Source organism: Dendrobates tinctorius, unplaced genomic scaffold, assembly GCF_039654945.1.
Source record: "Dendrobates tinctorius isolate UK_male_01 unplaced genomic scaffold, ASM3965494v1 ptg000067l, whole genome shotgun sequence".
Classification (NCBI taxonomy): Eukaryota; Metazoa; Chordata; class Amphibia; order Anura; family Dendrobatidae; genus Dendrobates; species Dendrobates tinctorius.
The window spans coordinates 332,052-404,140 of record NW_027361735.1 but is presented as its reverse complement, the minus strand read 5'-3'; the positions used below and the strand labels follow the sequence as shown (position 1 = coordinate 404,140).

At 46.5% G+C, this 72,089-nt stretch overlaps 1 pseudogene; it reads left to right on the top strand.

The window, feature by feature from the left end:
• Window positions 1–19,132: 19,132 nt before the first annotated feature.
• On the top strand, window positions 19,133–68,853 carry LOC141095145 (DAP3-binding cell death enhancer 1-like; annotated as a pseudogene).
• The last annotated feature ends 3,236 nt before the right edge of the window (window positions 68,854–72,089 follow it).

The window sequence follows — 72,089 nt, the reverse complement described above, 5'->3', positions numbered from 1 at the left end:
TCCTCCTCTCGGTGAACTTATCTGTCTCACGGAGGAGTGACCCCCCAGACTACTGGAGCTGCCCAAGGCCCATAGCTCTTCCCTAATTATCGCTCGGATATCCTCTTTCTTCCGCGAGGATTCCTCCTGTAAGGCCTCCTCAATACACGCTTGGCATAATCTTTTAGGGTGGCCGTCTGGGAGGGGCTGAGAACATAAGGCACACTCTCTATTTTTCGCCTTCTCTGTTCTTTTGGCCTAAAAAGGGGGGTATGGACCAGAAAAAAGAAGGCCATCAGCTATTTATTCTGACTAAAAACACTCACACGTGAGTCTCGTCAGCAAACTACCGGCTGCGGGGTCCGCGCCTCAGGCTGAGGCGAGGCGTGGCATGATTTCTTCTCCTTCCATTTTTTCTCCAGGGGCTCAACTTGCCTGGAAGGTCCGCTAGATTCCTTCCTGGAGCTGCCACTTCTTCTGGTGCTGCTGCTTCTCCTTGTAGCACGGCTCTGTCTGCTGCCATGTGGGGATTCCACTGGCTGACTTAGCGGGAGCGAAGCTGGGTCATCTATGGATGACATGACTGCGCACTGGCACTGCCTCCGTGGCTTCTTTTTATAGCCTTTCCACTTTTTTTTTTTTCATCCTCCATTTTTTTTTTTTTTAGCCGCTTCTGCGCATGCGCAGGCGTTCTCCCGCGAGCGCCGCCTCTTGCACTGATCCCGGAAGTCCTCCATACCCTTACTTCCGGGTTGCCTGCCTGGGAGCGCCGCTGGAAGCGCTGATGCAGCGGCCCCGACAGTGACACCACGCACTCGGCCCACACGTTAACCCCTGCAGGTATGACCTCCGGTAGCGCTGCCTGGCACAAACGCTCAGGCTCTTCTGCTTCTCTCGGGGGGAGGGGGGGCGCGCGGCCACCATCCCTGATATGTCTAATGGCATTGTGTAATACGTTTGTCCCCTTCCTGGGGGGGGTATACGCCCCTGTCCCCTCAGTGAGCCTTGGCACCTTCTTACCTCCGGCCTCACCTGCATTACCAGCTCTGGGGGGGGAAAACATCACCTCTCCGCCCGACGCTGCCTCCAGTCCTGGGGCCCCTGCTGCTCATATTATGCACGCAGGCGGCTACCAGACCAGGTATCCTCTTCTGCGGGTTCCTTCCTAGGAACAGGAAACCAAACTGAGGGAGCGAGGGGGACCGCCCCATTTATCTCTCTGTAGGTTTCCTGTTCCTGGGGCGGATCCCCTCTCTCAGTGGGTGCTGTCGTGGCGAAGAGGAAAATAGACAGTCAAAGGTCATGAATTATGTCGGCGACAGAACACTGATAATTATGGCTATGATATTAATATAGGAGGATTTAGTCCCCTATAAAATTAACTGGTCTATGTTTATATTGCACTTGGCACCTTACATTTAGCATTGGGCATTCATAGTGAATGATATTTTATATATTGATTTACCTGTCTTCATATCAATTTGATCCTTTATTGGGCAGCCTATATTTGTACCACTTCCCGTAGGAGGTCCTTTTCTTACACTGTCATTTTGTTTATTTATTGTTTGGTGTTCATGTTTTAATTTAAATTGAATAATAAAGAATATTTTAATTTTCGCCAGAATCTTTTTATGTTTTTGTTAAGCAGTAAAAAAGCTATATAACGGCTTACAAAAGGAGATATTGTTATGGTTGAATTGTCTAACACCCCACACTATTAAAAACTTGGGAGATATGTTAAATATATATATAATTTAGAAGCCCAGCAATGAGGACCCAAGGGGCAGCAGCAATGTATAATAATCCATAACACACACATATGTATACAGGCGAGCAGAGTCGTGCCCGCGGGCTTAGTTTACGGTCTGTCAGGGCTGTGAGGATGAATGGGCAGCACCGTGTATGTGAGGCCTAGTGTCATGGCCCTGACAGCCGATGTACAGGCGTCCCCCTCTCCCTCCGCAGCATTCACCGTCGGTACAATCCTCACTCTCCACAGTCAACCGCCAAATGCCCGCTTCACCAACAGCTCCGTCACGAGTCCTGCCGGGAGTGACGCAGAAGGGTTGAGGAGTCACGCACCACAAGCTAAGACACAGCCTCTGCGGACACCCACACTGGCCACATCAGCTACTCAGTGTATATCGAAATATCATTGGCTAAAACAGCCACCAATCATCTTAGGGGCGACGACCTTCCTGGACCACTAGTATTGGATGGCGGCAGTTGTAGAGTGATCACGCTGATTGGCTGTGGGGAGTGGTCGGTTGCTGGGTGTAAAGGAAAGAGGAAGTGAAATAGTCCTAAAAATAATCCATTCATGAAGCATCACATGAGCGGTCTGCGGAGCTGAAGCGTGCAGGCGGGAGCACTTATCACGGCGCTCCTTTAAGCGCCATGTGTTGGTCAGAATGTGTTCCTGACATTCTCCTCTGCCCACGGAGGGGACCTGAGCTGCAAAGACCGCAGAGAACTCTGCAATGATCCTGGAATCGCTGCTGATCTTCTGACTTTTATTTTTGTAGTTTCTGCTCCATTGTTACAAAACTGCAGCAAGTTCATTATTTATTCTGCAATAAGAGAATAAAAAATGTAGATCCGACCAGTGTGTTAATGATGTCCCCCATCCTGGACTCCTATTAGTACTGTACCCCATCCTGGGCCCCTTTCTTATATATACCCCCATCCTGGACCCCTTCTATTAGTAATGTACCCCAGCCTTGACCCCTTCGTGATATAATGTTCCCCATCCTGGACCCCTTCCTGGTATAATGTCCCAATCCTGGGCTTCTTCCTCGGAACAATATCCCCATCCTGGGCCCCTTCCTGGTTTAATGTCACCAGCCTGTGCCCTTCCGGTAATGATGTCTCCCATTTTGGACCCTTCCATTAGTAATGTCCCCATCATGGACTCCTTCCTGGTATAATGTCCCCAGCCTGGTCCCTTCCGTTAATGATGTCTTCCATCCTGGACCCTTTCTATTTGTATTGTCCACCATCCTGAACCCCTTCCATTAGTAATGTCGTCCATCCTTACCCCTTCCTGATATAATGTCCCCCATCATGTACACCTTCCATTAGTAATGTCTCCTAGCCTGGACCCCTTCAATTAGTAAAGTCCCCCAACCTGGACCCCTTTAATTACTAATGACCCCCATCCTGGACCCCTTCTTGGTATAATGGCCCCCATCCTGGACCCCTTTCTGGTATAATGTCCCCCATTTTGGACCCCTTATATTAGTAATGTCCCCGTCCTGGACCCCTTCCATTAGTAGGGTCTCCCATCCTGGGCCCCTTCCTTGGACAATATCCCCATCCTGGGCCCCTTCCTGGTATAACGACACCAGCCTAGGCCCTTCTGGTAATGATGTCCCCCATCCTGGACCCTTTCCATTAGTAATGTCTCCCCTCCTGGACCCCTTCCTTTAGTAATGTCCCCGATCCTGGACCCTTCCATTAGTAATGTCTCCCATCCTGGACCCCTTTGTTTAGTAATGTCCCCCATCCTGGACCCCTTTCATTACTAATATCCCCCATCCTGGACCCTCCCATTAGTAATATCCCCATCCTGAGTCCCTTCCTGGTATAATGTCCCCATCCTGCACCCCTTCTTGGTAGAATTATCCCGATCCTGAGCCCCTTTTCTGGTAGAATATCCCCATCCTGAGCCCCTTACAGGTATAATGCCACCAGCCTCGGCCCTTCCGTTAATGATGTCCTCAATCCTGGACCCCTTCCATTGGTATTGTCACCATCCTGGACCCCTTCCATTAGTTATATCCTCCATTCTTGCCCCTTCCTGATATAATGTACCCATCATGTACCCTTTCCATTAGTAATGTCCCCCATACTGGACCCCTTCCATTAGTAATGTCCCCCATCCCTGACTGCTTCCATTAGTAACGTCCCCCATCCAGGACCCCTTCTTGGTATAGTGTCCCCCATCCTGGACCCCTACTTGGTATAATGTCCCTCATCCTGGACCCCTTCCATTAGTAATGTCCCCCATCTTGGACCCAATGCATAAGTAAAGTCCACCATCCTGGACCCTTTCCATTAGTAATGTCCCCCATCTTGGACCCAATGCATAAGTAAAGTCCACCATCCTAGACCCTTTCCATTAGTAATGTTACCCATCCTGAACCTCTTCCATTAGTTATGTCCCCTTCCTGGTATAATGTCCCCAGCCTGGGCCTTTACAGTAATGATGTCCCTCATACTGGACCCAATCCATTAGTAATGTCCCCATCCTAGGCCCCTTCCTGGTATAATGTCCCCATCCTGGACCCGTCTGGTAATGATGTCCTCCATCCTGGACCCCTTCCATTCGCAATGTCCCCCATCCTGGACCCCTTCCCTTGGTAATGCCCCCATCCTGGTCCCCTTCCTGGTATGAGGTCCCTGAGCTCTTCCGGTAATGATGCCCTCAATCCTGGACCCTTTCCATTAGTAATGTCCCCCATCCTGGACCCATTCCATTAGTAATGTCCCCCATCCTGGACCCCTTCCTGATCTAATGTCCCCCATTGCTGGACCCCTTCCATTAGTAACGTCCCCCTTCCTGGACCCCTTTCTGATATAATGTCCCCCATCCTCGACCCCTTCCATTAGTAATGTCTCCCATCCTGGACCACTTCTATTAGTAATATCCTCCATCCTGGACCTCTTCCTGGTATAATTTCCCCATCCTGGGACCCTTCCTTGTACAATAACCCCATCCTGAGCCCCTTCCTGGTATAATGTCACCAGCCTAGGTCATTCCGGTAATGATGTTCTCCATCCTGGACCCTTTCCATTAGTAATGTTTCCCATCCTGGACCCCTTCCTTTAGTAATGTCCCCCATCCTGGATCCTTCCATTAATGAGGTCTCTCATCCTGGACCCCTTCCTTTTGTAATGTCCCCCATCCTGGACCCCTTTCATTAGTAATGTCCCTCATCCCGGACCCTTCTATTAGGAATTTCCCCATCCTGGGCCCCTTCCTGGTATAATGTCCCCAGCCTGGGCCCTTCTGATGTCCTCCATGTTGGACCCCTTCCATTAGTATTGTCCCACATCCTCGACCCCTTCCATTAGTAATGTCCCCCATCCAGGACCCCTTCCTGCTATAATGTCCTCCATCCTGGACCCCTTCCATAAGTAATATCCCCCATCCTGAACCTCTTCATTAGTACTGTCCCCCATCCTAGACCCATTCTTGGTCTAATATTCCCCATCCTGGAACACTTCCTGGTATAATGTCCCCCATCCTATGCCCCTTCCTGATATAATGTCCCCCATCCTGACTCATCCATTAGTAATGTCCCCATCCTGAACCCCTTCATTTAGTAATGTACTCCATTCTTGGCCCCTTCCTGATATAATGTCCCCCATCCTGGACCCCTTCTATTAGTAATGTCTCCCATCCTGGAACCCTTCCATTAGTAATGTGCCCCATCCTGGACCCCTTCCATTAGTAATGTCCCCCATCCTGGAGCTCTTCCTGGTATAATGTCCCCCATCCTCGACCCCTTCCATTAGTAATGTCCCACATCCTGGACCCCTTCCATTAGTAATGTCTCCCATACGTGACCCCTTCTATTGGTAATGTCCTCCATCCTGTGACCTCTTCCTGGTATAATTTCCCCATCCTGGGCCCCTTCCTGGTATAATGTCACCAGCCTAGGTCTTTCCGGTAATGATGTTCCCCATCCTGGACCCTTTCCATTTGTAATGTCTCCTGTTGTGAATTGTCTTTCTGGCCTCCCTCTGGTGATTTCTGAAGGTAGTGGAGCTGGTCAGATTGACAGAGGGGTTGCGAGTTCTCTTTCTGGGCTCCCTCTGGTGGTTACTGGAGGTAGTGGAGCTGATCAGATTGACAGAGGCTTGTCACCTGATAATGATGATGACGATTGGAGATCTGGGGTTTCTGATTGGAATATTTAAGACAGCTGACTCCCTCTATCCCTGCTGGTGAATTTCTTCCTGTGCCTTCTGAGGTCTGATGTCTCCTGCTCTGTTCCTGCATGGTCCAGCTAAGTGGTTCATTTGCTAATCTGTTTGCATTTGATCTGGTTTTGTCTATCTCTGCTTTGTGCGGGTCAGCCTGCTCCTGCTGGGGCTGTGCTGAATCACCACCCATATGTTACTGCTTGTGCTAGTTTGTTCTGTCCCCTGTTATATTGGTCTCTTTTGGCTTTGATTTCAGTATATACCAGAGTGCTGATATAGTGGGGCGAAGTCGTGCGACTTCAGTGTTTTTTTGTGCATCAGACGTGTTGGGCTTTTTTCAGGGTTTTTTGTGTGATTGCAGACAGTGTCTTTCCTTTCCTGTCCTGCCTAGTCAGTTTGGGCCCCATCATTTGCTCAGTCTATTTTTCTGCTTGCGTTTGTGTCTTCATCTTGTCTCACCGACAATATATGTTTGGGGGCTATCTATTCCTTTGGGGTCTGCTCCGGGGCAGTTTAGATTTCCCCTTTCTGGCTTTATGCTTAGTTAGCTCTCCGGCTGTGCCGAGGCGTCTAGGATGATCGTAGGTACGCTCCACGGCTACTGCTAGTTGTGTGGATAGGATCAGGGGTCTGCAATCCGCTTAGTTACCAACCTCTCTGGTTTTCTGTGGCTTAGCCTGGCCCTGCTATCCTCCTCGGAGACCCATTCATAACATTTTCTCATTCTGGACCCCTTCCTTTAGTAATGTCCCCCATCCTGGACCCATCCATTAGTAATGTCCCCATCCTGGGCCCCTTCCTGGTATAATGTCCCCAGACTGGGCCCTTCCATTAATGATGTCCTCCATTTTGGACCCCTTCCATTAGTATTGTCCCCTATCCTGGACCCCTTCCATTAGTTATGTCCCCCATCCTGGAACCTTTCCTGGTATAATGTCCCCCATCCTGGACCCCTTCCATAAGTAATGTCCCCCATCCTGGACCTCTTCCTTTAGTAATGTCCCCCATCCTGGACCCCTTACATTAGTAATGTCCCTCATTCTAGACCCTTTCCATTAGTAATGTCCCCCATCTTGAACCTTCCATTAATGATGTCCTCCATTTTGGACCCCTTCCATTAGTATTGTTCCCCATCCTGGACCCCTTCCATTAGTTTTGTCCCCCATCCTGGAACCCTACCTGGTATAATGTCTCCCATCCTGGACCCCTTCCATAAGTAATGTCCCCCATTCTAAACCCGTTCCATTAGTAATGCCCCCCATCCAGGACCCCTTCTTGGTATAATGTTCCCCATCCTGAACCCCTACTGGTATAATGTCCCCCGTCCTGTGCCCCTTCCTGATATAATGTCCCCCATCCTGACTCCTTCCATTAGTAATGTCCCCATCCTTGACCCCTTCAAATAGTAATGTCCCCCCCATCTTGGACCCCTTCCATTAGTAATGTCCCCATCCAGGACCCCTTCTTGGTATTGTGTCCCCCTTTCTGGACCCCTTATTGGTATAATGTCCCTCATCCTGAACCCCTACCATTAGTAATGTCCCCTTCCTGGACCCCTTCAATTAGTAATGTCCCCCATCCTGGACCCCTTCTTGGTATAATGTTCCCCATCCTGGACCCCTTCCTGGTATAATGTCCCCCATCCTGGGCCCCTTCCTGGTATAATGTCCCCCCATCCTGGACCCCTTCCATTAGTAATGTCCCTCATCCTGGACCCCTTACATTAGTAATGTCCTCCATCCTGGACCTCTTCCACTAGTAATGTCCCCCATCCTGGACCCCTTCCATTAGTAATGTCCCTCATTCTAGACCCTTTCCATTAGTAATGTCCCCCATCTTGAACCTTTTCCATTAGGCATGTGCCCTTCCTGGTATAATGTCTCCAGCTTGGGTCCTTACGGTAATGATGTCCCCCATTCTGGACCCCGTCCATTACTAATGTACCCCATCCTGGGCACCTTCCTTGTATAATGTCGCCATCCTGGGCCCTACCAGTAATGATGTCCCCCATCCTGGACCCCTTCCATTAGTAATGTCTCCCATCCTGGACCCCTTCGTTTAGTAATGTCCCCCATCTTGGACTCATTTCATTAGCAATGTCCCCCATCCTGGACCCCTCCATTAGTAATGTCCCCATCTTGAACCTTTTCCATTAGGCATGTGCCCTTCCTGGTATAATGTCCCCAGCTTGTGCCCTTACAGTAATGATGTCCCCCATTCTGGACCCCGTCCATTAGTAATGTCCCCCATCGGGACCCCTTTCATTAGTAATGTCCCCCATCCTGGACCCTTCCATTAGTAATGTCCCCATCCTGGGCCCCTTCCTGGTATAATGTCCTCAGCCTGGGCCCTTCCATTAATGATGTCCTCCATTTTGGACCCCTTCCATTTGTATTGTCCCCCATCCTGGACCCCTTCCATTATTTTTTTCCTCCCATCCTGGAATCTTTCCTGGTATAATATCCCCCATCCTGGACCCCTTCCATAAGTAATGTCCCCCATGCTAAACCCCTTCCATTAGTAATGTCCCCGATCCAGGACCCCTTCTTGGTATAATGTTTCCCATCCTGAACCCCTTCTGGTATAATGTCCCCCAACCTGTGCCCCTTCCTGATACAATGTTCCCCATCCTGACTCCTTCCATTAGTAATGTCCTCGATCCAGGACCCCTTCTTGGTATAATGTTCCCCATCCTGGACCCATTCCTGGTATAATGTCCCCTATCCTGGGCCCCTTCCTGGTAGTGTCCCCCATCCTGGACCCCTTCTTGGTATTGTGTCCCCCTTTCTGGACCCCTTATTGGTATAATGTCCCTCATCCTGAACCCCTACCATTAGTAATGTCCCCTTCCTGGACCCCTTCAATTAGTAATGTCCCCCATCCTGGACCCCTTCTTGGTATAATGTTCCCCATCCTGGACCCCTTCCATTAGTAATGTCCCCCATCCAGGACCCCTTCTTGGTATTGTGTCCCCCTTTCTGGACCCCTTATTGGTATAATGTCCCTCATCCTGAACCCTTACCATTAGTAATGTCCCCTTCCTGGACCCTTTCAATTAGTAATGTCCCCCATCCTGTACCCCTTCTTGGTCTTGGTATAATGTTCCCCATCCTGGACCCCTTCCTGGTATAATGTCCCCCATCCTGGGCCCCTTCCTGGTATAATGTTCCCCCATCCTGGACCCCTTCCATTAGTAATGTCCCTCATCCTGGACCCCTTACATTAGTAATGTCCTCCATCCTGGACCTCTTCCACTAGTAATGTCCCCCATCCTGGACCCCTTCCATTAGTAATGTCCCTCATTCTAGACCCTTTCCATTAGTAATGTCCCCCATCTTGAACCTTTTCCATTAGGCATGTGCCCTTCCTGGTATAATGTCTCCAGCTTGGGTCCTTACGGTAATGATGTCCCCCATTCTGGACCCCGTCCATTACTAATGTCCCCCATCCTGGGCACCTTCCTTGTATAATGTCCCCATCCTGGGCCCTACCAGTAATGATGTCCCCCATCCTGGACCCCTTCCATTAGTAATGTCTCCCATCCTGGACCCCTTCGTTTAGTAATGTCCCCCATCTTGGACTCATTTCATTAGCAATGTCCCCCATCCTGGACCTCTCCATTAGTAATGTCCCCATCTTGAACCTTTTCCATTAGGCATGTGCCCTTCCTGGTATAATGTCCCCAGCTTGTGCCCTTACAGTAATGATGTCCCCCATTCTGGACCCCGTCCATTAGTAATGTCCCCCATCGGGACTCCTTTCATTAGTAATGTCCCCCAATCTGTACCCTTCCATTAGTAATGTCCCCCATCCTGGGCCCCTTCCTGGTATAATGTCCTCAGCCTGGGCCCTTCCATTAATGATGTCCTCCATTTTGGACCCCTTCCATTTGTATTGTCCCCCATCCTGGACCCCTTCCATTATTTTTTTCCTCCATCCTGGAACCTTTCCTGGTATAATATCCCCCATCCTGGACCCCTTCCATAAGTAATGTCCCCCATGCTAAACCCCTTCCATTAGTAATGTCCCCGATCCAGGACCCCTTCTTGGTATAATGTTTCCCATCCTGAACCCCTTCTGGTATAATGTCCCCCAACCTGTGCCCCTTCCTGATATAATGTTCCACATCCTGACTCCTTCCATTAGTAATGTCCTCGATCCAGGACCCCTTCTTGGTATAATGTTCCCCATCCTGGACCCATTCCTGGTATAATGTCCCCTATCCTGGGCCCCTTCCTGGTAGTGTCCCCCATCCTGGACCCCTTCTTGGTATTGTGTCCCCCTTTCTGGACCCCTTATTGGTATAATGTCCCTCATCCTGAACCCCTACCATTAGTAATGTCCCCTTCCTGGACCCCTTCAATTAGTAATGTCCCCCATCCTGGACCCCTTCTTGGTATAATGTTCCCCATCCTGGACCCCTTCCATTAGTAATGTCCCCCATCCAGGACCCCTTCTTGGTATTGTGTCCCCCTTTCTGGACCCCTTATTGGTATAATGTCCCTCATCCTGAACCCTTACCATTAGTAATGTCCCCTTCCTGGACCCCTTCAATTAGTAATGTCCCCGATCCTGGACCCCTTCTTGGTATAATGTTCCCCATCCTGGACCCCTTCCTGGTATAATGTCCCCCATCCTGGGCCCCTTCCTGGTATAATGTCCCCCCATCCTGGACCCCTTCCATTAGTAATGTCCCTCATCCTGGACCCCTTACATTAGTAATGTCCTCCATCCTGGACCTCTTCCACTAGTAATGTCCCCCATCCTGGACCCCTTCCATTAGTAATGTCCCTCATTCTAGACCCTTTCCATTAGTAATGTCCCCCATCTTGAACCTTTTCCATTAGGCATGTGCCCTTCCTGGTATAATGTCTCCAGCTTGGGTCCTTACGGTAATGATGTCCCCCATTCTGGACCCCGTCCATTACTAATGTCCCCCATCCTGGGCACCTTCCTTGTATAATGTCCCCATCCTGGGCCCTACCAGTAATGATGTCCCCATCCTGGACCCCTTCCATTAGTAATGTCTCCCATCCTGGACCCCTTCGTTTAGTAATGTCCCCCATCTTGGACTCATTTCATTAGCAATGTCCCCCATCCTGGACCCCTCCATTAGTAATGTCCCCATCTTGAACCTTTTCCATTAGGCATGTGCCCTTCCTGGTCTAATGTCCCCAGCTTGTGCCCTTACAGTAATGATGTCCCCCATTCTGGACCCCGTCCATTAGTAATGTCCCCCATCGGGACCCCTTTCATTAGTAATGTCCCCCATCCTGGACCCTTCCATTAGTAATGTCCCCATCCTGGGCCCCTTCCTGGTATAATGTCCTCAGCCTGGGCCCTTCCATTAATGATGTCCTTCATTTTGGACCCCTTCCATTTGTATTGTCCCCCATCCTGGACCCCTTCCATTATTTTTTTCCTCCATCCTGGAACCTTTCCTGGTATAATATCCCCCATCCTGGACCCCTTCCATAAGTAATGTCCCCCATGCTAAACCCCTTCCATTAGCAATGTCCCCGATCCAGGACCCCTTCTTGGTATAATGTTTCCCATCCTGAACCCCTTCTGGTATAATGTCCCCCAACCTGTGCTCCTTCCTGATATAATGTCCCCCATCCTGACTCCTTCCATTAGTAATGTTCCCATCCTGGACCCCTTCATTTAGTAATGTCCTCCATCCTGGGCCCCTTCCTGATATAATGTCCCCCTTCCTGGACCCCTTCCATTAGTACTGTCCCCCATCCCTGGCCCCTTCCATTAGTAATGTCCCCTTTCTGGTATAATTTCAGCAGCCTGGGCCCTACCAGTTATGAGTCTTACGGACTTGTTCACTGTATGTGCATGGCCCATGCGTTTGTTTGTATTCAATTGTTTCTTGCTTTTGCAAGTCATTGGGAGGTTTCCACCCCTCCCATGTGGGCCATGCACATATAAAGATGTCTCATGCAGCATGTCCACATCAGACATTACCTCTCTGAACCCTGCTCATATAGGTACTGTTCACATGGTCAGGTTTTAAATACATTGGATAGGACTGCTCTGATGGGTATACCTTGGCGTTTGGTAGAGCGGCTTAGTATACATTTTTTGCAAAAAACGTATTAACTAAATACCCTGTTTTGTTAGCATCTTTTTACTAGCATTTGCTGTTTATTGTTGGAATTTTTTCACGTTTGTTGTACTGTGTTTCTCTGTGTTCCAGTCCTATAAATTTAGTAGCATCCTAAGGGGTGCATGTGTGTGGGGTCTGGCACGCGTCTCCCTGCAGCAAAAGTATCACTGCAGCTAAAGTATCATTGCACTGCATTTATTTCAATGGCTGAGAATTAACATCCATCTCCTCTCTTCACACAGGTACAATCTCTGCTACAATTTCTGCTTGCTGTCATCTGATACTTACCATCCTGCAACATTCCCTTTAATGGTACAATCTCTGCTACAATCTCTGCTTGCGGTCATCTGAGGCTTACCATCCTGCAACATTCCCTTTAAAGGTATATAACAGTGCCTGTTGAATGTTTGCTAAATTCATTTGTTGCATTGTACTCAATACTTACTGCTGTATATCCATGTTGTTGTCAGTAGAGATGTTATCAGGTGCAAGGTGTTACAGCATATGGATGCATCCAGGCCTTATGCCTTTGATCATCTAACCTCTCACTGGTGTGCTATCCAATTACCAATTTATCCCAAACCAGTTCCCACAATCCCTGTCACCTGATCCTCAGTCCTATATATTTAGTAGCATCCTAAGAGGTGCACACGTGTGGAGTCTGGCACTCATCTCCCTGCAACAAAAGCATCACTGCAGCTAAAGTGTTGAGACGCTGCAGTTATTTCAATGGCAGTTAGTCATGGCAGGAGTCGGGACCCCACACTGTGAATCTGTCTCTTTCGGGTATGTCTGCTGAGTAAGCACTTCCTATTACTTGGATCTGGCTTTTCTATTAACCCTCTTACTCCTTCACCATGTTTACATATGCCCTCACAGTGTTTGCTCTATTAATCCTCACTCTCCTTCGCTATCCCTAAACCCCAGCACTGTCTAACCAATTAATCATCTCCCCTTCCCTCTTACCTCCCCACCTGACCTCCTCTGCTGACCTGCTCCTCAACCTCAAATCTGTCCTAATTAAACATAAAACAAGCCGCCCACTCTCCTTCTCCCACCTGCTCTCCCTTTTTCTGCTTCTCCTCACTGTTGGTGACATATCTCCAAATCCTGGACCCCCACAGCTCATACCGCCCATTACTACTCCCTCCTACCACTCCCTATCTAATATGAATCCTTATGGATAAAAAAACTTTCACAGACTTACTGTGCGCTACTAGACAAAGTTCAAATCAACGCTGCATGTAAAGTTTAACTGTTTAATTCCCAACGCGTTTCAAAGTATAAAACTTCTTCTTCAGGGGATGACATAAAGTGAACGGATACAACCATCTCCAGTTATATACATACATTATTTGAAATTTGGCGCCAAGCGCACATGTGATGGTAGGACAGATGTCAAAGTTCACAAGTTCAAAGTTGCATAAAATGTATTAACAAATCTAAACTAATTACAGTCATTAAATATTTATAATTATATTTCAGGGAAACCAAAAAAAGAAAAAGAAGAAAAAACGAAAAAAATGATATTTTTTTTTTTTTCCTTTTTTTGATATCATTTTTTTCGTTTTTTCTTCTTTCTTCTTTTTTCTTTTTTCTTTTTCTTTTCCTTTTTTTGCTTTCCCTGAAATATAATTATAAATATTTAATGACTGTAATTAGTTTAGATTCGTTAATACATTTTATGCAACTTTGAACTTGTGAACTTTGACATCTGTCCTACCATCACATGTGCGCTTGGCGCCAAATTTCAAATAATGTATGTATATAACTGGAGATGGTTGTATCCGTTCACTTCATGTCATCCCCTGAAGAAGAAGTTTTATACTTTGAAACGCGTTGGGAATTAAACAGTTAAACTTTACATGCAGCGTTGATTTGAACTTTGTCTAGTAGCGCACAGTAAGTCCGAGAAAGTTTTTGTATCCATAAGGATTCATATTGGCGGTCACAGAGTGGACCTTCGGACGTGCAGCAGACTGACGTTTGGTTCCTATGCCTTTATTTCTCCTAAATCAGGTGAGTGGATTTCTTACATTTATTTGATTCACCACCCGGATAAGACCCTATTGCGCCCTCTTTTTTCCTTAGCCTTTACAATATCCCTATCTAATATGAACTACCACAATCTTTCCAACATAAAACCCGTGCCCTTGACACCCACCCCCCTGCTCCCTCTCTCTGGAGCCCTCTGGAATGCCCGGTCCATTTGCAGTAAGCTTCATGTGATTCATCACTTCTTTCTCTCTCGCAATCTTGCCTTCCTCGGCCTCACAGAAACATGGCTGACACCCCCTGCTACGCTGTGTTACGGTGGCCTCCATTTCACCCACACTCCTCGCCCTGGCAACAGACATGGTGGAGGAGTGGATCTTCTCCTTTCTTCCAACTGCACCTTTCACAGGACGCATGAGAAGTAGGTGGACCTAAACAGAAGTGTCGAAGTGGGTGGAGCTTCAGGGAGGAAGTACGCAGCTGTCCGCAGAGCCCTGGTACGCAAGTGTGAACCCAGCCTTATTCTGAGAGCTATAACTTTTTTATTTTTCCAGTGATGGAGCTATATGGTGGATTGTTTATTTGCAGGACAAGATGACGTTTTCAGCGACACCATGTTTATTTACAGTGCCTACAAGTAGTATTCAACCCCCTGCAGATTTAGCAGGTTTGATAAGATGCAAATAAGTTAGAGCCTTCAAACTTCACACAAGAGCAGGATTTATTAACAGATGCATAAATCTTACAAACCAAAAAGTTATGTTGCTCAGTTAAATTTTAATAAATTTTAAACATACAAGTGTGGGTCAATTATTATTGAACCCCTAGGTTTAATATTTTGTGGAATAACCCTTGTTTGCAATTACAGCTAATAATCGTCTTTTATAAGACCTGATCAGGCCAGCACAGGTCTCTGGAGTTATCTTGGCCCACTCCTCCATGCAGATCTTCTCCAAGTTATCTAGGTTCTTTGGGTGTCTCATGTGGACTTTAATCTTGAGCTCCTTCCACAAGTTTTCAATTGGTATATCAACAAATTGGTGAGATCCCTCACCCGATAAATATCATGAGGGGATATTCATAATACAACTTGTTACACCTACGCAGATAAACGAATAACCCCAAATACAAAACCAAATGAATGGAATTATTAAAATATTTTATTGAATACTATTATTAAAAAGACAAAAAGGATAAAACCAGCAAAATAGACATATATAATACCATAAACATTAGGCGTTACATGGTGGACATGGGGCAAATATAATTAGATAACATTCAATCCTCATGGATCAAAACATAAAGTGCAATATAGTGAACAGATACATCTGAATAAAAGTGCATAATATGTAAACAAGATATATATACCAGTATAAAGTGCCCAATGCCTCTCCAACTCCTAGGAGTTGGAGAGGCATTGGGCACTTTATACTGGTGTATATATCTTGTTTACATATTATGCACTTTTATTCAGATGTATCTGTTCACTATATTGCACTTTATGTTTTGTTCCATGAGGATTGAATGTTATCTAATTATATTTGCCCCATGTCCACCATGTAACGCCTAATGTTTATGGTATTATATATGTCTATTTTGTTGGTTTTATCCTTTTTGTCTTTTTAATAATAGTATTCAATAAAATATTTTAATAATTCCATTCATTTGGTTTTGTATTTGAAGTTTTCAATTGGGTTAAGGTCAGGAGACTGACTAGGCCAATCCAACACCTTGATTTTTTGCCTCTTGAACCAGGCCTTGGTTTTCTTGGCTGTGTGCTTTGGGTCGTTGTCTTGTTGAAAGATGAAATGACGACCCATCTTAAGATCCTTGATGGAGGAGCGGAGGTTCTTGGCCAAAATCTCCAGGTAGGCCTTGCTATCCATCTTCCCATGGATGCGGACCAGATGGCCAGGCCCCTTGGCTGAGAAACAGCCCCACAGCATGATGCTGCCACCACCATGCTTGACTGTAGGGATGGTATTCTTGGGGTCGTATGCAGTGCCATCCAGTCTCCAAACGTCACGTGTGTGGTTGGCACCAAAGATCTCGATCTTGGTCTCATCAGACCAGAGAACCTTGAACCAGTCTGTCTCAGAGTCCTCCAAGTGATCATGAGCAAACTGTAGACGAGCCTTGACATGACGCTTTGAAAGTAAAGGTACCTTACAGGCTCGTCTGGAACGGAGACCATTGCGGTGGAGTACGTTACTTATGGTATTGACTGAAACCAATGTCCCCACTGCCATGAGATCTTCCCGGAGCTCCTTCCTTGTTGTCCTTGGGTTAGCCTTGACTCTTCGGACAAGCCTGGCCTCGGCACGGGAGGAAACTTTCAAAGGCTGTCCAGGCCGTGGAAGGCTAACAGTAGTTCCATAAGCCTTCCACTTCCGGATGATGCTCCCAACAGTGGAGACTGGTAGGCCCAACTCCTTGGAAAGGGTTTTGTACCCCTTGCCAGCCTTGTGACCCTCCACGATCTTGTCTCTGATGGCCTTGGAATGCTCCTTTGTCTTTCCCATGTTGACCATGTATGAGTGCTGTTCACAAGTTTGGGGAGGGTCTTAAATAGTCAGAAAAGGCTGGAAAAAGAGATAATTAATCCAAACATGTGAAGCTCATTGTTCTTTGTGCCTGAAATACTTCTTAATACTTTAGGGGAACCAAACAGAATTCTGGTGGTTTGAGGGGTTGAATAATAAATGACCCTCTGAATAAACTTTTCACAATTTAAAAAAAAATTAAACAAAGAAATAACATTTTTTTTTGCTGCAGTGCATTTCACACTTCCAGGCTGATCTACAGTCCAAATGTCACAATGCCAAGTTAATTCCGAATGTGTAAAACTGCTAAATCTGCAGGGGGTTGAATACTACTTGTAGGCACTGTACATATGTCTTTTGGATCGCATGTTATTCCACTTTTTCTTCGGTGGTATGATGATAAAGCATTGTTTTTTGCCTTTTTTTTACGCTGAAGGGGTTAACTAGTGGGATAGTTCTATAGAGCGGGTCGTTACGGACGTGGTAATACCAAATATGGGTACTTTTATTGTTTTTTTTCACCATAATAAATTTTATTTCTATAGCGCCGACATATTCCTCAACACTTTATGTATTTATTGGAGAAATATTTGTTTCTTTTTTTTTCTTTATTTGGGGATTTAAAGAAAAAAAAAATTTACACTTTTTGATCAAAACGTTAACTACCCTGTTATTTTCATGCACTATTGCTATTTATTTATTGCAGGGTTTTTGCTCATTTTGTTTTTCATCTTATATTCCAGTGCACCTCTTTAGTTTGTTTTTTTTTTTTAATTTCAGGTTTTTGTATTTGTATGCAGGTAAGAGAGGGGCCCGCTTTCATCCAGCTGGACATTACGTTTATATAGCTCCCCATTTCTGGGGGTCCGTAGTTGGGTCCTGCTCGGCTCTTATTCACATTTGACACATGGGAAGATTTTATTACTAGAGGTCAGGACCGGTACGAGTAGGGTCACCTTGATGTGGTAGGATGGCTTTTTACATTTTTTTCTTTTTGAAAAATTATGTTAACTAAATAGCCTATGTCATTGTTATTTATTTACTGCAGGCTATTGGCTCATTTTGCTTTGAAAATTTTAGAATAGTGGCCCTGAAAATGGAATCAGAAACTACTTTTTTGGGTAAATGGAAATGCTCGGAGGGACGGAGCTCCACTTGTGTTTTGAAGCGCAGTTTTTGCTACAACAGATTACAGACATCATCTCAATTTAGGAGAGCCTTGGGGGTGCCAAAACGGCAAAAAAAAAAAACTTTAGAAACTATACCTAACTTTATCTAGGGGTGCAGTGAGCACTTTAACCCTTTCACAACATGCACCGTATATTTTTACACGTCGGAAGCGGGTGTATGGAGTGGGATTATGAAGCGCGCACGCCCCATACCTGGAAATACAGCGATGGCTGTGAATTACAACTGCTGCTAACAAATTGCAGGTGGTTGAATGCCGCTGTCAATCTCTGACAGCGGCATTTAACTCATGGCCGGACTTCAAAGGAAACTGATTTCTGCTATATGCAGCGATGTTTTAAAAACTAAGAAAAAAATATCAAAAGTTCAAATCACACCCCTACCCCCCCCCAGATATGTGGCATCCCCGCATTCAGAAAAGTCCGATCTATCAAAATCTAAAAACAACTAACCCAATCGGTAAACACCAAAAAAAAGTGAAAAAATTAAAGAACGCAAAAATTATGCTTTTTTGGGGGTCGCAGCAATTACACAAGGAATGCTGTAAATAAGCGATCAAAAAGTCACATCTATCCCAAAATGGTACTAATAGAAACGTTATACCCTGACCGGCCACTATACAGATGGCGGCGCTGTGTAGTACATCTACAACTTGGCACATTCAGCCTCTGACGGTAACGCAAAAAGGTGATCGGCGGGGAAGCCAGGTGTCGCATTCGCTCTAATCTGATATGAAGGAGCTATCTGAAAGATCTATAGATCCGAACCGATAGATCCAAACATTTCCGCTGCAGCAGTCACTCTTGTGTGGAATGCCAGACCCCAAAATGGCCGCCGACGCATCCACAAGCCCATCTTCCGGTTCCGCCTACTTTGATCGCCGCAGACGCTCTGCTCTAGGTGTCTCGCCTCTATGACCAGCGGCGCATGCGTGCTGCCGTCTGCGGTCCTGTGATCAGGACAGTAGCAGCAATGTGGCGGATTCCGCCAGAGGTGCGTGTGACAGCCGGTGTGCGGGGCTGATGGGATTCCCGGGGCTATGTAACTTAGGCCTGTTTCACACTTCAGTTTTTTGCCATCAGTCAAAATCCGCCAAAATTTCAAAAATGGCGGATCCGCTTTTCTTGTGGCGGATCCGCCATTTTTTCCCATTGGGATACATTAGTGGCGGATTTTGGCGGATGGTCGTACGTTGCGTCCGCTATTCGGCGGATCTGCCAAATTCCTGGCGGATTCTGTCTGAGGTGGACGGAGCTTGCAACGTTTTTTGGCGCCGTCAAAATGGCGGACGACGGCGGATCCGCAGCAAGACCCCCAGCTGAAAGACCACCGGAGCAAGAGGCCTGCCAGCACCAGCCCAGCTGCACAGCACCAAGCCAGGATGGAGAGACCTGCCACCTACACCAAAGCCTGCAATTGTGTGAGTATTAAACTATTTGTGTGGGGCATGTCTGTGGCTTGTCTGTCTGTGCGTGTGTGTGGCTTGTCTGTCTGTGTGTTTGGCATGCATGTGTGTGTGTGTGTGTGTGTGTGTGTGTGTGTGTGTGTGTGTGTGTGTGTGTGTGTGTGTGTGTGTGTGTGGTCTGCCTTCCTGTATGTATGTTCTTGGCATCCCAGTGTTGCGTGTGTGTGTATTTTTATTATGCTTTTTTTCATACTTTAATTGTTTTTCTGTTGCATGTTCACTTAATTTTATTTTCATAGCACTGTAATTGTATTTAAATATTTGCAATTGTGGTAAATTATGTGTGGGGCATGTTTGTGTATGGCCTGTCTGAGTGTGTGTGTGTGTGTGTGTGTGTGGTCTGCGTTCCTGCATGTATGTTTGTGTCCTCCTAGTGTGGCGTGTGTGTGTGTGTGTATTTTTAGTATTTTTTTTCATATTTAAATTGTTTTTCTGTTGCATGTGTACTGTATTTTATTTTCATATTTGCAATTGTGGTGTGATTGTGTTGTGTATTGTATGTGGTGTTTCTCTTGTATATCACTGTTTTTTTTGTTTTTTTCCTTATTGTGGTATTTAAAATAAAGAGCAGAGTAGCTCCTATTTGTATAAAAAAAAGAAAAAAAAAATAACCAAAAAAAAAATTTAATAAAAACTTTTGAAAAACTGTCCGTAGTATTTTAAAAACAGGTTAAATTAAGTATGGGTATATGTACAAAATAAGTATATAAAGTGTTGGTTTTTGGTATACAAGTGTGGTTATACTCTTGGTGAGAGTTGGGGAATTTACACCTGAAAAACACTTGGGAATACTCTCGGTGAGAGTTGGGGAATTTACACCTGAAAACACTTGAGAATACTCTGGGTGAGAGTTGGGGAATTTACACCTGAAAAACACTTGGGAATACTCTGGGTGAGAGTTGGGGAATTTACACATGAAAAACACTTGGGAATACTCTGGGTGAGAGTTGGGGAATTTACACACATGAAAACATTTGGGTATACTCTCAGTTGTGAGAGTTTTGGGGAATTACACACACAATCACAGTTTGGTAATGTCCGTGAGAGATTGTAAGGGAATATACACACATGCACACACAAAAGTGTGGGTATACTCAGTTTCAGGGAATTACACACATTAATAATAATGAAGATTTTTTTTGGTTATTTTATTAAAATTTAATACTTGCAGATCAGTCAAGAAGGCAGCAGCAGATCCAGACAGGAAGGCCGCAGCAGATCCCGCCTAGGAAAAGATTTCAGTTTTCCCAGTAAGTATAAAGGCCTGAAAGCTTATTTTATCCTTTGTATAGTAGCGTAACAAGTGTCTTTATACTTGCAGATCCAGCCAGGAAGGCAGCAGCAGATCCACACAGGAAGGCAGCAGCAACACACCGCAGCAGACCCGCAAGCCAGGCTGCAGGAATGTCTTCTTCTGACAGCTCCCCCTCACATCATCAGCGAACTGAGGTAAAAAAAATTTTTGTTAAATATTAATTTGGGTTTTAGCGTATTTTTACTTTTTTTTGTTTTTTTTTTAATCCTATATGCATGTATTATGTTTTCTCAGGAAGCTGAAGCTGAGGAGCTGGCAGGAGGAGACATGCAGGGTGGAGAGACGCAAGGAGGGGGCGTGCAGAGTGTAAGTTTAGCACATACATACATAATGCTATACCCAACACAAACATTCATCACAGCACACACAATAACTACGCATCCATGCAACCCAAATTTTTCTTATTACAGTCTTCACAATCTGGTGCCCGCAGAAGAGCGACTCCCAGGACATCCCAGCGTCGTCGAGGTGCTGGCTCTGGTGGTCGGCGAATGGTAAGTAACCCTTGGCTAAAATTGATTACTGAACCTCATGTGTTTGAATTGAATGTAAAATTTTTTTTTGTTTTTAATTTTTGTCTTCACAGGTTTCCCAGCGTGCTCCCCAGAGACAGTTTGAGGACGCTCTAATAATCAACACGGACGAGCTCATCCAGGCAGTGCATTCACGGGAGCCGCTGTGGAATATGGCCGACCGTTTGCATGCCAACCAACCGACCACCTGACGGCTCTGGGATGAGGTGTGTTCGGAGGTAGTCGACAACTGGGAGGAGCTCGATGCGAGGGCCAGGGATTTTGCGTGTAAGTATTCCAATTTCAGTAACTTATATTACAGCTTGCGAAGTGTTGAATACTAACCACTTTGTTGTTTTCCTTCACAGGTGAGAGGGTTATCACACGGTGGCGGTCGCTCAAGGATCGCTTCAAGAGGGACATCAACAAGGAGATGCAGGCCCCGAGTGGATCGGAAGGACGCAGGGGAACCCAGTATAAGAATTACAGAGCCCTGGGGTTCCTCCGGTCGACGATGGTGACCAGAAGGTAAATATTCCACACACTATTTCCGTAGTACAAATGTTTACATGTTTAACCAATTTTTATTCAGCACACTTAAATGAACTATCAATATCTTAATATATTTTTTTTTCTCTTTTTTTTTTTTAGCACCGTCTGCAGCACTCGGGAGCCTGCATCTGAGTTGCCTCCCTCTGGAGTGATCCCTTGTGAGACTGCCCCCGGTGAGCACATCGAGGTATCCGACCCCTCTCTACCTTCCCTCTTGTCTCGTCCCTCTCTCCCCTCCACCAGCACTGGAGCAGCAGGGCAGACTTCATCACATGAAGCTGCTGGTGACGACTTTCAGTACCCTGTTCCCCACCCCTCAGACACTGCCGCAACATCTCGACCAACTTTTGGTTCTGGACGGCAGCGTCTGAGGAGTCGGGAAAGGATGACCTTGTCTGACTGTTTGAGTCTGAACACATCTGTCCAGCAGGGTTTCCACACTTATGGACAACGTTTATCTTCTGGGTTGACCATGATCAATCAAAGCATCATGGAACTCAGAAGATACATGGAACAGATGAATTCAGAATCAAACCAGACGCCGAGACATATCTTTTTTCAATCTGTTGTCCGGCAAATGGAAGGTTTAAGTACTCACCAGCAGATGCGTGTGATGCAAGCCTGTCACAATGCTCTAGTGGAGGTACTGGCCGAAGCATCCCATCCTCCCCCTGTCCATCCTCCCCCTGTCTATCCTTGCACTGTCTATCCTTGCACTGTCTATCCTTGCACTGTCTATCCTTCCACGACCATCCATCATACAACCATCCCTCCTCCTACCACTCCCTCTCCTTTCTCTAGTTCCCCATTCCATTCTTCCCAGTACCTTCCTTCCCCATTGCATTATACCCCAATGCCCTCACCATACCCACCCCCACACACACCTTCAATGTACCCACAAGCCTCGTCTGTCAATCCACTCCCGTCCCAACCTCATGTTTTCAATCCCTCTTCCACTTCTGTTCCTCACCAAGTCTCTTCCCGGTCCTCCACCTCCCCCTCGATGTGGTCAACCCTGTTAAGCCCTCCGATAGTATCTCCACCCAACAATACCAACATTTGTAATACTCAAAATAATGTTTGTATTTAAAAAAAAAAAAAATTCTACCAAAAAAAAAATTCTAATATGACAAGTTGAAAAAAAAGACAAATAAAAACTTTTTTCAAAAGAACTTTATTGTGTAGTTTCTTTTTTTAATTTAATTCTTGTTAAAAGGTTGAAAGTATAAAAAGGTAAAAAAGAAAAAAATTTGGTAACATTTCACTTGGTGTAAAGGTGAAAACACAACACTGCAATTACCCACAATTGGTATAAAAAACAAAATTATACCATGTCTTCTTGCCAGGCAAGTTGTCCCTCTGGTGTCAGAAAATAATCTGCAAATGTGTCCCTCATTCTTGCCACTGACCCAGTAGTCCGAACAGTTTGCTGCCGATAATCCCACAAGGTGGTTTCAGACAGATTTTCTTCTATGGAAACAGGTTCCTTTGAAAGTACAAAGTTGTGCAGGATGACACACGCCTACAGGCGACCGGCGGATGTGCGCGCACAGTCTTCGCACCTTCTGGAGCAGGGCTGTTAACTCCGGATAATTATTGAGGAAGCACTGCACCACCAGGTTCAAGGTGTGAGCCAAGCAAGGTATCTGGCTGAGTTTTGAAAGGGCTATGGCTGCCACAAAATTACGGCCGTTATCACTAACTACCTTGCCTGCCTCAAGATGTACACTGCCCAGCCATGACTCAGTTTGTCGCTGAAAGTACTCGGCCAGCACCTCGGCGGTGTGTCGCCCAAACACATCATCTGCAACACAGCCTGCTGACGCTTTCCACTAGCTGCTCGATAGATTAAAAACATATGTGACATACACAAATGTGAACAAGTCGGTGGACAGTGTTCACACCACCCAATGACTGAAACACAACAAGAAAACACAAAATGACAAATTTGCAAAAATACTCTGCATTGAAAAATATGACAGTAATCAGCAAGTGCTGGATAACAAATACAGGGTATTTAGTCGATAAGTTTTTTGCAAAAAATGTATGCCAAGCTGCTCCACCTCGTCACGGTAACCCTTCACGGAGCAGTCCCTATCTAATGTATTTAAACCTGAACATGTGAACAGTGTCTAAATGAACAGGATGCAGACAGGCAAAAAACGCATCGACTAAATACCCTGTATTTGTTATCCAGCACTTGCTGATTACTGTCATATATTTTTCAATGCAGAGTATTTTGCAAATTAGCTGCTCGATAGGGGGACACCTTGTGTGCAACAGTGGCAGCTGCAGATGGAGTGCTCGTACGACTGCACTCTGTGGATGAGCTTTTGCTTCTGGAGGAGGAGGAGGGTCGAACGCCTACAGCCAACTGTTTCCTATACCGTGGGCTAGGCAGCGCTGTCCCCTGTGGACCCTGCATCTACCACATTAACCCAGTGCGCAGTGATGGACACGTAACGGCCCTGGCCATGCCGACTGGACCATGCATCAGTTGTGAGGTGCACCTTTCCACTCACTGACTGCTTGAGTGCATGGACAATGCGGTCTTTCACATAATGGTGGAGGGCTGGGATGGCTTTGCGAGAGAAGAAGTGGCGACTGGGTAGGTCATAGCGTGGTACTGCATAGGCCATGAATTCGCGGAAAGCTGCGCTTTCCACCAACCGATAGGGCATCATCTCTAACGAGATTAGTTTGGCAATGTGGGCGTTCAAACCCAGTGTACGCGGATGAGAGACTGAGTACTTTCTTGACCTACTCATAGTGTCTGGGAGGGTGAGCTGGACTTGACAGCTGCATATGGTGGAAGTAGCAGTGGACAGGGCGGACTGAGAGAGGGTTGGTGATTGAGTTGGTGTTCTTTCTGATGGCCTAGATTCAGTCTTTCGTTGATATAACAGTAACATTTTTCATATTTTTCCCTCGGCTAAAGGTCATTGCACACTTCTTACAGATAACCTTGGCCTGATCATGAGGATTTTGTTCAAAAAAGTGCCACACTGCACTCTTCCTACTTTGGCAGACATTTTGCGGCCTAGCACGCTGTGATATTTTGACCCTCTGGACAAGCTGTCCAGTAACTCTTTTGATTTTTGGAACCTGTCTTTGGAGTGCTCCGGGCCTGCCAGATAACAGCTGTTGCGATGTCGATGTCTGCGGTGAATGCTCCTCCTCCGAGATATTGGAAGCAGCACCCTCTTCCCCCAATGGATGCCAATCTGGGTCAACAACTGAGTCATCCATCACCTCCTCTTCAATGTCATGTGCACCTTCCTCTGTGTCACCGTGTATGGTGGCATAGTGTGCGGGAAGGGGCACCTGAGTCTCATCAGGGTCAGAATCTGGCTCTGTACTGTTATGATTGAGTCACCATAGGAGGCAAAAATAGAAATGCTAGCTAAGTCCAGAAAACCAGAGAAGTTGGCAGCTATCGGATTGCAGACCCCTGAACCTATCAACACAACTAGCAGTAGCCGTGTGGGGCTCCTACGATGCCCTAGGCCCCTCGATCACAGCCGGAGGACTACATAGCCTAAAGACAGAAAGGGAAATCTAAACTGCCCCAGAGCAGACCCCCAAAGCAAAAGGCAGCCCCCCACATATAATGACGGTGAAGCAAGAAGAAAGACTGAGCAAAGATGGGGCCCAAGCTAGCTTAGATAGGAAAGGACAGGAAGGCTGCTGTCTGCAATCCGTGAAAAACCCTATGAAAATAAGAGCCAACCAACTGACAGTAAAAAAGGCCCTGAAGACGCTAGGCTTCAAAAAAAGCTATGTCAGTACTCAGGAATATTCTGAAGACAGAGCAACAGGCAAAAGGAGATTCAGCTCACCCCAGCAGGGAATGGCAGAATCCAGAAAAGCAAGGAAAACAAAACACTAATGCAAAAAGGCAAAGCAGAAATCTTAGCTTTAGATGAGCAGAAATCAGACTGGTTTCCTAGAAGTCCACAGAGAAATCACCTGCAGGCCAGAAGGGCGTCGGCAGCCTTATATCCAGTCATTAACTCCACTCAGCCAGTCATCATCATCAGCCCCAGGTGTTTGACAATCAGGCTCACTACCTTTCTTCACCAGAAGAGGGAGTTCCTCGGGCCTCAATAGTGAAGGGGAAAATGAACTCACAACACTGTACACTGCGAGGACAATGTAGTGCTCTGAGTGAATGTACCAGCAGAATCATCTATCAGTGGCTGTGCATCAGTACACTCCATGTCAGATTCATCTTGGCCTGGGTAATTCACCATTTCACTTGATAATCCAGGCATGGTATGTGAAAACAGCTCCAGGGAATAATCAGTAGTATGGCCTGCATCATCCTTCAATCTTGGTTGGGGTGAAGGAAACAAGGAAAGGTGTGGTTCATGAACATGAGCCTCCAATGACGACTCAGTGCTTTTATTTTTTACAACTTCAGAAGAGGAGGCGATAGAGCTGGAGGCTGAGTCAGCAATGTAAGACAACACTTTTTCCTGAAGCTCTGGCTTTAAAAGCGGTTTGCCAACTCCTAGAAAACTAAGCCTTTGAGGCCTTGTGGAGCCAGACGATGACGCAGGCTCAACACCTCCTGCATTCGGTCCTATTTTGCTTTTGCCACTACCATCAGATCCACCACCAACACCATCATTACCAGCTGCCTGTCATGATCCCAATGCAGGTTTTTGAGCTGCACACCGGGGGTTAATGTCTGGAGCTCTGTGCAGGATTTGACCTGCACACTTGGGGTTAATGGGCCTCTTTCTGGTTCTGGGAGAGCTTCATAAACCTCTGGGTAGCTTCAATCCCTGCCAGTTATATTTTTGCCTTTGGTCTAGTGTGCTGACCCCCGTGTGCCTGTTTATTGCTATAGCTTGTTTATATGGTTCTGACCCGATTCTGTTTCCCGTTGTGAGTTTGCCTGTTGATTTTGTACTGCGTTATTATCTGTGTATGACCCATTGCCTGTGACCTGATTACTCTCTGCTCGCCCCTCTTGTACCTTGCAGCTATCTGTGTATGACTCATTGCCTGTGACCTGACTACTCTCTGCTCGCCCCTCTGGTACCTTGCAGCTATCTCTGTGTGTGACTCATTGGCTACGTCCTGACTATTCTCACTGTCTATGCCCCTTGGTAACTTTGTCTCACAGTTACTCTGCTAGGAATTGTCTTGCAGCTCCTAGCTCTGTGGAGTTTAAGCCACGCCTCTAGCAGTCACGTGCTTCAGGCCCTGCAGCTCTGAAGTACGCATCTATTCGGTTGCTGCCCGCTCCACAGGTAGCTTTGAGCACTGTTCGCTTTACTCAGGACACGCGCACTGGCTCAGTGAGCAAGTTCAGTGCGGTGTCTCTGACACTGCCAACCCCCGCCCAATTCCACGGCCTCTTCCACCAGCCTTCCTCATTTTTGGTAGAAATGTAGACAAAATCCAACAAACTATATAGTAATGTAAAACAAGGTACAAGGTGTCTATAGAACAGGGGGGATTTTGAATTTCTACACACACTTGTGGACACTGGACACTTTTGGATTGTGTGAGGCCCACTGAATATCACAGTGCTATGTCACTGGCTCGATGTCGCAGGTGTGAAAAATGTCACTAGAGGATAACGGAGATTTTGAATTTCTGCACACACTTGTGGACACTTTTGGATTGTGTGAGGCCCAGTGAATATCACAGTGCTATGTCACAGGCAGAAATTGGCTAGTGTATGACAAACTACAAGGTGTATATAGGATTGGGCAGAATAGGAATCTCCCTAGAGTGTAGGTCTGTAAGAATGGAACAAGTCCTTGACTTATCCTAACAGAGCGACACACAGATAGCTTCACTGTGGCCGTGATAACAGCCGTTACATGGTACTGAGAGAGGAGCGTGCACGTACACGGCTGTCCGGTGTACGTAAAATTGTCAAGCTCCGTGTTTTTAAAGTATACGGACTGACACACGCTGTCTCTCTATAGTTTTGAATGTGATCAAACAGCAAATATATTTAACTGTTTGAAAACTAGACAAAACTAGAAGGTGCAGGTCTGTAAGAACGGAACATGTCCTCGACTTATCCTTACAGAGCGACACACAGGTTCACTGTGGCCGTGATAACAGCCGTTACACGGTACTGAGAGAGGAGCGTGCACGTACACAGCTGTCCGGTGTACGTAAAATTGTCAAGCTCCGTGTTTTTAAAGTATACGGACTGACACACGCTGTCTCTCTATAGTTTTGAATGTGATCAAACAGCAAATATATTTAACTGTTTGAAAACTAGACAAAACTAGAAGGTGCAGGTCTGTAAGAACGGATCATGTCCTCGACTTATTCTTACAGAGTGACACACAGATAGCTTCACTGTGGCTGTGATAACAGCCGTTACACGGTACTGTGTGAGGAGTGTGCACTGCTGTATGGTGTTAAAAAATGCACGCTCATACCTCACCAGGACAAAAAAAAAAATTGGGATTGCTTTTAAAAAAGCAGTTTGCAGAGCAGTGGGTAAACAGCAATGCAGCCGTCAGGAAGCCTTAGAAGGCAGCCTAACAACCAACACCGCTGATCCAGCAAAATATAGCCTCCACTTGCACTGCACACACAGTGACTGGTGTGTTGTACAGGCAAAATCGCTAGCAGCAGAAGTAGTTTTTGGTGTCTTCTTCCCTGCCTAACGCTCTCCCTACAGAATCAGCAGCAGCAGCAGCTCTCCCTATTCTGAGATCAGCATGAGTAACATGGCGGTCGGCGTGCACGCCCTTTTATACCCCCTGTGACGCCCACCAAAGCAAGCCAATCACTTGCATGCCCTTCTGAAAGATGGTGGTGACCCCTGCCTATGTCATCACTTTGCCCACAGTGTCCGTGGAACCTGATTGGCTGAAAAAGAGCGCAAAACAAACTTTTGAAACGCGACTTTGGCGCTTAAGTCGCCGACCTCGTGGCCGACCTCATCCTAGGGTCGGGTTTCGTTTCATGAAACCCGACTTTGCCAAAAGTCGGAGACTTTTGAAATTTTTCGACCCGTTTCGCTCAACTCTAACCAGAACGATTATTCTAAGCAGTTGTGGTGGAAATTGGCAGCAGCGTTTAAATGGTTAAACAGCAGCGAAGGGAAGTGGCTCTAGGCGCTGCTTTTATAGGCAGATGATGGCTGTATAACCCAGCTGGCACCGGCCTCTTGCGGACCAGACGCAGCAGCCGACGTCTGACATATATGTACCTGGTATGTCAGGAAAGGGTTACTGCCTCGTTCATAGGGGTAAAAACAATTTTTTTTTTCTTCGCCAAGATGGATCCATTATTTCTCTTTTTCTTGGGCAAATTTTTCAGTGCAAAATTGTGTTAGGGGGATTCATTAAAAAAGAGGAGAAAGAAGTTGCCGGCATCAGCCATTCACACTTCTGCTTTTACTTTTTTTTTGTTTTGTTTTAGGCCCTGTGCACACAAGATTATGGAGCATTACAACAAGAGGGCCCCCTAGTGCCCGTGTACAGGGTGCTCTTCCTAGCAGTAGTGCGTCTAGTGTAGAAGCCCTCCACACTCTTTTATGTTAGATGCATATTGTACCCATGGACAGTGCATGTGTCACGGCCGTGCTCCAAGGCTGCCATGTTTGGGTCAGGAGACCCGCGCACAGTCCATGTGTCACGGCCGTGCTCAAGGCTGCCATGTTTGGGTCAGGAGACCCGCGCACAGTCCATGTGTCACGGCCGTGCTCTAAGGCTGCCATGTTTGGGTCAGGACACTCGTGGACAGTCCATGTGTCCCTGCCCTGCACTGAGGCTGCCATGTTTGGGTCAGGAGACCCACGGTCTATCAGTGCGCCTGTGACACATGCGGATGTGTGAATATAGCCTAAAGGCAAAATAGTTTTTGAAAGAAAAGTTGTTAATCCACTCAGAGGAGGAAGAGGAGCGGCCGCCTCCGCGTGCAATGTATAATCCTGTGCAGGGGCGAACCTACCGCCTGTGCATCCGGTGCATTGCAGGGGGACCGGGGGAGAAGGGGGGCCCCTCCAGCCTCCTGCACCACATGGCTAATTATGTCAAAATTCAAATTAGCCATGTGTTGCTCAAGCAGGAGAGCAGCGCTGCGGGAGGCAAAGGGGCCCCTGTGAGTGCCCCCAGCGCCGACTCCACACTCCCCCGCCCACTGAAAGAGGCAATGATGGAGCCTGGAGGAGAGCGCGTCAGCCGACGCTCCCTCTCCCATCATTCCCTGCTCTGCCTCTGACACAGCGGGAGTGCGATGACGTCATCGCGTTCTCACTGTGTACCAGGCAGTGCAGGAGACAGGAGTCGGGAGCAGCGCAGGCAGGAGGAGAAGGTGAGGACTCAAGAGTGTTTTTTTTTTTAAATTGGTGTGAGTACTGGACTGTGGGGCCATATATGATGCTGGGATGTATTATACCATGCTGGGGGGCTATATACCAAGCTGTCCTGTATTATACCATGCTGGGGGGGCTATATACCATGCTGGGGGGCTGTATTATACCATGCTGGGGGGCTATATACCATGCTGGGGGGGCTATATACCAAGCTGTCCTGTATTATACCATGCTGGGGGGCTATATACCATGCTGGAGGGGGGCTATATACCATGCTGGGGGGGCTATATACCATGCTGGGGGGGCTATATACCAAGCTGTCCTGTATTATACCGTGCTGGGGGGGCTATATACCAAGCTGTCCTGTATTATACCGTGCTGGGGGGGCTATATACCATGCTGGGCTGTATCATACCATTGCTGGGGGGGCTATATACCATGCTGTCCTGTATTATACCATGCTGGGGGGGTTTATATACCATGCTGTCCTGTATTATACCATGCTGGGGGGGTTTATATACCATGCTGTCCTGTATTATACCGTGCTGGGGGGGCTATATACCATGCTGGGCTGTATTATACCATGCTGGGGGGGTTTATATACCATGCTGTCCTGTATTATACCGTGCTGGGGGGGCTATATACCATGCTGGGCTGTATTATACCATGCTGGGGGGGGCTATATACCATGCTGTGGGGGATATATACCATGCTGGCCTGTATTATACCATGCTGGGGGGCTATTTACCATGCTGGCCTGTATCATACCATGCTGGGGGGGCTATATACCATGGTGGGCTGTATCATACCATGCTGGGGGGGCTATATACCATGGTGGGCTGTATCATACCATGGTGGGGGGCTATAGTATATCATGGTGGGCTATATGCCATGGTGGGCTATATACCTTGTGGTGCTGGGCTATACACTATGCAGCTGTGTTATATAGCATGGGGGGTACATTTTACATTATATTCTATAAGGGGAGGCTGTGTTATATAATATGGGGGGCTATGCTATATTATATTCTATGGGGAGGTGGGCTGTATTATATTCTTTTTGGGGCTACATTATATTCTATAGGGGGGCTGTATTATATTTATTTATTTTCTATGGGGGCTACATTATATTCTATAGAGGGGCTACATTATAGTATATAAGGGGCTGCATTATATCCTATGAGGGGGTTGCCATATATTCTATGGAGGGGCTGCGTTATACTATACGGGGGGGACTGCATTATATTCTATGGGGGGTTACATTATATTCTATACAGATATTATATCCAGCCCTGCATAGACTCAATATTAGATAACAACAAATAACATATAACTTTGTTGCCCTATGAAGGGGGGGGCAAAAAATTTCTTGCTCATGGGCCCACTACAGTCTGTCCGCCCCTGATCCTGTGTGACCCTGAACTTGCATGTACAGGAGGGAGTGCAGTTACACAACTTGTTTTTGTTACCACAATGTCTGTCTCTAATAACACTTATTTTTTTTTAGTTTTCAAGAATGTTATTTTTTTTTCCAACAAATTAAAACCAGATAGTGTAACACTTTTTCTAATTGTAGATTTTTTTTTATCCTTTTTATTTTCTGTACATGATTATGAGGGTGGACATATTACCTGACCTGCCTGTTAACAGCATTTAGAGGCTTTATATGAGGGACATAGGACAATTCACACACATCTGGTTGTTTTTTTATTGTAGTTTTTTTGCAATCAATGAAAAAGGATGTCATGTACAAGTCAACAATAGGCACAAAAATCATTTAGGTGGTTTCATGTCCACCTACCCAAAATTGACAGTTTTTTTTTTTTTGCACTTTCTTAACTCTTTAAACATCCATTTTTCTTTTATTTTTTTTTGCTTTTGAGGGAAAAAAGACCATTTTTCTTCAATGTGCTGGATCCAGTTTTCGCCATCAGTGTGGCATCCGTTTTTCTCGTGTGCAAGAAGAGAACTCCAAATTTCTTATTAGGGCTCATGCATATGGCTGTATTTTTGGTCCGGTTGCGATTCGACAAAACATCGGCTAGCACTCGGACCAACGTAAGTCTATGGGGCCGAACAGATGTCCGAGGAAAAAAATCACTGCGTCCGATATTTGGAGCACGCTCAACCATACAAGTCAATGAGTCCATGGAAACCATCGGACTGCGCTCGGATGACATTTAAGTGCAGGCAGATTTCCACACACTGACAGAATGGAGAAATCTGACACTCTGATTAGCAACATCAACCCAATTCTCTTGAATGAGCGAATACACGATGATCTGCACCTGCGTTAGGCTAATTTCACACTTGCTTTTTTTTGCAGCGCGTTTTTCCCGCAAAACAACGCATTGAAAAAACGCATACAAACGCATACAAATGCTGCGTTTTTTTCAAGCATTTTTATGAGCATGCATGAAAAAAACGCAGCGTTTTTATGCGTTTGTATGCGTTTTTAGTGTGTTTTTACCGCGTTTGCGTTTTTTTCTAACATTAGGTGGCCCCTCACACTAACCCAAACCATGACTTTACTAACCCTTAACCAAACCATACTAACCCTAACCCTTAACCAAACCATACTAACCCTAACCCTAAACCCCCTTAACTAACCCTAACTCTAACCCAAACCCCTAAATTCCATTGTCCAACTAATGGTAAAAAAAAAAACGCATGCGCAAAAAAACGCATACATAAGCATGCCAATGCGCACATATGCGCACCCATAGACTTATAATGGGTGTCTTGCTGTAAAAAAATGCATTGCGCGCGCATGCGTTTTTTTGAGGCAAGTCGGACGCCCAAAAAATGCAACAGGATGCATTTTGTGCGCCCGAGCGCATACCGCAAAAAAACGCATGCGCGGAAAAACGCATACAAACGCATGTGTATGCGCACATAAGCGCATCCCATGCAAAGTATAGGGAAAAAAAACGCATGCGTTTTTTAGCGCTAAAATACCGCAGAAAAAAAACGCAAGTGTGAAACCAGCCTTAAACAGTAAAAATGGCCTGCAATTGGGTGAGACTAGGATGTCATCTGTGTAATGTGTTTGTTTTTTCCTTTCTCTTTCATTGATCAAAGTGGGCGAGCTTGATCCGTGGCTTGGATCAAAAATGCCTCCCTTAGGCCATGTGCACACATTGAGTATTCGGTGAGTTTTTTACCTTAGTATGTGTAAGCCAAAGCCAGGAGTGGGTGATGAATCCAGAAGTGGTGACGTGTTTCTGTTATACTTGTCCTCTGATCCTTTCCTGGCTTACAAATACTGAGGTAAAATACTGAACGTGGCCTTATTTTTGGCTGACAATTGACCCACAAAAAAAAGGTGTATGAAGACCTCCATAGACTGTTTTGCCAGAAGAAGAGGCTTCAGAACATGCTGGCATCCCTTGTTCAGGCACGTCCCTTTCTAGCGTTTTTCAATAATTTTCATTTAGTCACTTTTGACCACGGTTAGACCACGTGCACACGTTCAGTATTCAGTCAGTATTTTACCTCAGTATGTGCCAAAACCAGGAGTGGAACAATCCGAGGACAAGTGTAATAGAAACACGTCACCACTTCTGTGTTTATCACCCACTCCTGGTTTTGGCACATACTGAGGTAAAAAATCATGTGGCCTTAGTCGGGGCTTCCAGCAACCATTAGGCCACATTCACACGTTCAGTATTTGGTCAGTATTTTACCTCAGTATGTGTAAGCAAAAAACAGGAGTGGAACAATCCGAGGACAAGTATAAGAGAAACATGTCACCACTTCTGTGTTTATCACCCACTCCTGGTTTGGGCTTACAAACACTGAGGTAAAATACTGACCAAATACTGAACGTGTGAATGTGGCCTTAAAAGATGCTCAAAAAGACGTGCACAGCAAGTTGTTTGTCATCGCAGTGCATATATTCATTCTTTTTAGCGCTTTTTCTGGGGCAAACCACCTGAAAAATTTGTCATGTGCACATCCCCTAATGGCTACATTTTTTACCTATGAAAATATAAATAGGAAACCTACATGAAATATGGGTGTCTGAATTAGACCTTCGGCTTTATTCGGAGATCTGCTTACCACAGACAGCTCGCTAACCCATTATAATCTATCGGGCTATAAATACGGTACATAGCATTTTTTGTTTTTCTTTTGCATGCAAAAAATTGGAGACGTCCTTCCGTGGTCAGATTTGCCGACCAAACTCATTCATTGAAGCAGAAACATTGGACAGCTCAAAAGTACCGTCCTTGTGAGACCGATGCCGAAGAGGGAGGCTTGAGGGAAAACTTTTTTTTTTTTACATTTTTGGTTAATTGGAAATAAACCATAGAGACTCTGAGGGTTGGACGCAGACTATAAAGGATGATCAATGGACCATTACCTTGTTAAAAAAAAAAAAAAAAATCCTTTTTATCTTCCCTATACCATTTGGCTCAGGATCTTTGTGTCCTTTCTTGCAGTTATAATCTACACAACTAACCGATACTTTTCCCGCCTCAATAATTGGGTATAAACTAGATGTGTATTTCCTGAAGGAAGTACAGATAGTGGTTTGAAATGGTGCCCGGGCTGCCCCTTTAAGAGAGACTTGCCTGCTGCCCCTGCAAGATTTTCAACTCAGGATCTGTTTTAACTGTGAGTGCCTCTCAGGGGCCACTTTGGCCTCACGGTCTGATTTTGTGGCCGGGGCCCCTCAGGGTCCAATTTTGTGGCCGGGGCCCCTCAGGGTCCGATTTTGTGGCCGGGGCCCCTCAGGGTCCGATTTTGTGGCCAGGGCCCCTCAGGGTCCGATTTTGTGGCCGAGGCCCCTCAGGGTCCGATTTTGTTGGGGCCCCTCATGGTCTGATTTTGTGGCAGGGGTCGATCAGCCTCCGATTTGGAGGCCGGGGTCGATCAGCCTCCGATTTGGAGGCCGGGGTCGATCAGCCTCCGATTTGGCGTGTCGGCCCTTTAAGACTCATTTCGGTGCGTCGGCCCTTTAAGAGCTAGTTTGGCTCACTGGGCTTCTTCTAAATCAACTTTGGCGGACATTCTCTCTCAGGGGCATGTGTCATTTGATGAAGCTAGATTTGCATTTGTGCTGTGGGTTTCGCTTTAAGAGCTGATATGTGGCAGAAGCTCTGTCCTGGGGCGTCATGTGACGTTCGTAGGCGTTGGCATAGTAACTGGGTCTGCCTGCGCATATCAATGAGCTTAACTGCCATTTCAATCGCCTCAGGGCACGTTTTGCCATTTCTCATTGAAAAGCATTGGAGACAGTGCATTCCAATGATGGGAAAAAAAATTTCAAACGCAAATTGCGCAAAAACTACAAATCCGATCGACACGAAAAATACTTAGCACACCTCTCATGGACGCTGGCTTCGAAACGACACCTCAACGGAGTCTGTGCGTGTAGCGGTTCGGGCCGCATTAATTGCGGAAATCAACTTAATAATAATAAGAAGAACTAGATGTGTATTTCCTGAAGGAAGTACAGATAGTGGTTTGAAATGGTGCCCGGGCTGCCCCTTTAAGAGAGACTTGCCTGCTGCCCCTGCAAGACTTTCAGCTCAGGATCCGTTTTAAGTGTGGGTGCCTCTCAGGGGCCACTTTGGCCTCAGGGTCTGATTTGGTGGGTGGGGCCCCTCAGGATCTGATTCGGTGGCCTGGGCTCCTCAGGGTTTGAATTGGTGGCCGGGATCCCTCAGGGTCCAATTTTGTGGGTGTGGCCCCTCAGGGTGTGATTTTGTGGATGTGGCCCCTCAGGGTGTGATTTTGTGGATGTGGCCCCTCAGGGTCCGATTTTGTGGGTGGGGCCCCTCAGGGTCCGATTTTGTGGGTGGGGCCCCTCAGGGTCCGATTTTGTGGGTGGGGCCCCTCAGGGTCCGATTTTGTGGGTTGGGCCCCTCAGGGTCCGATTTTGTGGGTTGGGCCCCTCAGGGTCCGATTTTGTGGGTTGGGCCCCTCAGGGTCCGATTTTGTGGGTTGGGCCCCTCAGGGTCCGATTTTGTGGGTTGGGCCCCTCAGGGTCCGATTTTGTGGGTTGGGCCCCTCAGGGTCCGATTTTGTGGTTGGGGCCCCTCAGGGTCCGATTTTGTGGTTGGGGCCCCTCAGGGTCCGATTTGGTGGGCGGGGCCACTCTGGGTCCAATTTGGATGCCAGGGTCTATCAGCCTCCGATTTGGAGCCTTGGGTCACTCAGCTTTCGATTTGGCGCGCTGGCCCTTTAAGACTCATTTTGGTGCGCCGGCTCTTTAAGAATCACTTTGGCGCGTCGGCCCTTTAAGAGCCAGGGTGGCTCACTGGGCTTCTAAATCCACTTTGGCGCACACATTCTCTCTCAGGGGCATGCGTCATGTGATGAAGCTAGATTTGCATTTGTGCTGTGGGTTTTGCTTTAAGAGCTGATATTATGTGGCAGAAGCTCTGTCCTTGGGGCGTCATGTGGTGTTCGTAGGCGTTGGCATAGTAACTGGGTGTGCCTGTGCATATCAATGAGCTCAACTACCATTTCAATCGCCTCAGGGCACGTTTTGCCATTTCCCATTGAAAAGCATTGGAGACAGTGCATTCCAATGACGGGAAAAAAAATTTTCAAACGTAAATTGCGCAAAAACTACAAATCCGATCGACACGAAAAATACTTAGCACACCTCTCGTGGACGCTGGCTTCGAAACGACACCTCAACGGAGTCTGTGCGTGTAGCGGTTCGGGCCGCATTAATTGCGGAAATCAACTGAATAATAATAATAAGAAGAATAAGTTAGCAGCGTTCGGATTACAATATAGTGGTTTTTTCAAACCACTATAACTAGATGTGTATTTCCTGAAGGAAGTACAGATAGTGGTTTGAAATGGTGCCCGGGCTGCCCCTTTAAGAGAGACTTGCCTGCTTCCCCTGCAAGACTTTCAATTCAGGATACGATTTAACTGTGGGTGCCTCTCAGGGGCCACTTTGGCCTCAGGGTCTGATTTTGTGGGTGGGGCCCCTCAGGGCCTGATTTTGTGGGTGGGGCCCCTCAGGGCCTGATTTTGTGGCCGGGGCCCCTCAGGGTCCGATTTTGTGGCCGGGGCCCCTCAGGGTCCGATTTGGTGGGCGGGGCCCCTCAGGGTCCGATTTTGTGGGCGGGGCCCCTCAGGGTCCGATTTTGTGGTTGGGGCCCCTCAGGGTCCGATTTTGTGGTTGGGGCCCCTCAGGGTCTGATTTTGTGGCCGCGGCCCCTCAGGGTCTGATTTTGTGGCCGCGGCCCCTCAGGGTCCGATTTTGTGGCAGGGGCCCCTCTGGGTCCAATTTGGTGGGCGGGACCACTCTGGGTCCAATTTGGTGGGCGGGACCACTCTGGGTCCAATTTGGTGGGCGGGACCACTCTGGGTCCAATTTGGTGGGCGGGGCCTCTCAGGGTCCGATTTGGTGGGCGGGGCCCCACAGGGTCCGATTTGGTGGGCGGGGCCTCTCTTGGTCTGATTTGGTGGGCGGGGCCACTCTGGGTAAGATTTGGAGGCTGGGGTCGTTGAGCTTCCGATTTGTAGGCCGAGGTCAAAGAGCCTCCGATTTGGAGGCCGGGGTGGCTCAGCCTCCGATTTGGAGGCCGGGGTGGCTCAGCCTCCGATTTGGAGGCCGGGGTGGCTCAGCCTCCGATTTGGAGGCCGGGGTGGCTCAGCCTCCCATTTGGAGGCCGGGGTGGCTCAGCCTCCCATTTGGAGGCCGGGGTGGCTCAGCCTCCCATTTGGAGGCCGGGGTGGCTCAGCCTCCCATTTGGAGGCCGGGGTGGCTCAGCCTCCCATTTGGAGGCCGGGGTGGCTCAGCCTCCGATTTGGTGTCGGCCCTTTAAGACTCATTTGGGTGCGCTGGCCGTTTGGCTCACTGGGCTTCTTTTAAATCCACTTTGGCGCACACATTCTCTCTCGGGCATGTGTCATGTGATGAAGCTAGATTTGCATTTGTGCTGTGAGTTCCGCTTTAAGAGCTGATATTATGTGGCAGAGGCTCTGTGCTGGGGTTCAAGTGAAGTTCGTAGGCGTTGGCATAGTAACTGGGTCTGCCTGCGCATATCAATGAGCTCAACTGTCATTTCAATCGCCTCAGGGCACGTTTTGCCATTTCCTATTGAAAAGCATTGGAGACAGTGCATTCCAATGACGGGAAAAAAATTTTTCAAACGCAAATTGCGCAAAAACTACAAATCCGATCGACACGAAAAATACTTAGCACACCTCTCATGGATGCTGGCTTCGAAACGACACCTCAACGGAGTCTGTGCGTGTAGCGGTTCGGGCTGTATTAATTGCGGAAATCAACTTAATAATAAGAAGAATAAGTTAGCAGCGTTCGGATTACAATATAGTGGTTTTTTCAAACCACTATAATTAGGAGTAAAATTCACTTTTCTGCTCATTTCTTGCTTTTTTTGGCCCCGCATCCCGTCTCGTAGTCTGTGGATGGACGGCCATCTGTACGGGGCTTGTAATTACAGCACAGCGTAGAGCTTGTGCCGGGGCAATTCCCTAACCCGGTGCTGCTTACTGCTAAATGGCTCCATCAATTACCGGCTTCTTTATATGCACGGCGACAATTAAATATTCATGACGCGAGTGTGTGTCGTATATCATGAGAGCATAAAAGTGTCATAACCGCTGCATAATAGAGAGAAAATACTTTTAAAAAAAAAAACACTGAAGAAAGTCGGGCTGTGACAGCAGATTGCCACTAAATGAATGTGTTTTATTTTTTTTTCTTTCAAATAAATCTTAAAGCGGATGTTCTACTAACAAGAATTTTGAGACAAACACAAATTTTGGCTTTCACATAGCTTGTGGCTTCAGCGTTTTTAGTGCAAACTGAACTACAATTATCAGCATTACAATTCTTAAACTTTTACTGTCAAATGCATCAAGTTTATGGAAAGACTCCATATTTACAATTTTCACCCTTAGGCTATGTTCGCACGTTGCATTTTTTTTTTTCTGCAAGTGAAACCTGCTCTCTTGGCAGTATAAAGAAGCAGGGTTTGGTACTTTTTTGCTGTTTTTTTTTTTTGGTGCAGATTACATGTCAGTCATCTACAGTACATGTTTAATAAAGTTAGTAGTATTCACCAAAAACACAACAAAAATGCAGGGTTGCTTTTTTTTTCCCCAGACCTGGCATGTCACTCTCTATGAGGAGAAACCTTACCCCGTCTATTCTTCTCTTAAGTATTTGGAATTTCTCATAACTTGAGTTTTTGTTTGTCCTCTTGCTATTGAAGATTGCCCACAGGTTCTCTTGGGGGGATTCCTGGCCGTGCACCAAAAATGTCAATATTTTGCTCCCTGAGACCCTTAGTTGCCACATTTGCCCTGTGACATGGATGGTCTCCATCATGTTGGGAAAAGCATTGTTCATCACCAAATTACTCTTAGGTCGTTGGGAGAAGTTTCTCTTGGAGGAGGTTTAGATCCCATTGCTTATTCATGGCCGTGTTCTTAGACAAAATTGTGAAGGAGAAGCCATGACATGGATGAGCAGATTGTGGTTCTAGAAACGTTCTCTTTGTCTTTCAGCCCTGAACCGCTTCCATGTGGCCAACGTCCAGGGTTGTGTCCATGGGGAGGCTGAAGCACTGAACCCTTCGTCATTGATACCCTTGGGACAGAATGCAGGTAGCAGAAGGTACGTGGAAAGTGGGAGATAGCTGTTCATGTCAGCCCCAGTCACAGTGTGTCTTCAGGTGGACTTCCTCCTCTGTTTCGACTTCCATAGACTTGAATTGAGGGGGTCTGGCCGACTGTCTCTTCTCCATCTGGATGTGTCAGACCGTGGTCATGGTACCACTGAATCCTCCATTTTATAATGATCCCTTCCATTACGAAGGTTTTGAAAGAAACCTTGGAAACCCTCTTTCTATCCAGTACTCGGCTCCATCTTTTTTTTGATAGTCGGCCATAAACGTGAACATGCTGTTGTGAAATCAGACCGATGCGTCGGAGCAAGCCCGGCAGGCGTCTCTAGATGAACAGCTGCCTCTGGCGTAACCCAGCTGCTCTGTTAGCACATATTTTACATGTTTGGTGACATACCTTTGTGTTCATAGAGATAAGATGATGTATTATTGTAGCCTTACGTCATGTCGTATACACCGAGTGCTTATACTTCAGAGATCTGGGGGCTACATGTGAACTCCCGGTTTACACCTCTGTAACAGACTCTTACCTTTTGCACCTTTACCACTTAAAGGTTTTGTCAAGGGTCAGTAAGTCATTTTCCCAAAACAGCGCCATCTCTGCTTACAGGGTGTTGGCGGTATTGAATTTTTCCTCAACCCCCTTTCTGGAGCTGAGCTACGATATCACAACCTGTAGGCAGAGGTGGCACTGTTTTTTGGGGAAAAAGGCGGTCATGTATTTTCTACTCTTGGACAGCCTCATCAAAGAGAACCTAATATCCGATTCATACTGCCCCAAAAACGGCTATGTATATTATACTCTGATTTATGCTGTGTTTCAGGGAAAACATAATTTTAAATGCCAGCCGATGACCACGCGTTTCGGTTAAAATCTCTGAAGTCAGTCACCGGCGACTTCTCTCAGCTCAACTAGACTTACGGGTTTCTTTCTATGTATACATAGGGCCGAGACATGTCTTTCTAGGTGAAAAGGGGCAGGGAGAACCACCAGGGACTGGCCTTGGACTTATCAGCTGAAATGCGTGGTCTCCGATTAGCATTTAAAAGATGGTTTACTCTTAAACATGGGGTCATTTCAGATAAAATTTACTTTTAAATTCTAATCGTAGATCACACGTTTCGGCTGACTACTCTAAAGCCGGTCTCCCTCTCCCCACCCAGCTCTCTTCCATTTAAAGACTACGTCCACCTTCACAAACTTTTTTTTTTTTTTTTTAATTTTCTCAATGCATCTTAAATAAAAAAAAATCTTCTTTGAAATAGGTCTTAACAATTAAAAAACAAGTAGAGGCGGGTGTGCAGTACCCGGCCGCGGCCACTGTACATTTGATGGCACTGTGCTGTTCATCTCCGCAGTTGATCACATCCAGCCGGCACACTGAACAGCTGCTCTTTGGCATCACGGGTGTCGCACCCCCGCCGATCTGGCGCTGACTGGCAAATTTGCAGCTATATTGTCTCTCTTAGGTTTGGGAAAGTCTTTGCACCAATCATCCTGACGGGAGAGCAATAGGTGACTGGCTTTCCAATGTTCTTAAGGAACGTCACCTTCACTGAATGTAATGAGGAGTAACAAATCAAAAAGCAATTATAATTATTGGTATCGCGCTATCCACCAGTAAAATGAGCGCTCCGGGCTGCTTAACCCTCGAGTCCTTGATCTTTTCAGCCTCATATCCTAGAATAAGAGCTCGGTCTCTCAGGTCTCACTCACAATAACTCATGCAAAGAGGGAAAATTGAGCCGTCCAGGCAGAACATCCCAAGGGATACGGTCTTTATGCCTTTATTAATTAGCCAGATTGCTTTCCCTTTGTATTGGGGTTCTGAAATATTTTATCCCCGTTTTTTAGCTGGCTTTTACGTCCATATTAAAGGAGTAGGTCATCACGTGATTGCAGAATGCCATTTAAATCTGATCAGCTATCTGTAGCATTATAGCCCGATATGACATTTGTTTTTATTTTAAGCAAGTAAGTAACCATTTTTGTAAAATGAATTTATTATATACAACATAATTCTCAGAATATTCATAGTGGTCACCTGACGAATTCTAATCGGCTTGTCTAGAAAAGTGTGAGTTTATGTACCACTGCCCCTAGTGGTCATCTCTTGTATTACATAACTTTTCCTGCATTGTTTTCTGAATGCTCATGTTTGCTCCTCTTATATTTCACCATAAGTTGATCATAATATTCTGTTTTTTTAGTTACGGCTCCCAGTCTTCAGGTGACCATGGTCGTCAGAATGGACAGGAGAAGAAGAGAAGAGCGAGCTTTCAGTTCTGCACTGGCCATCTGCCACAGTACTGCATGTTGGATGCTGTTGGACTGGTGAGGGCAGGGGGTGCATTCTTATTACATACAGCCCCATACCTTGCCATATTTGCTTATAAAGGACTACGGGGCAGTTTGGCAGATTTTATTTTTCCAACTGAAAACAATATTATTTTGGGTAAGCCATTTTATTTTTTTTTTTTAATCTTGGTCATTTCAGCCTTGAGTTATGTCCACAACTCATCTGGGACAGACTAGGGGCATGGCAGCTATTAATTAGTTTGCCTCAAATGTATCATATTTTGATTTAAAGGGAGTCAAAATGACTGTTCAAACCAAGCAGAGGAAGTCAGTGCATCTACCCAACTACTTGTTTCCCATCTATCTCCACACTCCTCTGGTTCCTGTAAAACCTTAGCTGTCAATCATGGAAGAGGAGGATGGAGATGGATGGGAAAGAAGTAGGTGGAAAGGTGCACTGAACTGCTCGGCCACAACAATGGTGCACCAAGTGCCTGTGCTAGGTTTGAACAGTCATTTTGTGCCGACACTCTGTAACTGCTTGCGAACAGCCCATCCGGCTACTACTCTGCAATGAAAACATCACTTAATAGTAGCGCAGCTACACACAGTCGTGGAGTTGCCGGAGTGGGGATCCGGCTGTCAGACTACCCCTTCCATTCATCCTCTGCAGGACTACCAGAGATAGCATAGCACAGAGCCCCGTTGTCAGGATCTGTGGTGGTCCCAATGATCGCACCCCCCGTTGATCTGCAGGGTATCCCCTTTCCTTTGGTAGGTAATAACCTTAAATGTGAATAATGACTTTTTAAAGGGAATCTATCAGCAGGTTTTTAACCTGGGAGCAGCATAAAATAGGAGCTGAGATCCGTATTCCAGCGATGTATCACTTACTGGGCTTCTTGCTGTAATTCTGATAAAATCACTATTTTATCAGCATATTATCTCTAGAGCATGGTTCCCCAACTCCAGTCCTCAAGGCCCACCAACAAGTCATGTTTTCAGGATTTCCCTTGTATTGTACAGGTGACGCAATTATCACCTGGGCACAGCACCGGAGAATCCTGACAGCGCTCATTCTGCACGCTGTGAGGATTCACAAGTCTGCAGTCACATAGAGTGGTGGGAGGAAACGGTCTGTGCAGGAGGAACAGATAAATGTAGATTAGTAGTATGCATAGGTGATGGAGCAGAACCTTACACTCGGCAGTGATTTTCCATCCACCAGTGATGGGATCTTGCAAAAGAAATGTCTGCGCGGAAGGCTGTGACTTTCCCGAACTGAATTGAAATGATTTCTCCCGTGCTCATAGATTTTACTTGCCTCCCTCTCCAAAAAGAGCAGACCCTTTATTTATAGGAAGGTTTGGATGCTGAAAATTGTTTATGCAGATGGAAATGTACTAAACTTATGTCATTCCTTTCCTTTCTTGGTGATCCAGGGAGCAGCAGCCGTCTTCCTGCACTTGGCTCGGCAGATTTCCTTCCATTGCTCTAGCAACTCTTCTCGGGAAGACCGAGCCCCTCGCCGAACATGTCTGGAGCAGATCCTGAAATCTTTCTCCCAGTGCAATCATCTATGTAAGTGGGATAATTCCAGGGATGGGGGTTTAGGTATACTGCAGGTACAGTCTGCATGGATGCCACAGCATCGGTCTGTGATAGGGGCCCATTGTAAAATAACGGAGACCACATGCCATCTGTTTTCTTACCATGGCTCCCAGTATAGGTAAGCCCTATACAGGTACATAAATGGTGCGCTGAATCATTCCAGCCAAACAAAGGCAAAAAAGACACCATCTTGCTTAATTTGGGAATTTAGAAATGTTTAAGGGCAATTTCTAGGGGTCAAATGGCGTTCTTTAATCAGCCCCCTTTGTTAGCCTGAAAGGAAACCCACTGCATGAAGAGCGTCCATTGTCTACAACCATTGTTGTCAATGGTCAGAAATGTGAGTTCAGGAGGGAACATTACCCCACTAATAATAGCAGAACCCCAGAGGTCGGGTAGTTGTCATTCCGAGACATGTAAAAAAAAAAAAAAAATTGGTTTGTACTAATGGTTGGGATATAGGTGAAAATCTAAATCTGGATGAAAGACCCCTACAATTAAAGGGACTGTCAGCACAGAATGACTGTTCATACTCAGTCCTGCTGCTCGGTGCTTCATGGTGGCCAATCATTTATATACTCCTTCCCACCTTCTTGGTTTCCCTCTATCTCCTCCCTCTTCTTCTTTGATTGACGAATATAAAACAAGCAGGCGGGAAGGTGTATATAAATAATTGGTCGCTGTGACGTACTGAGCGCCTGTACTCGGTTTGAACAGTCATTCTGTGCTGACCGAGTCCCTTTAAACAATTGGACACTTGTGGGCAAAGCCAAGAATGGTGTCTCGCATGTAGGTGCCCTTACATATTATTTGTTGTTTCTCTGGTTGCACACTTTACATTGCTCCTTTCTGTCCCACCAAATTTTATATATGGGTGTTCAGGTCTTTGTTATGTAAATCCATATACACCTTTATATCTTTTATCTGTTGCTGCATTCATGAGAATTTTTATTTCATTTATTTTATTGCATTTTACTTCATATCAAATGAGGCACTAAGTGTTTTTTGTGTGACAGAGCACTTCCCGGGCCTCTGCCTTTCCTGGATGTTGCCCCCCACCAGCACCAGCCTCTTTAGATTGACTGATAGCTCACGGTTTGTGTAATGTCAAGCAAGGAAATCAGACAGTGAGTTATAAATCAAGCTAAAGATGCTGATGCTGGGTGGGGAGACAGAGGCTTGATAAGTGCTCAGTCATATCCAGAGCACTTAATATTACATTTGTATATGAATGAAAATGCTGATTACTTGGAAATGCAGCAACAGACTTTACATATAAAGATGTCAATTAATATACATTTCAAAGACCTTTCCCATTTATGTGAATTTGGGGGATTGAGATTACTGACAAAATTCTCTTTAAAAGACTTTTTGGGGTGACGCAGCCTCTCCAGGTTTTAGAAACTTGTCAATGTCTTGTGGGCAGGAGATGTCTTTTTTTATTAAGGAAAATCCTACGTAAGGTGCCTGGTATGTTGGTGTTCTTTCGCAGTTCTTTGGCACAAGGGAAACTCACTAATGCAGGAAAAGTATAAGAGGAGTATTGGGATACTTATACGCTGCTTTAGTGATGTATATTTGATTTTTCTGCTAAAAGCCCCCGACACATATAATAAATGGATCCATAAACCCCTAATTAGCTTCACAAAGGCCAAAAGATTGTCTTTAGACCACCTTCTGGCTGGGATGGTCTTCCCCAGTGGCGTATCTAGGGGGGGGCAGTTGCCCCGGGCGCAGCCAGCAGGGGGGCGCAGTTGGGCCGCCTAATGCAGCGGGCCGCAGTGTCCTCCCTGGCGGCTGCGTTCTGCCGCCCCCCCCCTGGCCTGAGAGTCGGCGATTCTCTGTGTCAGCTGTCAAGCTGACAGCCGGCGCAGAGAAGGAGGCCGTGCCGGCTCCCAGGGAGCAATTGTACTGGCGTCTATACAGACGCCTGTACAATTGAAGCTCTGACCGCCGGGCCAGAGCGACGTCAGCAGCGTGATCAGGTCATGTGATCACGCTGATGACGTCACTCCCCGGCGCCCAAAGCAAACGCGCTGGTGGTAAGTGTGCTCCTCTGTGGAGCTGAAGAACCACCGAAGATGGGAGATGAGGGGGAGTTAATGAGTGGAGATGGGGGGGATATGTAGAGGGGATGGCGGTTAATGTGTGGGGGTATTTAGAGTGGGGATGGGGGTTAATGAGTGGGGATGGGGGTTAATGTGTGTGGGGGTTAATGAGTGGGGATGCCATGGGGTTAATGTGTGGGGGGATTTGGAGTGGAGATGGGGGTTATTTAATGTGATGGGGGTTAATGAGTGGGGGGGTTAATGAATGGGGATGTGGATTAATGTGTGGGGGCATCAATGAGTGGGGATGGGGGTTAATGTGTGTGGGGGTATTTGGAGTGGTGATGGGGTTAATGAGTGGGGATTGGGTTAATGTGCGCGGGGGTTAATGGATGGGGGTTAATGTATGGGGGCGTTAATGTGTGGGGGTATTTGGAGTGGGGGTGGGGGGTATTTGGAGTGCTGATGGGGGTTAATGAGTGGGGATTGGGTTAATGTGTGGGGGGATTTGGAGTGGGGATGGGGGGTTATTTAATGTGTGGGGGGGATTTGGAATGGGGATGGGGGTACTTAATGTGTGTGGGGGATTGGGGATGGGGGGATTTAATGTGTGGGGAGATTTGAGGACACAAAATAAAGAGTATGTATGAGGAAACAGTATGGGGGATTGGTGCAGACAGTATGGGGAGCGAATGGGTTAATGTATGTGGATGGACACAGTATGGGGAGTCAGGGGTATGTGTGAGCAGACAGTATAGAGAGTGAGGGGGTAAATATATGAGGAGACAGTATGGTGAACAGGTGGGATGCTAGAGGGGAATAGTGTGAGGAGACAGTATATTGCAGATATTTTTATTTAGGGGCATTATAATGACACTTCTATCTTTAAGGGCATCGTGTGGAGATGTTCTGCAGAAGACCGGAGAAGATGGACGTCTACAGAGACGAGATGTGGATGAGAAAACTCATCATGGGGTCTAGAAGAAAAGGTGACTGACTGCAGAAACGACGTCATCTATAAGGTACTTGGATGTAAATGTTATTTGTGATACTGACTTATTCTCATGTTTTTATTTGTTAGGAGCATTAAAGGGGTTCTCCAGGTTTGTGCTGAGTCTGCAGTCATTCTATGTGACTGCAGACTTCTGAATTCTCACAGTGCTCACTGCACACTGTCAGGATTCTCTCGTGCTGGTAATTTACATACATGCGGTCACATGCTGACTAGACATGTGTGGCCTCACTCAATGAAAATGAACAGAGCGAGGCCGGGCACGTCTAGTCGGAATGTGGCCAGAAGTATATAAATCACATACTTGTGCTGACATGACGGTACATCAGCAAGGGAGAATCCTAAAAGTGTGCAGTGCATTCGTTGTGAGAATTCAGAAGCTGCAGTGTCAGGATTCAGCTCTGCAGGTTGCCGTAGTCATCCCATGGACACTTCACTCATATGCGATTTTCATAGGTATGATCCTGTGACAACGAGCTTCTCTTCCTGCTTCTCTCAGTTTTTTACTGAACATTGAGAGCATTAGGAGGAGCAGCTCGTGGGTACATGGCTAAGTGTTCAAGTCGCATATGTACTTGGGCGGGGGGGGCGCCGAACCGAATTCTTGCCCCGGGTGCCAGAAAGCCTAGATACGCCTCTGGTCTTCCCCACTGGTCCATACGGCATGCGGCAAGGCAGGTGGGGTAAATATCAAAATATAACCTATAATATATTGTTTCAGCTGTTTCTTTTTTTGCTGTGTTTGTAAAGCTGTGAAAAGTCACGTCCCACAAGCCGTCCAGCCGCTTGCCTGGAAAGATCTCCACTTACAAGGCGGAGCGAATCAGCGGGACAGAGACTCCTCTCTACCGATCTACTCCATAGGGCCCACTAGCTCCCGACATCACCTTGTGCATGTGCCAGGTAACCTTAGGGGTAACGGCCTGGTGAGACTGTTGGGTTAAACCACTCGTCTCTTCTTCTACATGATCGACTCATTCTTGTCTTTCCTGCTCCAGAAGTATCACAGACCGAAGACTTTCTTGAGGTTGGCTCCACATATGGACCACTCACAAGAGACGATGAAACGTCTACGTCCGCTCGAGAGGTAACGGCGCAGTTATTCATGTCGTAGGGTGCATGCATCTCTTTTGCTGGTTCCTAATAGTCTTTAGCATTGACGAAAGGTGATGGTAGGTATAGATTTACTCGCTTTTATTTTTTAGCCCTTGGAACCAAAGAAAGTATCTGGAGAGTCTCTTCAGGGTGCTGCCTCACGACTCTTGGACGTCACAGAGACCAGCGTGCCTACAGTGCTCAATATCTTCGGTAAATGTCTGCCATAGTATATTATTAAACCACTTAGAATGAAATGCACCACAACTCCCTCCATATACATGCACAGCAGGCTCAGCGGAGCATTCATGCGTTTACTGTGTCAAACAAGTCTGACTTCAGGCTGTCTACTGTAAGAAGAAGGGATCGGGCATGTTGATATCCAACATGCCCGATCAACCTTTTCTCTTTCGTCTCATTGGGGGACACAGAAACCGTGAGTGTGTGCTGCTGTCACTAGGAGGTTGACACTATGCATGAAAAAAAATGTTAACTCCGCCTCCGCAGTAAACACCCCTCCGACAGGCTGTAGGACAGTCAGTTTTGCTTTGTGTCAGTAGGAGGTGGACAGGGGTCTCTCGCAGACCCATGCCTACCTCAGTGTGCGTCGTTCCTTTTCAGGTAACCATGGAGGGATACAGAGTAGATCTGCTACATCTGTACTCCCCCACCGGGATTATGAGTACGGTGTGTACTGCCACCCCGTATCTTCATAAATCCCACGGGCAGGACCCTATCCCCTAACACAGGACTCGTGTTCAGGTGGCCGCTCCTGGTCCTGACCTTCGTCTCCCATCACTCACCCACCAGAGCCTGATGATCGAGAGAGATGCCCTGCAGATAAAGTTTGGGACAGCAATCTTTTCATGTAGATAACCGACCCCTGTTACGGGGTGAACCGGAGGTAAGAGGCTGCAGCGTTGTATGATCCGCTTACCAGCTGCTCTGGCTGAATGTGACCGCTGTAATCAGCTCTCGGGCTTACAGCCAATAGCTCTATAGCTTACTTTCAAGCACGCGGTGCAGCGCGGTTCCAGCCTCCTCCCGTGGCGGCGTTATGGCCCTGGGCTCCAGCAGGAGCCCAGCAAGGCCGACGCTAGATTCCGGCTTCCGGCAGACTCCGCCCTCCGGCTCCTGTACCAGCGCCATCTTGGTGCTCCAGGAGGCCAGAGCAGGGCCCCGCCCACCGCTTCCGGGCGGGGATTTCATAAGGCTTCTAGGCAGGGCTGTTCACCTCGCACGCTCTCTCTCTCTCACCTTCATCAGCCTTCGGGCGGCAGCTGCGGCGGGCACACAGGTCGTGGGTATGTGAGTACTGCACTACAGGTTGCTCCCTCACTCCTGCTTTCTACCCCCGACGGTCGGCACCAGGTAAAACCTGTCAGTATGCCCAAGGGAGAGCAGTCCCGCTCCTCCTCCTCATCCGCTTCAGTGACCTTGGTCAAATATTTTGTATGTACCAAATGCAATGTCAGGTCTCCTTCAGGTCAGTCCTCACCACTCTGCTCAGATTGCAGCAAACCTACGGTGTCACCTATGATAGAGAGCAGGTGCAGCCCCCCCATTTTGCCTGTCATAGCTCCCACATTACCCCTGGAACAGGAGGAAGCCACCCTGCCTGCTGCCATTCATCGCCACGGGAGACAGAGTGTCCAGGATGGGCCTCTTCCTTATCCAAGTCTGTGGCCGACCTTACCAGGGTATCACAGACCTTGGTAACGGCGTTTAACAGATTGCCACTTAAGACTCCAGTGGACATAGGAGCACCAAAGAAGCCTCCTTTTGGGCCTTCTAGAGGCCGAAAAAGGTTTAGACAGGACCATCAACCCAGGTCTCCTTCTCATTCTCACTCCATCTCACCGCCAGAATTCCTCTGGCCGTCTACCTCCTCCCGGTCCTCATCCCCGGAATCAGGCGAGGCATTATCGGAGATAAACTCAGAGGAGGATTCTGAGTACGGGCCAGAACAGTCCCAGGTCAAGGATATGGTTCAGGGCCTCATTGCCTCAATCAATGAGACCTTTTAACATTGGGGACGCCACATCAAAACCTAATGATCAGGCTTTTTCATTTAAGCGTCATAAGTCCCCCTCTAGGGTTTTCGCCTCCCACAAGGATTTTGAGGAAGTGTTGGCCAGGGAAAGGGAAAACCCAACCAGGCAATTTCAGAGAGAAGATCATTTTGGGATTCTATATCCCTTCCCTCCAGATCTCACCGCCAACTGGACCGCCTCCCCTTCGGTGGATCCACCAGTGTCCAGACTCACTACCAATACAGTCCTCCCACTCGCCAGTGGGGCAGCCCTAAAAGATCCCAATGATAGGAGGATAGAATCTCTGTCAAAATCCGCCTTTGAGGCAGCAGCCGCCACATTGTGTAGCTAAATCTGTTACAGAATGGGCCAAACAGCTTAGACAGGGCATAATGGCCTGGGCACCACCAGCAGAACTGGCAGAAATCGCAGATCAAATCTCCCATGCCGGAAAGTATATGGTATCAGCAGCCCTGGATGCCGCGTCTTGCGCAGCTCAAGCATCCAGTAACGTGGTAGCTGTCCGGCAGATGGTCTGGCTAAAGGCTTTGCAGGCTGATTGGTCAGTGATTTCTTTGAGAACCAATCTGCCGTTTCAGGGCACCCGGCTCTTTGATTCAATGCTAGATTAAATCATTAAGGATGCATTGGGGTACACTCTTCCTTCTCCCCCAGGCCAAGCCTCGTCGATATGTTTTCAAACGTAGGGCTCAGCCCTTTCACCGTACCCCAGCGACAGGCAGTTATGCTCAGGGCCCACAGAGGTCGCAAGCACCGAGAGATAGGAGGAAGGTATCCTTTCAGGCCACCCCGTCATGGCATTCCCGCAGTTCAACAGCAGAACTATCAGGTCAGGGCCACTTCAGCCTGGTGCCAGCAGGGAGTCCAACTTCCTTTCCAGTACCTCTCCCTGACTAGGAGGCCGCCTTCTACTCTTCAGAGATGTCTGGCAGAGTTCAGTAGAGGATATCTGGGTAAGGCTAGTTTCACATTTGTGTTTCAGGGCGCAGCGATGGCCTGCGCACGGCTGCCGCTAAGCCCCGCCCCTGCCGTGCCTCCGCCAGTAGCTCCGCCTAACGGCGCATGATGCTGCATGCGTCCTGCGTCCCCTATCTTTATCACTGGGGACGCAGGCCGTGCGCAGTATGCGTTTGGCGGCGCATGCGCCCTTCTGACACTGCGCCGACCAGCGCCAAATGCAACCTGTAGCAATTTGGTTGCGCTCGGCGCAGCGTCAGAAGGGCGCATGCGCCGCCAAACACATACTGCGTACGGCCTGCGTCCCCAGTGATAAAGATGCAGGACGCATGCAGCGTCATGCGCCCTTAGGCGGAGCTACTGGCGGAGGCGCGGCAGGGGGCGGGGCTTAGCGGCGGCCATGCGCAGGCCGTCGCTGCGACTCGAAACGCAAATGTGAAACTAGCCTAAAGGAGGTAGTTTCGACAGGATGCAAGATAGACTTCAACGTGCTTCCGCGAGATCGCTTCTTTCTATCGCAACCAAAAGACGCTGCTAGGGCTCTAGGTTTTTCTGCGGCAATCGACTCTCTCCTCAACGCAGGAGTAATCATCCCCGTTCCCGAGCAGGAACGTTTTGCCGGCTTTTACTCAAACCTGTTTGTGATGCCAAAAAAGGGATGGCTCAGTTCGTCCCATACTAGACCTCAAAAGGCTAAACAGATAGGTCCGCTTACGCCATTTCAGGATGGAATTGATTCAGTCGGTAATTACGTCTATGGAGGATCAGGAACTCCTCTGTTCCATAGACATCCGGGACGCCTACCTACACGTCCCCATTTTTTCAGGGACATCAGAGGTTTCTGCGTTTTACTGTCCAAAAGCAGCATTTCCAGTTTGTGGCCCTGCCATTTAGGCTGGCAACAGCCCCTAGAATTTTCACAAAGATTGTGGCAGCGATGGTAGCTATATTAAGAGTCAGAGGCATACTATTGGTGCCATATTTCGACGATATTCTCGTCAAAGCGCCCTCCTTCGCTCAGGCCCAGGAAAATCTAGCGGTAGTTTTAAACACGCTGTCCCGTTTGGTTGGATCGTAAACAGGGAGAAAGCTCAACTAACGCCAACACAACGCCTAGACTTCGTAGGAATGGTAATCGACACCCGCCGCTCAAGGGTCTTTCTCCCAGAAAGAAAGTGGATTACCCTCCAGCAGGGAATTCGTGCTCTATTGAAATTCCGGCTTCTATCCTTTCATGCTGCCATGAGAGTCCTGGGAAGGATTGTGGCAGCTTCAGAGGCAATACCCTTTGCCCTGTTCCGTTCTAGGATACTACAGAGGAACATCCTCCTTCAGTGGGACAGGTCCGTCTCTTCGCTGGATCGCCCCTTCCTCCCTTCCATTCAGACCAAGGAGTCCCTCAAGTGGTGGCTGACCTCCCCCCTCGTTCATCTAGGACGGCCTTTTCCCCCTGTCCACTGGCAGGTAGTAACTACAGATGCCTGTCCCCTGGGCTTGAGTGCGGTATTCTGTCACCTGACGGTCCAGGGACGATGGTCGAGGCAAGAATCCTCACTATAGATCATCATTCTAAAACTGAGGGCGGTCTTCCTAGCAATTCTACATTGGGAGAGCTACCTCAACAACCAGCCAGTCCGGATTCAAACGGACAATGACACGGCGTTGGCATACATCACCAAGGGGGAACCAGAATTCCCGGGCACTGGCCGAGGTATCCAGAATCTTCAACTGGGCTGAAACCGTAATTCCGGCAATTTTGGCAGTTTTCATTCCCGACACAGACAACACGGCCGCCGACTTCCTCAGTCAGGAGGGGCTCGCGGCAGGAGAATGGTCCTTGCACCAGGACGTGTTCCGTCGGATATGCCAGCTATGGGGGACTCCAGATGTGGACCTCCTGGCATCGCGACAGAACAGAAGGGTCCAACAGTTTGTCCCAAGATACCACGATCCTCTTGCAATAGGGGTCGACGCGCTGGACATTCCCTGGACACAGTTCAGACTCCCTTACCTGTTCCCTCCCCTTCCTCTCCTGCCCAGACTGCTAAAGAAGATCAAGGCGGAAGGGTGCCGGTCATATTGATCGCCCCGTACTGGCCCAGGAGGGCCTGGTTTGCAGAAATTATCAATCTTCTCGCAGGCACCCCTGGAGACTCCCCGACAGACCAGATCTTCTGGCTCAGGGGCCGTTTTACCACCCGAATTCTCGGTTGCTCAATTGGACGGCATGGCCGTTGAAACCATAATACTGAGAGCAACAGGATTTTCGGACCATTTTGGAGTCATTAATACAATCATCCAGGCTAGGAGGCCATCATCTTCCAGGGTCTATTATCGAGCCTGGAAGGCCTATTTTGGCTGGTGTGAGTCTAATCACATCACACCTATGCTCCGTTCCCTGCCATCTGTCCTAGTTTTTCTCCAGGCAGGGTTAGATGGCGTTCTGGCCCTAAGTTCCTTGAAAGGCCAGGTATCTGCTCTCTATTTTTTGTCAAGGAAATTTGTCCTCCCGCTTACAGGTTAGGACCTTTCTGCAAGGAGTGGCACATGCGACCTCTCCTTACAGATCCCCTGTAACTCCAGGGGATCTTAACTCGGTCTTGGAAGCCTTGACAGGTTCACCCTTTGAAGCCCCTCCAGGAAGCTCCCATGTATTTGTTGTCCCGGAAGGTGGTATTTCTCGTAGCCCTCCATTCCTAATTATGCACTAGGACAAGGTTGTTTTGCGGCCTCCTCCTAACTTTCTTCCCAAGGTGGTATCGGCCTTCCACCTGAACAAGGATATAATACTTCCATCATTTTGTCCCGCTCCAACCCATCCTCTGGCGCATTCTTTGAATAAGCTAGACCAGGTCAGGGCGGTAAGGGTCTATCTGGCCAGGACCACTCCCTTCAGGAAGGCGGACTCGCTCTTTGTTACCCCCAATGGGGTGAGAAGAGGCCTGCCGGCCTCTAAGGTGACAATTGCCCACTGGATCAGAATGGCAATTCTCGAAGCCTACCGGGTGAAGGACAGGGTGTCCCCTGCTGGGGTCAAGGCCCATTCAACCCGGGCGGTGGGCGACTCCTGGGCGGTACACAACAGGGCATCAGCCATGCAGTTGTGCAAGGCAGCCACATGGTCATCCGTGCATACCTTTTCAAGGTTCTATAAGGTCCATACCTATGCTTCAGCGGACGCCAGCCTAGGCAGAATAATCTTGCAGGCGGCAGTGGTGAGTTCTCCGACCTGAAGGAAGTTTGTCTTTTCCCACCCCAGGGACTGCTTTTGGATGTCCCACGGTTTCTGTGTCCCCCAATGAGACGAAAGAGAAAACAGGATTTTGGTTGCTTACTGTAAAATCTGTTTCTCAGAGTTTTCATTGGGGGACACAGTGCCCACCCATGATTTTGTTATCTGTAATGATTATATGATTGGCTTATATGATAATATCTACTCCAACTGCTTTTTCACTAATGATTGTCCTACAGCCTGTCGGAGGGGTGTATACTGCGGAGGCGGAGTTAACATTTTTTTTCATGCATAATGTCAACCTAGTGACAGCAGAACACACCCATGGTTTCTGTGTCCCCCAATGAAGACTATGAGAAACAGATTTTACGGTAAGCAACCAAAATCCTGTTTTTCCCAACACCTGCCATTGGGAAATGCCTTTTTAGCCTGACACGCACCCATATACATTAGACGGTTGGCCACCAAAATCGTCAGGTTTGGATGACCTTAATATATAAAATGTTACTCTTTAAGCTATGAGCAGTATTGAGGTGAATATTCGTGTTGTTGCCCCCTTCTGCATGTGAGTGCGGGGTCTGATTAGTCTTTATTTCCCTGGATGGAAGCAAGAAATGGTTTCACTTATTGAGTAGTAAGTGCCAAACCTATATTCCATGTATCCCTTGATGTAAGCAGGAAAGACCTATTAAAGGGGATGTCCAGGGCTACTTTAATTTTGGTACTGCAGGCCTAAAAACTAACAGGCAGCTAGTTGCTAACAAAGGCAACTACTTGGCACCGACTCGGAGCCATCTCTGACCACCGTCAATCAGCAGGGCATTGGCAGTCATGCCTTGTCAATTGAGCAGAAGAGAAGTGGCGACTCTTACAGGTAAGCAATGCAAGAACACAGGTGACGGTAGTACGGTAAATGGCGAAACGCATCTTATCTTAAGCGTGAAAAGTATATCCGTCCCAACATGACAAAAAGATAATCAATAATTGACTAGTAACCTCCAGTAAATACTACAGCTGGTGCAAATCTGCCCACAGGAACTGGTCCATGGTCCACGCTTGGGCCAGACGGGAACCCTGTGATCCACCTCTTTCGTACACCTTCTTCTGATTAGCCGGTCTGACGTGACACACGTGGCACTATACCAAACTGGTTAATCAAATGGAGCCACAGGTGCAGTCAGGTAAGTCGTAGTTCTCATGGGTCCCATCCAGATGCCACAGGTTACTGTGTGAGGCCGATAGTTTGCACCGACTTTATTAAATGCAGGTAGAATATCTAATAAGCTAACAAAGGGACAGTTGTATCCAGGTGGAAGACAACTATAACTCCTTGCGCTTACAATAATAAATATCAAGCCGCAGCATTAACATTAGAGAATATCATATTACCTAGCGACATATTGCACAGAGGCAAGGGCCTGACAACACAAAGCAAAAGCTCAATCTGTGTTTCGCTAATGCATTAGCTTCATCAGGAGGTATGTGAGTAAAAACAGGATATATAAAATTTGACAAATATATGACACTGGTGCCATATCACACACATGCCTGAAGATGACTGTAGACAGTCACGGGCAGTCAACAAAGCACGGAAGTCACCATGGAAGGTAAGACAAGCAATGGTATGGGGACAGACAGCGCATGTGCAACTCTCCTTCCTTCCCGACTATTCTTTTAATTAACTGTGCTGGTGCGACTAACGACTGGCTTGCTGGCTGCTCTATAATTTGACACTTATAGGAGAGGCCCAGGGGTGGATTGAGGGTAGCCTGGGCCCCGGGCTGTTCAGACTCTGTGGGCCCCCCGGTCATGTGACGGGGTCAGGAAGTCACTAGTTTTCATGATGCACACTGTGCGTCAAGGAGCAGAAAGGGGTTAAATACTGAGGTAAAAAACTCAGAAAAGACACGTGTGCACGAGGCCTCACAAATACGGAGGTAAAAAACACCAAATACTCAGCGTGTCCATGAGGCCTCACAAATACTGAGGTAAAAAACACCAAATACTCAGCGTGTCCATGAGGTCTTACAAATAAAATACTGAGTGAAAAACTCACCAAATACTCATCGTGTGCACGAGGCCTTATACAGTGGCATGCAAAAGTTTAGGCACCCCTGGTCAAAATTACTGTTATTGTGAACAGTTAAGCAATTTAAAGATAAAATGATCTCTAAAAGGCCTAAAGTTAAAGATGACACATTTGTTTTGTATTTTAGGCTAAAAAGTAATACACATTGTCATTTTTTCACATTTTAAAAATTACAAAAAGAAAAATGGTCCGATGCTAAAGTTTGGGCACCTTTGGAGATTTGTGTGCTCAGGTAACTTTGACCAAGGTTTCAGACCTTAATTAGCCTGTAAGGGTTATGGCTTGTTCACCCTCAATGTTAGGAAAGGCCAGCTGATGCAGATTCCACAGGTTTAGAAACACATAGCCTCCTCTAACCTTGTGCGAAAAAACAGCCACCATGGGTCCTTTTAAGCAGCTGCCTAGCACTCTGAAAATGAAAATGGTGGAGGCCCAAAAAGCAGGAGAAGGCTATAAGAAGATAGCAAAGCGTTTTCAAGTTGTCCTTTCCTCAGTTCAATATGTAATTCAGAAATGGTAGTTTACAGCAACAGTAGAGGTCAAGATAAGGTCTGGAAGGCCAAGCAAAATTTCAGAGAGAGCTGCTTGTAGGATTGCTAGAAAGGCATATCAGAACCCCCACTTGACTGCAAAAGACCTTCAGAAAGATTTAGCAGATTCTGGAGTTGTGGTAATTGTTCTACTGTTCAGAGACACCTTATCAAATATGGCCTTCATGGAAGAGTCATCAGAAGAAAACCTCTCCTGCACCCTCACCATAAAATTCAGCATCAGAGGTATGCAAAAGAACATCTAAACAAGCCCAATGCATTTTAGAAACAAGTCCTGTGAATCGTTGAAGTTAAAATAGAACTCTTTGGTCACAATGATCAAAGGTATGTGCAGAGAAAAAATTGCATAGAATTTCAGGAAAAGAACATCTCTCCAACCATTAAGCATGGGGATGGATCAATCATGCTTTGGAGTTGTGTTGCAGACAATGGCACAGGGAACATTTCACAGGTAGAGGGAAGAATGGATTCAATGAAATTTCAACAAATTCTTGATGCAAACCTAACACCATGTGTAAAAAAGCTGAATTTGAAAACAGGATGGCTTCTACAAATGGATAATGATTACACACATCAAAATCCACAATAGACTACCTCAAAAGGCGATGGCTAAAGGCTTTTCAATGGCCCTCACAGTCCCCCGATTCGATCATCATTGAAAATCTGTGGCTAGTCCTCAAAATAACAGTGCATGCAAGATGACCCAGGAATCTCACAGAAATGGAAGAATTTTCCAAGGAAGAATGGATGAAAATCCATCAAACAGGATTGAAAGACTCTTGGCTGGCTACTAAAAGTGTTTACAACTGTGATATTTTTAAATGGGAGTTCTACTAGGTACTAACTATGCAGGGTGCCCAAACTTTTGCATTGGCCTATTTTCCTTATTTTAATTTTTAAAATGTAAAAAATGACAATATATAATTTTTTTGGCCTAAAATACAGAGAAAATGTGTCATCTTTAACTTTAGCCCTTTTAGAGATCATTCCATCTTCAACTTGCTTAACTGGTCACAATAACAGTAATTTTGACCAGGGGTGCCCAAACTTTTACATGCCACTGTAAATACTGAGGTAAAAACTCACCAAATACTCAGCGTGGGCACGAGGCCTTGTAAATACAGAGGTGTAAAAACTCACCAAATACTCAGCGTGTGCACGAGGCCTTACAAATACTGGAAGGCTTCCACCCAACATCTAGTCCTGACTCACCTGTGTCTAACATTGAAACCAGCTAATAGTCTGCAATCACCTGCTGACCTGGACCCATGACCTGTCAGACAAGTTACTTCACATGAGTCACACAGAGGCTTCTGCTTCATGAACTTCCCCAGATAGAAGAAGCAGCCTCCGGTGTGCAGCCTGTGGCCGCATACACAGGAAGAGACGCTCCTCGTCACAGGCTGTGCCCAACATGGCAGCAGAGAGGTTAACGCCACAGACAAGTCGTCGTCTCCTCACACACTGGACACAACGCTGCATCTGCCGACGAACAAGCGCGCACAGCGCAATATTAGTCATGTCCCAGATGTTCAGCATGTGGAGGACCAAGGGGGGACAAAAAAGACCCCAGGATTGGAACAGGAGCATGGGAAAGTGGACGGCGGTCGGAGTGGCAGGGTTTATATAGGGGTCGGATTAGAGAGATATATATATTACACACACACACATATTACTACATGCGGGCAACGCACACATGCACAATCCTCAGGTTGTATAACATTCAACAGGTCAAAACATTTCTCTCAATAGGCCAAGAAAGAAACATTGCAGGAATAAAGTAAACCTCATAGTAACTTATGTGTGAGGCAGAGGTAACAAGACCCGCCATCTCGTGCCCACCTTACTAGAGGTGCCCACTGCCCACATATAACAAAGTTGATGGAAACAGACAACTTCCACTATGATGATTGGTTACCGGCCGCCCGACCACACCCATTTCACAACTAGTCACACCCACACCCATTTAGCACTGCTGATCACACTGACTGGTAGTGAGGGCACAGTGGCTGGTACTGTGGGCACAGTGCCTGGTACTGAGGAAAAGAGAACAGAGAGAGAAAGAACAGAGAGAGAAAGGAGAGAGAGAGAGAAAACGAAAGAACAGAGAGAAAGAAAGAACAGAGGGGGAAAGAAAGAGGGGACGGAAAAAAAGAACAAAGAGAAAAAGAAAGGGGAAAGAACAGAGGGCGAGAGAAAGAAAGAGGGGGAAAGAAAGAAAGAGAATAGAAAGAAAGAAGGGAAAGAGAAAAAAACAGAGCGAAAGAAAGAGCAGAGAGAAAGAGAGAGAGAACAGAGAGAGAGAAAAATTCTATAAAGATACCATGCCAGTCTGGCTCACATTGTAGTGCCCACCTGAGCCTCCTGGTGCAGAACATATCATGATCCACTCACATGGCCGACATCCCCGGGTCCAAGGTGATCCCGCTGTCGGAGGAGGACACGGTGATGGATCTGAAGCATTCCCTGAAGTGCCTCCATGGTTCCGTCACAATCTCCTCCCGAAATTACCTCATTTACTGTCAGCTTCCAGCACGTCACTTCCGATGGAACGTCACGTGCGAGATTTCAAGTGCTCCTCGGAGCTCCGCCATGTACTCCTGTGTCCGCAGGAAAAGTCTGCTTCCGGTCGGAGCAGTGGCGCAGACTCTCAAAATCTGGAACGGTTGGGGGGTATGAATGCTCCCCATCATACACCTTGTACATGCATGGCTCCGCACACCTCATACACACACGGTTCCGCTTTGTAAGCCTCGTACACATACGGCTCCACTCAGTACACACATGGCTCTGCTCTGTAAACCTCGTACACGCGTGGCTCCGCTCCATACACCTCGCACACACGGTTCCACTCAGTACACACATGGCTCTGCTCTGTAAACCTTGTACACATGCGGCTCTGCTCCATACACCTTGTACACTCGCCGCCACGCTCTGTAAATCTTGTACACATGCGGCTTTGCTCTCAACACCTCGTACACGCGTGGCTCCGCACACGTCCTACACGCCGCACACCTCCTGACCCCACACATACTTGACTGATTCAGCACGATGACAAACAGCACAGCAGAGTCCTGCATAGTTACATACATTGAGGACACAGAACCTGTGATGAGGTCACAGGAGGGGAGGAGTCAGGAGTTACATGATCAGGGGCCTCCAACTGAGATGCTCGATCATGTGACCCCTGACGCCTCCCCTCCTGTGACCTCATCATAGGTCCTGTGCGCACAGAGCAGGGATTTATCAGTGAGGGGCTGCGGAGGCCGGTGGCGGATTATAATGGGGCAATTTACCCTGGGCTTGTGGGCCCCTCCACACCACTGGGCCCTGGGCTACCGCCCATATTGACCTCATTATAATCCGCCACTGCAGAGGCCATATATGAAGGGGATGTTAACCTGATAAAATGACATTCTCAATTTCTCTCTTGTGTTGTTACCAGGAATCATCAGTGCTCGGGACAGTGGAGACTACAGATCTGCCTTCCACTTCTTCCAGGAGTCTGCAGCGGCCGGATACAGCAAGGCCCAGTACAACACCGCTGTGTGCTATGAGACGGGGAAAGGTGTCAGCAAAGACCTGTCAGAAGTACGTGCTTCAATGTGGCTTCCTCCGAACGTTACTTAAGGCTCTCTAGATAAACTGCAATCCACAAGGTGAGGCCTCCAGGCCTGGTGGAATGGGAATTCAGGAATTATATCTTCAAATAACCAGTTTGTCTGGTACTGAGATACTGATGACCCTTCTTTTGAGATAGGTCATCTGTATAGGATTAAGTGGGGTCTGTCCTTCCGGGAATCGTTAAAAGTACAGAATGGGAGCACCACAGTGCCACACACTGTTGTGGCTATTCTGGCGTACCGCAACTCGGTTCTCATAGAAGTGAAAGGACGTCTACCTCTGTTCCTTAAACTGATGGGTAATGCACGTGACCTACATAGAGGCAGCGCTCCAATAGATCCAAGAAACCAGTGATTAGGTGTCTTCACCTGCACATTGTTTTCTTTGATCTCCTGAAGTTCCTCAATTTTTTTTGAGATTAGATCATTGCAGATATATTGATGTTCTCCAAGAAGCTGTAAATGGCTTTTGCTGCAGTTATCAGCACCTAATGTTTCTGCTTTCCCTACATGCTGTGGCGCTGTACCTCTTGGCTGCCAGAGGGGGGCACCAGCAGGCCAAATATCGCTATGCCCGTTATCTCCTGAATGTTAAGCCTGAGGACACTCGGTCAGCAGTGAAAATGCTGCAAGAAGCTGCTGAAGCCGGAGTGAAGGAGGTGGGTCCGGTGCAGGAACCCAAAAGGCTTTACAAATAATATACTCTGCATTGACTTCTCGGGATCACCACCTGACCTGTGGGCGCAGCAAACATGGTGATCACCTTCCTGCTACAAGCAATTTACCTCCTCTTCTTCCAGAAGACATAACTTTTTTATTTTTCTATTAAAAAAAACATATGAGGGATTAATTTTTCAGGACGAGTTGTGGATTTGAATGACACCATTCATTTTATTATATAATGTACTGGGGAAAAAATTGCAAGTGGGAAGAAATGGAGAAAAAAAAAACAATTTTTTTGTTGTTAGTGAGAGTCGACTATATATACAGTGATGCCAAACATTCTCTGAAACCTGTGACTTTTTTTTAACCTACTTTGTCAAGGGAGCTGTGTGATGGCTTGTTTTTTTGTGTGGCGAGTTGTAGTTCTATTGCTACTAGTTTGGGATACATACAATCTTTTGATCACTTTTTATTGCACTTTTGGACTAGGTTTGGCAACCAAAAAATAGCAATTCTGAGTTTAAAATTTTTGCTTGTCAGTGTTTTATGGGTGAAATAATTTTATATTTTTTTTAAATTGCACTTTTGCCAATGTTGCTATACTGAATACTATACAATGTTGCTATACTGAATTATACTGTTGCTATAATACTGAATCCAATGTTGCTATACTGAATTTTTTATTGGGGATTTTTTTTAAACCCTTTTTTTCCCTTCTTTTTCCTATGGGATTTGAACATACACTTGTTTGATCACTAAATTGTGCATAACTTCGGTATTGTATTATATAGTGAAATTAATGATCATCTATGAAGAATATGCTCAGGCTTTTTGTTTCCTTCCCAGGCACAAGCTTATCTGGGGGTCTTCTATAGTAAAGAATCTCATTTGGATCCTGAGAAGGCGGCAAAATATTTTTGGATGGCAGCTGAAAATGGAGTATGTATTGGTCATGTAATTTTACCACGGTCCCCATATTCAGTACACGCTCAGCAGCTGAGCCCGCATCATTGCTGGCAGACGCTGACTGTTTTACACAGCCGGCATCCGCTTCTAACAGCAGCTGATGTTGCTGAACTCTACGCAGTGCTGTTAACCATTTAATGACCGCTATGGATCACTGACTTCGATATTTTAAAGCACATGAACGCGGGGCACCGATAAGCTGTCGTGGCAACCACTAGTCTGCCTTGTATTTAGATGGAATTTCACTTTATTTCATTAATATCTTTGTCTTGATTCATCAGGATGTTCAGAGCCGGTACAACCTCGGCATGTGCTATGAACGAGGCTTCGGCGTTACGACCAGCTGACCGGAAGCTTTGAGACATTTTGAAAGAGCTGCAAAATCGGGACATGAAGCATCTCAGCAGAAACTCCTGGAGCTGCAGCCTCATGTGACTGAAGGTAAGCATAAAGCCTGCAAACGTATACAGTTTTGTTTTATGGGGGTTTTTTTTATATTTTCTTCAAAAAAACTTAAACTTTGTAAAATAAAAAAAAAATTGTTTGTGTTGCCATTATTTGAGACCCATAACTTTTTATTTTTCCATTACTGGAACTAGGCAAGGGCTTCCAAAAAACTCTGAGCTCACATTTTTACTTATACCAGTTTGACGTACATACTGCATCTTTTCTCTTTTTATTGCATTTTTTTGTGGGGAATGCAGCAACCGAAAAAAGTGTTCCTCTTGCATTTCTATTTTTTTATTTTCGTTTAATGTATGGTTAAAGTATATATATCTCTTGATACATCAGACAGTTGTGTGGGTGTGTGTGTGTGTGTGTGTGTGTGTGTGTGTGTGTGTGTGTGTGTGTGTGTATATATATATATATATATATATATATATATATATGTGTGTGTAGACAGATATTCTTATTTCTGTTAGCCTGAACTTGATTGTTTTGACGCTTATATTATAGACGACAATATCACAATGTTAAAACAAAAACAAGGCACAAAACACAAATATCCTAAAATAAAAAAAATTATACTGCAAAAAATGCATGACGGTAATGATAAGGGTATTCAGTAAACATAATTTTGATCAAAAGAATGTACAAGCCATCCCGCCACGTCTCGGCAACCCTTGTGGGACAGTCCTAACTCTTGTATTTAAAACCTTTCCACTTGTCAAGTGACGTAAAAGTGAACAAGGACCAAGGGACTGAACCATCTGTAAGAGCGTAGGCCAGACAGGATGGATTTTTAGGATATTTGTGTTTTGTGCCTTGTTTTTGGTTTTCTCTATGTAATGGGCATGTGTTAATATGCATTTACATTCTGCCTACACATTAACTTACTTTCTCAGCTCAGACCCCAGTTTTTTTTATTCTGTTCAATGTGCATTCTGTGCATATAAGGGTGTGACCGCCCTTTTTCTGAGCTGGGAAATCCATCCTGTCTGGCCTATGCATTTTGCAATCTAGCTGAGAATTACAGAATGTTTGAAGGGACCTCCTGGGTCATCGTGTCCAACCCCCTGTTTAATGCAGGTTTCACTAAACCATCTCAGACAGATGTCTTTCCAGCCTCTGTTTGAAGACTTCCATTGAAGGAGAACTCACCACCTCTCGTGGCAGCTTGTTCCACTCTTTGATCAGCCTGTCAAAAAGTTTTTTCTAATTTCTAATCTGTATCTTCTCCCTTTCAGTTTCATCCCATTGCTTCTCATGTTTCCATGTGCAAATGAGAATAAAGATGATCTTTCTACAATGTGACAGCCCTTCAGATATTTGTAGACAGCTATTAAGTCTCCTCTTAGGCTAGGTTCAGATTTGCGGATGGCAGAGCTGCGGACTTCCTCCGTGAAGCTCCGCCCACTGCGGCACCTCCTCCGTTCAGCTCCGCCTACGTCTACATGCGTCCGCATATATCTGCATGGCCTGAGTACCCAATGTTAAAGATAGGTACACATGTTAAAGATAGGTACGCATGCAGACGTAGGCGGAGCTGAACAGAGAAGGTGCGGCAGTGGGTGGAGCTTCACGGAGGAAGTCCACAGCCCTCTGCAGCTCTGCTATCCGCAAATGTGAAGCCGGCCTTAGCCTTCTTTGTTTGCAAGCTAAACATTCCAAGATGCTTTAACCGTTCCTCGTAGGACATACTTTGCAGTCTGCTCACCATCCTGGTAGCTCTTCTCTGAACTTGCTCCAGTTTTTTAATGTCTTTATTAAAATGTGGTGCCCAGAACTGGACACAGTATTCCAGATGAGGCCTGACCAAGGAGGAGTAGAGGGGGGATAATTACTTCATGTGATCTAGACTCTATGATTCTCATAATACATCCTAGAACTGTGTTTGCCTTTTTACTGCTGCATCACACTGTTGGCTCATGTTCAGTCTGTAATCTATTAGTATACCCAAGGCTTTTTCACATGTGCTGTTGCTTAGTTCTATTCCTCCCATTCTATAGATGTCACTTTGATTTTTCTTTCCCAGATGTAGAATCTTGCATTTTTCCCTGTTAAATACCATTCCATTAGTCAATGCCCATTGTTCCAGCTTATCTAGATCCTTCTGAATCTTTTATGTCTTCTCTGGTGTTAGGTATCCCTTCTAGCTTTGCATCATCTACAAATTTGATTAGTTTACCTTCAGTAAATAGTCGTTATTGGAACAAAATACTTATATATTCAGTAATGAAAATTATTTTAAGCTCCCATGATAGTAACATTGGCACACACATTGTCTATTATGATAAAGACACTAGGGGGCGCCCTTGCTGTCTTCATACATTTTTGGCAATTAATTTCTTAGAACATGTTGACTCTGATTTACAATCCACATTATCCCAAATATTCAACAGTAACTTTTAGGATATTGTCAAAGTGTTGCCTTTTATTATTGTCACTGACACATAAAGGGTGCACCACACGTCCTCATTGTGAAAATCTGTGTGATTTAATAGGGGAAATCTGCAATTTGTTGGTTGTGCTATATTTTGTTGTCAACTCCAGAAATTAGAGCTTAAAATTACACGGCAGGTCAAGTGGCTGCAGGTCGTCACTCCAGGCTGCTTAGTGCAGGGTGATTGACCCCTGACACCACTTATACATGTGAAGGCTTGGTGTCAGGACACATGTGGTTTTGTCCCAGTGTTTTGTAGCTCCTTCCTGGAAGTGCCCATATGTATAGAACAGTTTAATCAAGATTTTCACCCTCTGATAGTCCTTGAATTTATGAGAACCATAATTAAAATGATATTGCCATCTTCACAGATAAATAATCTCGAATAATTCTTCTAAAAACGAGCAGTTTTGCAATTTAAAGCTTATTAAAATTTGCATCCGTTCTTGAGATATTAAAGGGAATCTGTTAGCAGGATCAACCCTCCTAAGCTGTCTACAGTATATGGGCACGTAGGTCATAGGAAGCTGAATAAAATGATACCTTGATATCTGCGATCCGACGTCTTATTCCACAGAAATTCACAATTTTCTTAACATGTAAATGAGATGTTTAGATCTGTGAGCCGGACATAGATCTCCCCGAGAATCTGCCTCCAGGGTTTATTATAAATGATAGAGAAATTGCCAGTGTGAGACATGTGGATCAGGAGAGCAGACTTGTCAGTCATTACATGTCTCACACTGGTAACATCTCCTGTCAATAGGCTCTGGAGGCAGATTCTCGGGGAGATCTACGTCGGGCCCATAGATCTTAGCAGCTCATTTACATATTAAGAAAAATCTGGATTTATCTGGAATAAGACATCGGAGCGCAGATATCAAGGTGCCATGTTATTCATGGCTTAGGAGGGTTGATTCTACCGACAGACTCCCTTTAACAATTTTCTCATTTCCTGCTTGTTGCCTAGGAGACTGACCACCGCTGCTATTTTGCTTGCAAGTTCTGAGCTGGCCAGCTTCAAAATGTTACTTACAATCTCGATAGAAAGATGTTCTGCCATCCAGCAGCAGCGGTCGGTCACATTGTTAACCTCTTCTTGCATTAGGACATAAAGATTCTGGGCTCCGCCAGTCTGGTAGTGAGTTCAGGAGCAGCAGAGGCCGACTATCGGCTACCTCCAGAGCTGAGCGCCGATCGCTGTTTTTAACTATTTAGTTGCTGCTTTTTCTGACAGCGGCATTCAAATAGATTAGTTGCTAGTATAACACAACATGACTGTTCAAACCAAGTACAGGCGCTCGGTGCACCCTTGGCATGACCAAACTGTTTAGCATACCTTCCCATTTATCTCTGCCCTCCTGTGGCTCTTGTAAAGCCAGAAAGCTGACAATCAAGGAAGAAAAGGTAGATGGAGACAAATGGGGAAAAAAAGTAGGATGGAAGCAGAACTGAACTGTTTGGCCACAGCACCTGAGCTTGGTTTGAACAGTCATGTTGTAATGTTGGTCTCCCTTTAAGGGTGGTTTCACACGTCCAGATAATTCCGGTACCGGAAAAAATGGTACCGGAGCTATCCGTGTTCATGTGGACACATGGTACCACCATGTGCCTCATCAGGACCACATGGACGGCGCCGGGCAGAAGAGCTACAGTAAGCGCTGTTCCCGGCAGCTGGTGTTGACCGCTGCTGTAATTCTTCTCTCCTGCTTTGCCGGCAGGAGAGAAGAATGAATGAAAACCCGACGTGGGGTCCCCCTCATTTTCTTAACCAACCAGACGAAACTTACAGCTGGGGGCTGCGACCCTCAGCTGTCAGCTTCAGCCAGGTTGGTTGTGAAGAATAGAGGGGTCCCCACGCTGTTTTTTTAATTATTTAAATAAGTAATTTAAAAAATCTGCGTGGGGTCCCCCCCCGTATTTTTGACAAGCAACCTGACTAAAGCCGACAGCTGAGGGCTGGTATTCTCAGGCTGTTAAGGGGCCATTGATCCTGGCCCCCCCAACCTAAAAACAGCAGCCCCTAGCTGCCCAGAAAAGACGCATCTATTAGATGCTCCTAATCTGGAGCTTTGCCTGGTTCTTCCCACTGCCCTGTAGTGGTGGCAAGTGGAGTAATGAAGGGGTTAATGGCACCTTTCTATTATAAGGTGACATTAAGCCCGGACTAGTAATGGAGGGGTGTCAATAAGACAGGGATCCACTACTAATCCTACAGTAAATAAAGGGTTAAACACAATCGCACAATAAGAATAAATTATTTTAATGAAAGAAGACAACTCACACATTTTTATAATCTTTATTACACTGGTAATTCCATAGCGAAGCCCTCGTTCTTCTGAAAAAAAGTTGAAAATAATAAAGCAAATATATGTATTACCTGTCCGGCGCTCAGTCACGTCCCACTGCGTAAATCCATCTCGGGGATTAATATATTTACAGCCGGAACGCTGCTAATACAGCTGCTCCCGACTGTAACTGACTGACATGTGAAACTGGCCTAACTTGCCGTGTCTGTAGTAGATTTGCAGCTTCTAAACAGATAAAATTGACTTTTAACCAATATAAAGTTTTTGGGGAAACAAATCTGCACAGATTTCTGGATCTTTTGCCTAGGTGATGATGCAGGATAGATGTGTATAAGGTAGTAATGATTGCTGTGCTAGATATCTACTACAAGGGAATCTGTCACCAGGTTTTTGACACCTAGTTTGAGAAGCATAACATAGAGATTTCAGCTATTTGTCAATTACTGGGCTACTTGCTGTGGTTTTTATTAAAATTAGTTTTATTGGGAGGAGATTACTTGAGGCCTAGTAAACCTGCTGCCATTCAATCCTTCATATTTATTAGCTCGGTTAACTACTGGCATCTTTCTGTCTATGCACAGTGTACACAGTAAGCTGCCATCAGTGGTGTGGGCAGGTTATACAGAGCTCTGCATTCAGAGAACTGCTAAATCTGCAGCAGAGAAAACAGTGATTTTAGTGAAATTGCAGCAACCAGTAAAGTAAATGACACATTGCTGGAATCAGGATCTCTGCCCCTAAGTTACGGTGCTCTTACATAGGGTAGCAACACTTTTTTTTTTTTTAAAGGGAATCTGTCACCAGGTTTATACCCCCCTAATCTGAGAGTAGTGTGTTATAGGGACAGAGACCCTAATTCCAGCGTTGTCACTTACTGGGCTTCTTGCTGTCATTTTGATAAAATCACTGCTGCAGATCTCCGTTCTCTGTATGACCTTGCCCACAGCTCTGAATGGCAGCTTTCTGTCTATGCTGTGCATAGGCAGAAAGCTGTTAATTTGTGGTGGGGTTACACAGAGCCTGAGGACTGCATAGCACAAAACAACTAGTCGTGTAGTGATAATCTCCTGCTGATAAAACGCTGATTTTATTAAAACAATAATACACAGCGAGTGACACGTTGCCGGAATTGGGGTCTCTGTCCCTACGTTTTGCTGCTTCTGGATTACATAGTAACAACCTGCTTACAAGTCCCCTTTAAGGAATTGTTATTTATGCAGTTCTTGTATTTCTACATCTATGTACGGACCCCCACACCTGCATGTTAGAAAGCAATATTTAGGTCTTAGCCTGTGGCTTTCCAGGCTTTTCCTGTTGCTCCAGCATTCCTCGGTGCTTCCTCCGGAGCCATTGTTGTCTGCTGTAGACTGATTTCTTATTGTTTCCTCCGCAGGACTCTGCTCTCCGCTCACCAGTCTTCGAACAACAATCTCCAGCCCCTGCCTTCCTGTTTTGGAGCGGGTGAACGTCCGGCTGGATCCCAACTTCGGCTTCTCTGCAAGCAGCACAAGCATCCTGGGCCTACCTCATTCACTGAGCCCCGGGAACTTGCTGATGTCCCCGGCAGAGAGCCGCAGTTACCTCCTGCCACCTCTTCACATGAAAGGCTTGGCCCCTCCAATGGCCGCACTAAGAGCTATCAGAGTTGGATGAGCATTTCTGGTTGGCGGGTCAGGATGCGTTAACCTTCACCATAATCATGGGCTATGTGTGTACGTGGCATCAGGACCTGTGACAGCCGCTGCCCCTCGTACCATGGTTGATATACTGGTGTTAATAAGCTGTGTATATGATTAATGTGCCTTCATTCAGTATCAGCAATATCTCCTATATCAATACTATGTAACTGATGGACGTACTAAGCCTAGAGCTTGCCACTGTATAATCATAACCAATTACATATGTCCTAAGCAGCGAAAGGGTTAAAAACAGTTATTTGCTCGTCTACTTCTGCAATGCATCTGGTTTTCTAGGCTCCTGCTTGTTCCTTTATAGGAGACTGCTGATTCCTAATATTAGGCCCCGAAGGTGGGTGTAGACTTCCAGGTCCCTCTACGACCAAGGAGACCCATAAACTTCGTGCAGAGCCCATACGCCACATCCCAGAGTCTACCCCAACTACAAGGGGGCGAAGATTTCCACCGTAATTTGTCAATTTTTGGCACTAATTAGAATAAGGGATATTCCTATTCCAGAATATCATAGCTGCAGATTTAAAAAACTCTGCTTTATTCAACATCCCCCGGTCCAGCGACGAGGGTGCAGCACTGAGCATCCGCCGCTGCCCTATTAATGTCTGCAGCGCTGACATCCCAGTGACAACGCCGCTGCCAAGCAGTGGTCTCATCAAGGAAATCTGGGGGATTTCCAAAATCCTAACGTCCCCTTTAATACGTCCAGATAGCCCCGCACTTCCAGCTAATCCCAGTCACCTTTTAAAAATGCGGAAAGGGCATCAAAAGACGTGCAAAAAGTTGCAAATAAGTGCAACTTTGTAACTCCACAATTGTGCAATACAAATTGCTCCGAGTCTGGGATAAAAGAGAAAAAACATAAAACACTTGCACAAAGTGACTGTACAAACGCTAATATACATCATGGCTTTTAGCCATTGACTTTCTCAAAAAGCCTGAGTTTTCACCGTCGGCCTAATGATACTTCCGTACAGTTATAAAACCATGATCAGACTAATGGGTTAACGATGGCCATTCACATGTAATTTGCATGATCAGTGTTTGGCAATCTGTCACCCGCACACTGCTGGCCTCACACAGGCGTCGTGTATTATTGCCCATGTTATGTCACATTCATTTACCCTGACCCCTAATGTAGCGATCACTCAGATGCTATAAATGGCTTTTAGGCCGTATATATCTAGCTTTAAAAGTTAACAGGCAGCCAATGGGGGGATGGGCTCAGCAGTCGCAAATATTCATTTATTTTACTACACATCTTTACCAAGAATCACGTCGTCTTCTGTTTCTTAAGGATAACCCTTGTAAAGGACGTATCTGCTCTCAGGACAGATATATCCGGAAAGTTCTGTTCACACTACTGTCATGGTTTCTGAGTATGTATACACATGCAATGTTTTGCTGTGTATTTGCATTGAATCCTAATATTCCCCACCCTCCCAAAGAATCTGTACAAGGCCAGGATCATACATTGTGTATTTAGTGCGGATTGTGTGCAAGCTGAAATCGGCAGCATTTCTGCATCAAAGATTAATGTATACTTCCACCCTTGGTTGTGCATTTTAACAGTCTCATGTGATCCCCGGGAGAGGCAGCGCCTATCCCGCTGGAACAGCCCCAACCTCGCTGGAACAACGCCGATCCCAGAAATGAGTAGAAGTGTTATTTTACTTGGGGGAAATATAGGGATTGTGCAAGTAGTGGACCAACCCTTTAAGTTAAGATTTTAAATGTAGAAAATTCTGCAGCCAAACACGCCACTAGTGAACCCTGCCAAAGCATATGCAGATTTGTTACTAGGGATTCACTGTAGATTTCACCTTATATATTAATGTTCACCGTATGTGGATTGCATTTGTTAAGATGTCATCCACTTTAAAGCTACTTTACTGCAGATTTTTCACCCACAGAGACCCAACATGTGTGCACATACCCTTAAAGGGTTATCCCCCTTGTTCATTGATGGGTGTTGTCAGATAACGCAGGTAAATCAGGGCTGTGGAGTCTGAGTCGGTGCTCATTTTGGTGGAGTCGGAGTTGGAGTCGGTATAAAATGGACCGTCTCCGACTCCTAAAATATATAAAAAGTTGGGTACAGTAGTTCAATGCAGAATGTGCTGAATATTTTTTCATAGGAATTTGGGAAAGTTGTGAAATGTCCTATAAATGACTGTTCTATTCCTGATCTAAGGCTACATTCACACACAGCATTTTTCCTGCGTTTTTTGAGGATACGTTTTTCAGCTGCAAAAGCAGATCAACTTTTTAAAAAACCGCATCACCTGAAAGGTTTTTGAGCTCATAGATAATGTTTTCAATATCAAAAGCAGATTAGAAATCTGTTCTATCTATATATCCATATCTGTCTATCCATATCATATCTGTACCAAAAAGAATGAAAGCCGGATAGCTTGATAGTTAGGGAGTGGAAAAAACCCGAAAAAAAGAGGCTCCTTGCCACCGGCCTTCAAACGAAGATACCCATTTGATGACCCAGTGGTGAACAGATGGGATAAGGCCCCTAAGCTGGACGTGGAAGTAGCCAAAGCCTCCAGAAAATCTTCCATGCCTTTTGATGACATGGCTTCCCTAAAAGACCCGCTGGATAAAAAAGCGGATTCCTTTCTAAAGGGAACATGGAAGATGTCAGCAGGCGCCCTAAGACCAGCGATAGCTGCCACTTGTACAGCCAGATCCATGATGGTCTGGCTAGATCAACTGGATTCCCATCTGAGAGAAGGAGCCTCAAGAGCATCCATTCAGAAAACCCTACCAATCATCCAGAGTGCCGCTGCTTTTCTGGCTGATGCCTCAGCAGACTCTGCAAGGATGGCGGCTAGATCCGCAGGGTTATCTAACGCAGCTCGAAGGGCCCTCTGGTTAAAATGCTGGCCAGGGGATATCCAGGCCAGGTCATGACTCTGCTCCATTCCTTGTGAGGGGGAATATCTATTTGGCTCTGCCCTGGATGAACTGTTAGAGAAAGCCGGGGATGATAAAAAGAAGTTTCCGAGCCTCCCGAATCCTTCTTATAGACGCCCCTTTACCAGGAAAGGATATTTCCGTAGAAGGTCGTCCAGAGATCAGGGCAGATGGGATGACAAAAGGAGAGGTACAGGTTTCATGTTCGGAGGAGGGGGGCGCCAGGAAGGTCCAGCACGGGACACTAAAAAGCCGCCCCAATGACTAGAGGCCCCGGTAGGGGGGAGACTAGCTGCCTTCTACCCAGCCTGGTCCATGATTTCGGATAGTAATTGGATACGGGGGGTGATAGCTACGGGTCTACAACTGGAATTCGCCCGGGTTCCCCATGATCGATTTAGGGTCACCCCAATCAGGTCCTCCACATCAGAACAAGCTGCCCTGGAGGCCGAGGTTCATGATCTTTCCCTTAAGAAGGTCCTAACTGTGGTTCCAGAGGGAGAAAGGGGGAAAGGTTTCTACTCCCCTCTGTTCCTGGTCCGCAAGCCAGACAGT